Source organism: Apodemus sylvaticus, chromosome 1, assembly GCF_947179515.1.
Source record: "Apodemus sylvaticus chromosome 1, mApoSyl1.1, whole genome shotgun sequence".
Lineage (NCBI taxonomy): Eukaryota > Metazoa > Chordata > Mammalia > Rodentia > Muridae > Apodemus > Apodemus sylvaticus.
The window spans coordinates 171,325,168-171,397,256 of record NC_067472.1 but is presented as its reverse complement, the minus strand read 5'-3'; the positions used below and the strand labels follow the sequence as shown (position 1 = coordinate 171,397,256).

The 72,089-nt window shown below is 41.1% G+C and overlaps 2 protein-coding genes and 1 pseudogene across 2 annotated transcripts in view; 1 reads left to right on the top strand and 2 right to left on the bottom strand.

Annotated features, from left to right (window-relative positions):
* Positions 1-15,952, bottom strand: part of LOC127670451 (zinc finger protein 431-like) — a 39,309-nt pseudogene extending 23,357 nt beyond the window's left edge.
* LOC127670388 (zinc finger protein 431-like) overlaps positions 1-21,887 on the bottom strand; it is a 553,459-nt gene extending 531,572 nt beyond the window's left edge. The window contains exon 1 of the mRNA XM_052164763.1: positions 21,822-21,887. Coding sequence (XP_052020723.1) covers positions 21,822-21,824 — 3 coding nt within the window. The 5' untranslated portion in view covers positions 21,825-21,887. The remainder of the gene's footprint in view (positions 1-21,821) is intronic.
* A 17,836-nt stretch (positions 21,888-39,723) lies between these two features.
* On the top strand, positions 39,724-58,118 carry LOC127670465 (zinc finger protein 120-like). Its single transcript, XM_052164946.1, has 4 exons — positions 39,724-39,814; positions 53,922-54,048; positions 54,257-54,317; positions 55,504-58,118. Exons 1-4 carry the CDS (start codon positions 39,812-39,814, stop codon positions 56,474-56,476), a joined length of 1,164 nt encoding a protein of 387 aa, XP_052020906.1. The 5' UTR covers positions 39,724-39,811; the 3' UTR covers positions 56,477-58,118.
* Positions 58,119-72,089: the final 13,971 nt, after the last annotated feature.

The window sequence follows — 72,089 nt, the reverse complement described above, 5'->3', positions numbered from 1 at the left end:
GAATGCTCTTCCAAAGGTCCTGAGTTCAAATCCCAGCAACCACATGGTGACTCAAAACCATCCGTAACATGGTCTGACAAGTACCAATTTTAATATAAAAAAAATAGAATTCTTAAAAATTCAGGAGACAGCAGGTGTTGGAGAGGGTGTGGAGAAAGAGGAACACTCCTCCACTGCTGGTGGGGTTGCAAATTGGTACAACCACTCTGGAAAGCAGTCTGGCGGTTCCTCCGAAAACTGGGCACCTCACTTCCAGAAGATCCTGCTATACCACTCCTGGGCATATACCCAGAAGACTCCCCACCATGTAATAAGGATACATGCTCTACTATGTTCATAGCAGCCCTATTTATAATTGCCAGATGCTGGAAAGAACCCAGGTATCCCTCAACAGAAGAGTGGATGCAAAAAATGTGGTATATCTACACAATGGAGTACTATTCAGCCATTAGAAACAATGAATTCATGAAATTCTTAGGCAAATGGATGGAGCTAGAGAACATCATACTAAGTGAGGTAACCCAGACTCAAAAGGTGAATCATGATATGCACTCACTAATAAGTGGATATTAACCTAGAAAACTGGAATACCCAAAACATAATCCACACATCAAATGAGGTACAAGAAGAAAGGAGGAGTGGCCCCTGGTTCTGGAAAGACTCAGTGAAACAGTATTCGGCAAAACCAGAACGGGGAAGTGGGAAGGGGTGGGTGGGAGGACAGGGGAAGAGAAGGGGGCTTACGGGACTTTCGGGGAGGGGGGGGGGCTAGAAAAGGGGAAATCATTTGAAATGTAAATAAATTATATCGAATAAAAAAAATAGAATTCAAACCAAAATTAACCAAAACTACTCGACACTATACAGTAATAAAAAATTCACCAGAATAACATTTCAATTTAACTAAGCCCCCAAAATAAGAGTAGCTACCATTGTAAAAGAAACACCTTTGCAGCTTAAATCACACACTTACCCTCATGCATTTACAGTGAGAGACTTCAATATCTGACCCCCTCTTCTGGTGTGTCTGAAGACAACTCTAGTGTATTTAACATATAATAAATAAAAGTTAAAAAAAAAAAAAAAGAAAAAAGTAGAGAAGGAAAAATCCAAAACAAAGAGGCTAGCTACAAACATGAAAACACAGGAAATAAGTCATCTCACATTATCAGCAAACCAAAAGTATGTGCGCGCACGCACGCTCGCACAAGTGTGCTCCCACACGTGTGTGCACACATACACACACACACACACAAAACCAACAACAACAAAATAAAAGAATTAGTGATATTTCTCAATACTAATGGCCTCAATTCCCCCAACAAAAGACTCAGGCTATCAGTATGGATGGTAAAACACCATGCATCCTTCTACTCATAAAAGAAACCCAGTTCAATTATCAAGAAAAGACATTACCTCAAGGTAAAATGTTGGAAAGATACTCCAAGCAAAGAGAACCAAGGAACAAGCTGGTGTACCAATTTTAATATTAAAAAAAATATATAGAATTCAAACCAAAATTAACCAAAAGAGATAAAGGGCATTATCCAGTAATAAAAAATTCACCAAGATAACATTTCAATTTATAACAACTAAGCCCTCAAAATGAGAGTAGCTCATTTAAGTACCATTGTAAAGGGTGTTTACCTTTGCAGCTTAAATCATACACTGACCCTCATTCATTTATAGTGGGAGACTTCAATATCTCATTCTCACCAATGGACAGGTCCTGCAGACAAAAACTAAACAGAGAACAACTCGAGCTAGCTAACATTAAACAGCCAAATGGACCTAACTCATATTACAACACATTACACCCAAACACAAAAGAATATATACCTGCTTCTCAGCAACTCATGGAAATTTCTCCAAAATGAATGCCAAACTTGAATACAAGTCTCCACAGTGAAAGTCTCCACAGATACCAGAAAATTGAAGTACCCTGCTGCATCCTATCAGACCAGCATGGATTAAAGCTACAAATTATCAACAGAAATGACAGATCGCTAACAACCTCATAGAAACTGAAAAACTTTGTACTGAAGGGAAAATGTGTCAGACAGTGATGAAGAAATTAAGCACGGTTCTCTTATCCTGTCACTCACTTACTCTAGGCCTTCTTGTCCTCTTGAGCTCTTCCCTTCCCCTTTCCCTTCCCCCCCCCCGCCCCCCCCCCCCCCCGCTGTTCACGTGGTCATGGCCAGCGTCTACTTCTCTACTCCTTCTCTCTGCCTTTCTTTGCCTCTACTACCCCCCTTAACTCCCCTCCCCATGCCCTAAATAAACTTTATTCTATGCTAAAAAAAAGAAAGAAAGAAAGAAATTAAGCACTTCTAGAATCAAAGGAAAATGACTACATAACATATCCAAACTTATGGGACACAATGAAACTTAACTCCATACTCAACACACATTAAAAACTCAACAAAAAAGAATATTACAAACCAATTTCCCTCATGAACATAAATGCAAAGTACTCAATAAAATACTTACAAACTGAATCAGAAAATATGTCAAGATTACTAGCCATGATTGCGAAGACTTCACCCACGTGATAAAGAGATGAATCAACAAATAAAAAAAAAAAATCAAAAGATGTAATCCACTATATAAATAGAGAGAAAAAACTTATTAGACAATGAAATAGCCTTTAACAAAATCCAACAGTAATTGATGATAAAAGTTCTAGAAAGTTTGGGGATACAAGAGACATATCTAAATGTGGTAACGGAAATGTATAGCAAGCCTTTAGCTAACATGAAATGAAATGGAGAGAGACTCAAACGCATTTTACTATAATAAGGAACAAAACAAGGCTTCCAAATCCCTCAGTATCTATTCAATAGTATACTTGCTATTCTAACTGGAGCAAGAAGACAAATGAAAAATATCAACAGGATGTAATTTGGAAATGAAGAAGTCCAAGTTTCCTAATTGGTAGATGGTATGATAGCATACACAAGTGACCTCAAGTTTTCCATTATTACTACTGTTGGGGTTTTGTCTAAGCTCCACCCCACACCTACCTGGCAATAGCCAGGTATGCCCCGCCCCAAAGATCTGGCCCACTATAAGAGGGGCTACTTGCTCCTCCTCTCCCTCTGTGCTCTTTGCTCTTTCTCTCAGCTCTCCCATGCTCTCTCACCTCTCTGCCCCTTGGGCTCTTCCCTCTCCACGTGGTCATGGCCGGCCTCCACTCCACTCTCTTTATTCTCTCTCTACATTCTCTCTCTCTCTCTCTCCTCTCTCTCTCTCTCTCTCTCTCTTTCTCTCTCCCTCCCTCCCTCCCTCCCTCTCTCTCTCCCCCCTCTCTCTCTCCCTCCCTTCCTCCCTCCCTCTCTCTCTCTCTCTCTCTCTCTACCTCTCTCTACCACTAACTCCCACCCCCTACTCTGAATAAACTCTATTCTATATTATGCCTGTGTGTGTGTGGTCCCTCAGGGGCAGAGGTGCCCAGGCAAGGGCCCACCTGGACACCTTCCCCCACGCCGCCTAGCCACACTCACCTAACCCCCTATACTCTCCCCTTTTAAGCCCTGTCACCTACAGCTGATAAAACATCTTCAGGGAAATGGCTGGATAGATTAACTTAAAAAAAAACTATGTAAAAATGATGCATAAACTGCAAAAGAAATTGGGGAAATGCCCTTAAAAATACCTGGAAATAATATAGATTATGGTTGAGTAAGTATTTTTTAAAAAGCAAGAAAAACCTCAATCTCAAAAAACCTTAATGATGCAAACCTCAAATCTTTTAAGAAAGAAATTGAAGTTATGAAAATGAATAAAGATCTCTCTTGTTCATGGATCACTAGGATTATAATACAGAAAAAATGGTCATCCTAACAAAACCAATGCATACATTCAACACAATACTATTCCAAAGTCCAGTGAAATTGTTTACAAACCTGGAAAGCACAATTCTCAGCCACATGAAGAATATCAAAATATCCACAATAGCCAAACAATCCTGTACATTAAAAGAATTGCATAGGGCTGGTGAGATGGCTCAGCTATTAAGAACACTGAATGCTCTTCTAAAGGTCCTGAATTCAAATCCCAGCAACCACATGATGGCTCAAAACCATCCATAATGAGACCTGACACCCTCTACTGGTGTGTCTGTAGACAGCTACAGTGAACTCACATATAATAAATAAATAAATAAATAAATAAATAAATAAATAAATAAATCTTACAAAATAAAAAAAGAACTGCATAGTACTGACAAACAAGAGAGAGACACTTTGATCAAAAGTATCAAGTGGAACCCAAGACATAATTCCAACCACATATGTAAACCTGATTTTTAATAAGGAATCCAGAAATATACACAGGAAAGAAGACAGTACTTCTGAAAAATGGTGTTCCTTAAACTATATGTCTGCATGTCGAAAAGTAAAAATAAATCCATATTCATCACTCATGTCCAAGTGGATCAAAGACCTCAAAATAACAGCAGACACACTGAAACAGATAGATCTGAAGGAGCAAACAGCTCTGAATATGCTGCCATGGAAGACAACCTTCTGAATAGAACACCAACATTGCAGGTGCTAATACCAACAACTGATAATGGGACCTCATGAACCTAAAGAAACATGCATTTCTGTGTTTGCCATCTTGGCAAGAATGTTTGAACACACAAGCCCATGCTCCAAATCCTTGCAAAGATGCAGCCCCAAGTCAAAGTTATTCAGAGGTCACCTCCATGCTCAGGCTTCTGCTAAGACTACAAACAACCTCACAGGTGCTCAAGTTTAGCTGAGGTTCCCAACCAGCCGCAGGTTAAGCTCCCCACACTCACTCCAGATGTTCAATCGCCTGCCCCTTCCCATTGGAAGCAGCTGCCATATACTCACCATATCGCGGGTTCAAAGCTCATCTGAATGCCCCTCACAGCTCCTCACAGCAGCACACAGAGCAGGACACACCAAGCACTCAAGACTCCTCAGCTGCAGCACTGAAACTCCAACATGGTGCCAGGAAGCACCTGTCTCCACTTCAGACTGGAGGCCCTGATTGGCCAGCAAGACTTGAGTGACATAAGCACCTCCCTTAACTTAAATAGTGATCAAGGGACAAAGCACAATGATCCCTGGCCCAGGCTTCTGGTCCAGGGCCATCCCTTTTCCAGATAAGTAGGGTGAGAGTGCACTGAAGGGACAAGGCAAGGTGGTTCCTGTACCAGGCTTCTTTTCCAGAGCTAGACCTTTTCCAGCTCTGGAGAGATTTGCATTTCAGAAGCACTTGTGCCTGTCCACTGACACCATACCCTTCTCTCTTCCAGCACTCCCCCTTCTTGCTCCTGGAATCAAGGCTGATAGCTTACAGGGCCCATTATTCAACCTGCAGTGAAATAAACATTCCAGCCCATAGGGGAAGACTGCCCAGAATAGTAACCATTAAAGAGAGATTTTTAGGAAACACTAAGATTTTTGTTCTGTTGTTTCAGGTTAGGTCAGTTATATTGTGGTTGCTTTTCTCTGGTAATTATGAGACTTTACACAACCCTGTGAGAAAAGCAGGAAATTGACCAAGCCCACTCAGTCAGTCAACAGGTTTTCCAGTACAGGAGGGGGGATTAAAAAGAAAAAAGACAATGAGACAACATTGAAGCATGACCATAGTCCATTCTGAGACTGAAAGCGGGTTTAATAATTTCCAATCCACTTTTATGCCATTTTAATTAAATGCAGATGTTAAGAGCAATAGTAGTACAATGAGGAACAAACAAGACAGTAAACACACAATAGTCAAGGCACTAATCAAAGTCCCTTGACAGTAGTTTCCAAGGGCCGGTCAAAATGGCCAAAAAACCTGAGACTACTTCCTTGACCAAGCCCAAAATCTTACCTAAAGCCCGCTTCTTTCATTTCTCCCTATAAAATTCCTGCCTTAACCTACTTCCCTATTATAGCCTAAAATCAGATTCCTGCCTAAACTTCTCTTCCCTATCATCAGATTCCTGCTTGAGCTTACTTACCTGTCCTAGGCCAGGTGCCATGGCACCCCAATAAGGCTCTCTACAGGAAATAGATGACAAACCATGGTACAGTATTGTTAGCCAGCACATCTTACTCAGTGGGAAGGGGGGGGGGGGGGAAACAGCTTTATTAATAAAGGTATCTGAATGAACAGAACTGATAGGATAGATCTCTTTGTTTTTTAGGGGCTTGGGGTTTGTTTTGGGGGTTATTTTTTTGGGTTATTTTTGTTTTGTTTTTTTGTTTTTTGAGACAAGGTTTCTCTGTGTAGCCCTGGCTGTCCTGGAACTCACTCTGTAGACCAGGCTGGCCTTGAATTCAGAAATCTGCCTGCCTCTGCCTTCCATGTGATGGGTTTGATGGCATGCGCCACCTCTGCCTGGCCTATTTTTATATATTTTAATTAAATATGTTATATCACGGGCTGGAGAGATGGCTCAGCGGGTAAGAGCACCGACTGCTCTTCCAAAGGTCATGAGTTCAAATCCCAGCATCCACATGGTGGCTCACAACCATCCGTAAAGAGATCTGACACCCTATTCTGGTGTCTGAAGACAGCTACAGTGTACTTACATATAATAAATAAATAAATATTAAAAAAAAAAAATATGTTATATCACTTTCTGCTATCTTGTACACTCTCTCTAGCCCTTCCTAAATTCTACACAGCCAATTTGTTTCTTTCTTGTTATATATGTGTAAATAAGTCTGCTCAAATATGTTAATATAATTTTCTGTCTCCATTTCTGTTGGTTGCATTTATAGGAATTCACGGAACATGTTGTATTTTGGGATAACCATGTAGGGAACACATCTTTGGTTGAGACTACTTCTCCCACTTGCAAGAAAGCTCCACTCTTTAATGAAGAACAAGATGTTGTTGGGACACAAAGGTCCCTGTACTCACAGATCACCAGGGAAGACACAAATTCTAAATATACAGAGGCCTGCACTCAGTAAAGAAAGTAAATTCAATCCTGCATTCAATCTAAAAGGTTGGAAGTGGATTTTCTTAATGACCCAGTAACCTTTTTGATCTGTGCTGGTAAACTTCATATAACTTTTGCTATAGAGGCAGACCTTACCTAAATTCACCAAAATGACTGTCTTAAATTCTTTCCTTGTTTATTAGCTTTAGGAGTTCTTTGGTACAATTTTTGGGGTCACTATCATATCAGCTGCAAATAGTGATACTTTGAATTCTTCCTTTCCAATTTGTATCCCTTTGACCTCCTTTTGTTCTCTAATTGCTCTGGCTAGGACTTCCAGTACAATATTGAACAGGTAAGGAGAGAGTGGACAGTCTTGTCAACTCCCTGATTTCACTAGTATTGTTTCAAGTTTCTCTTCATTTAATTTGATGTTGGCTATTGGTTTGCTGTATATTGCTTATACTATGTTTAGGTATGGGCCTTGAATTCCTGATATTTCCAAGACTTTTATTACAAGACTTTTATTTTGAATGTGTGTTGGATTTTGTCAAGTGCTTTCTCAGCATCTAATGAAATGATCATGTATTTATTTTTTCTTTAAGTTTGTTTATGTAATGGGTTACATTAATGGATTTTTGTATATTGAACCATCCCTGCATCCTTGGAATGAAGCCGACTTGATCGTGGTGAATGATAGTTTTGATGTGTTCTTAGATTAGGTTGGAAAGAATTTTATTCAATATTTTTGCCTGGATATCCATAAGGAAATGGTTCTTCCTTCTTGGAAGAAGAAAGTATGTAACTTTGTTTTGATTTTTGAGGAGCCCATAGTTAAAGAATGGATATATTAAAGAAACACTAAATCTTTAAAGTGTTGAAATTTTTTAATAAATGAGGCCTTTAAAAGTTCAAATGTAGTCAGGCAGTGGTGGCGCACGCCTTTAATCCCAGCACTTAGGAGACAGAGGCAGGTGGATTTCTGAGTTCAAGGCCAGCCTGGTCTACAAAGTGAGTTCCAGGACAGCCAGGGCTACACAAAGAAACCCTGTCTTGGGAAGAAAAAAAAAAGTCTTAATGGTCTCAGTTCTCCAATAAAATGAAACATATCAAGTATTTGGATTAGGAATCAAAAATCATTCTTTCTAGGCTCTACAAGGAACTCAACTTTAAAGACAGTAAAGATAGATATCATCATAAATGATAGGATGATGTATGTACACCACTCAGTGCGACATGGAAACAGTGTTTTTGTTCTAATATCTAACAAAGTGGACTTTATCTAAACTTGATCAAAAGATAAAGAGGGAATTTTTATCCTAATCAATGTAATAATCAATCAAGTTGACATTACTATTGTAAATATAGATGCACCAAAATTTGATATAATTCATTTATAAAAAACGTTCAATAGCCTATATTTCTTCACTTCAAGCTATAGAATATGCTGTAAGGATACCAGCATAATTACTTAACACTGGCACAACGGCATGCAGAAACAGATGCATAGAGGAACACAAACTCAACCTTATATTGGTATTTGAGGTTTCAAATAACCATAATTCACATGAATTAATACAAAGTCCTCTCATATACATCTTAGAATACGAGTTGAAGACACTATTCTACATAAAATTCTCAGCAACTCTTTTAACTGGAGAGCTTACCTCACCCATTACAGGACTGAACTTGCCTAGTTTTCAGTAGTGTGCCTGTGCCTGTGCTTCATTCAGACTTCCCAGTTTCTATGCTTGGGGGTCCTCTAGGTCCACACTGCCACCGACCACCCAAGTCGGGTATAAGGGTCCCTGGGACAAGGGTTCTCAAAGGACTAAATGATGACTAACAGAAAACAAACACAGAGGCAGTTTGACTCTAAATATATTTTGCAGTTCTCAAGCAAGGGTTTTTATGCACAAATAAACAAGTATTACAACTCTGAGAAGATGTGTTCAGTGAAGCAGTCAAATAGAACAGATATCATCATAGGCATTTGGCACAATAAAATACAAAATTATACAAGTATTACAACTTCTGAAAAAGTGTGTTCAGTGATGCAATCATGGATACAACAGGTAACATAATTATTATTTGGCACAATAAAAATCATCCAAGGCTAGTGGCAAATGTCCAAGAACAAGTTAATAAATTTTTCTGGTCAGTTATTGTTTAACATCTAGTATCTGACTTCTTCTAAATCTCAAAGCGTCAATGTAAACTATTTTAATTCTTTTTATTTAAGGCTTTCTTTACCATATACCAAAGCCCACTTCCAATGACACAGTCCAGTCATATGAAATTTTATTGCTGGAAAAGTTTTTATCTAATATAATACTATTATGTAATTTTGTAAATGATTTATGAAGTAAAGCACTGGTTTTCCCAGAGATACGGTCCTGGCTAGTGACCTCATCTCAAGGGATTGTTTCTTACCAATTATTCTTCCTTAAGATCTTAGCATAGGCTATCAGAAATTTCTCATAAATAAGAAAAAAAGAATAAAAGAGGATAAAACAAATAAATTGCCATGGGAACTACAGCTTGATATTTTGTTCTAGGCAAGAGATTGAAAACAGGTTCCAAGAGGCCTCCTTTTGAAGTTTTCACCTTAGTCTGTGTAACTTGTCACACAGATTCTACTGGGGTTGGTGTGGCACCATACTCCAGGGATCTTTGCTTTGGTCAAGGTAAGTGAATACTTCTTGTGTTGACACAGAGCGTCCTGTGTATTACAAGAGATATACCATGCCATTTTTGTATGATTTTAGATGTTAATTGGATATATAACACAGGATTAAACTCAGTGGATAAAAGGACACAAAATGGAAGTGGAAGAAGGACTTCCTTATTGACATTGCCTTGTTAGGTATTTAGGGTCATAAGAAATGTTCCTGTTTTAATTTGTATGCATTTACTGCACTTTAAATTACTACAAAGCAAAAATACAAGCATGGAACTTCATGTTAAGATGGGGATCCAGATATTATGTTCTACATAGTGCGTGAAAAGCATCATACAGATTTAAGGAGGTGCTGGAGACAGCATACCTTGACAGGAACTGCCAGCAGCAGGCAGGCATGGAGACAACTCCGAAGCCCACAGCAGCTCCTTATAGAAAAGGATGGCACCTGGGACCCTGAGAAGCAGGAGACACATCTCTCCAGCGGACCAGCCATCTAAGGGACTGTGGTAGGCCAGGATGGAGACATCGCCTTAGCTCACAGCAGATCTTTGCAAAAACCGTTTTTTCCATTTCTGCTAACCTTAGCCCCAAAAAATGGCTGTATAGATTTCATTTGTGCATGACTTTTTAGTTGGCCTTTGTGTGCATAATTATTCTATTATATCTGACTTTCTTATTTCTTTCTCCTTCTGCTCTGGTGAATTCTGTTAAACTAATGTTCCTTGATGCAATGATTCTTAAACAATTAAGAATTGAGACATAGGAGCACAGTACAACACAGTCCTAATGGCCCAGGTGTATGCTGTATGCTCTCATCTTGGAAACAATGCAATAAGTGCATAATGGTAGTTCCTGATGAATGTTTGAAGAAATGATTAGAAAATGAATTAAAGTCCACATTGGCACCCGGAAAAAGGAAAAAACTATTGAAGTTATGAAGTAAGTTTTGCACAACATTTAAGAGTGGTTCCTAGATAAGCAAGTATAGAATGCATAAAGTAATATACTGGTAAAACTAAGTGGAAACATGGAGACTCTTAGGAGAGGCACTGTGTGTAATGTGCAGAAGCAGATAGCTAGTGGAAGAATCAAGGCTCAACTTGATTCTTTCTGGCCACTGCCTGGCATCTTTACCCATGTCACTTATCATTAGAGAGTCACAGGAAAATGCAGGTAGATGACCTAGGAATTCTCGGCTCTGAAGTATAATAAGTCAAAAGATAAACTTAAATAGTGATAAGTTTTCTATTATTATTATTATTTTATTATTATTATTATTATTGCCTGGAAATAGCTAGAAACTTTGGGAAACAATTATAATTCTTGATTCTTTGTGGGATATGGTTATTCTTTTGCATTTGATTTGTCAAAAATTATACAATGCATAATTTTTTCTACTTGCTTTTGAAGTATCAATAAAAGACTGGGGCAAGAAAAGAGTGAGACCAGTCAGAATGGCTAAGGTTAAAAACTCAGGAGACAGCAGGTGTTGGCAAGGATGTGGAGAAAGAGGAACACTCCTCCACTGATGGTGAGATTGCAAGATAGTACAACCACTTTGGAAATCAGTCTGGTGGTTCCTCAGAAATCTGGGCATGACACTCCCGGAGGACCCTGCCATACCACTCCTGGGCATATACCCAGAGGATTCCCCGGCATGCAATACGGACACCTGCTCCACTATCTTCATAGAGGCCTTATTTGTAATAGCCAGAAGCTGGAAAGAACCCAGGAGTCCCTCAATCGAGGAATGGATACAAAAAATGTGGTATATATACACAATGGAGTACTATTCAGCCATTAGAAACAACAAATTCATGAAATTCTTAGACAAATGGATGGAGCTGGAGAATATCATACTAAGTGAGGTAACCCAGTCTCAAAAGATCAGTCATGGTATGCACTCACTAATAGGTGGTTATTAGCCTAGAAACTTGGAATACCCAAGACATAATCCACATATTAAATGATGTCCAGAAGAACGGAGGAGTGGCCCCTGGTTCTGGAAAGACTCAGTGCAGCAGTATAGATTACCAGGACAGGGAAGTGGGAAGGGGTGGATGGGGGAATGAGGGAGGGAAAAGGGCTTATGGGACCTTCGGGGAGTGGGGAGCCAGAAAAGGGGAAATCATTTGAAATGTAAAAAAAAAAAATATATCGAATATAAAAAAAAAAAAGCTTGTATATACCAAAGTTACTGTGGACATAATAAATTAATGCTAAAATAAAAAGAAAAAGAAAGAAAGAAAAATTGAGAGAGCACGTGAGAAGGAGTGGAGAGCAAGTGTGTGTACGTGGTGAGTGGAGAGAATGTGAGAGAGAATGTGAAGTGTGTATGGAGAGTGTGTATGTGTGTGTGTGTGTGTGTGTGTATGTGAGTGAAGGGAGAGTGCATGTGGTATGTGTGAGCTGTGTGTGAAGAGTATAGGTAAGCGAAAGGGGAAAGCACAGACCTGCGCGTTATTTATAAAAGTCAGGAGCTGGAAAGAACCCAGATGTCCTTCAACAGAGGAAGGGATACAGGACATGTGGTACATTCACACAATGGAGTACTACTCAGCTATTAAAAACAATGAATTCATGAAATTCTTAGGCAAATGGATGGAGCTAGAAAATAGCATCCTGAGTGAGGTAACCCAATCACAAAAGAACACACGTGGTATGCACTCACTAAAAAGTGGATATTAGGCTAAGAGCTCAGAATAGACAAGATACAACTCACAGAACACATGAAGCTCAAGATGAAGGAAGACCAATGTGTGGATACTTTGATCATTATTGGAAGATGGATCAAAACAACCATGGCCAACCAATAGACTGAGCAGAGGGTCCGCAATGGAGCAGTTGGAGAGAGGACCTAAGGAGCTGAAGAGGTGTGCAGCCCTGCAGGAGGAACAATAATATGTACCAACTAGTACTACCAGAGCTCCCAGGGACTAAAACACCAACCAAAGCATATACATTGAGGGTCCCACGGCTCCAGCTACGTATGTAGCAGAAGATGGCCATTTCAGATATCAATGAGAGGAGAGGCCCTTGGTCCTGTGAAGGCTGGATTATCCAGAAAAAGGGAATGCAAATTAGGAAATCATGGGAAGAAGGGTGAGCAGAGGGAGGGGGGATAGGATAGGGGATTTTCAGGAGAAACAAGGACAGGGGATGCCATTTGAAATTTAAATGAAGCAAATATCTAATAAAAAATATCACAGAAAAAATCAAAATAACGTAAACCAAAAAAAAAAAATGTTTACCACAAAATATCTATGAACTTTTGGGTATTGTGAGAAGACAAATACTATGAATAGCAGGAATACATGAAGGATTCCAGCAGAAATGTATAGAAAGTATTTTTAACATAACCATAAAAATATTTTTGAACCTAAAGGAGATATCAAGAAGCATACAGAATACCAAATAGACTGAACCACAAAAGAAAGTCCCCTTGCTGTGTAATAATCAAACACTAACCATATATATCAGAGAATATTATATCTGTCTTCTAGAATTACACCTGTCTTCTCAAGAGAGACCATAAAGCCAGAAGGGCTTGGAAACGGATTCAATGAAACCATAGAAGCCAGCCCTGATTACTAAACCTAGAAAATTTCCATCACCATAAATGAAAAAAAAAATAACATGTTGAAATGATACACATCTAGGAATACAGCCCTAAATAAGGTGAGAGAAGGAAAAATCCAACACAAGGAGGTTACCTACACACAAGAAAACACAGGAAGTAAGTATCTCACATTATCAGCAAAACCAAAAGTACACACAAACACCACTGCCAACAAAAACAAAATACAAGAATTAGTAATCACGCCAGGCAGTGGTGATGCACACCTTTAATCACAGCACTTGAGAGGTACAGGCAGGAGGATTTCTGAGTTCAAGGTCAGCCTGGTTTACAGAGTGAGTTCCAAGACAGCCAGGGCTACACAGAGAAACCCTGTCTCAACACCCCCCAAAAGAAAAAAGAATTAGTAATCACTATTCATTGATATTTCTCACTAACAATGGCCTCAATTTCCCCAGTATAAAAGAGCCAGGCTAACAGAATGGATGGTAAAACAGCATGTATCCTTCTACTGCATACAAGAAACACGGTTCAACATTAAGAACAGACATTACCTTAAGATAAAATGTTGGAAAAAAAGATATTCCAGACAAAGAGACCTAAGATACAAGCTGGTATAGCCATTTTAATATCTTAAAAAAAAAAAAAATAGAATTCAAACCAAAATTAACTCAAAGAGGTAAAAAAAAAGCACAATAAACTAATAAAAAAAAATCCACCAAGACAACATTTCAATTCATAACATCTGAGCCCCCAAATTGAGAGTAGCTACCATTGTAAAAGAAACACCTTTGCAGCTTAAATTACACACTGACCCTCATGCATTTATAGTAGAAGACTTCAATCTCATTCTCACCAATGGACAGGTCCTGCAGACAAAAACTAAACAGGGAACAACTCGAGCTAACGGTCATTTAAAAGCCAAATGGACCTAACTGGTATTTACAGCACACCCAAACACAAAAAAATATATGCTCCTCCCAGCAATTTATGGAACTTTCTTTAAAATTAAGGACACATTCAAATACAGAGCAAGCCTCCAAAGACACCAGGAAATTGGAATACACAGTTTCATGCTATCAGACCACCATGGATTAAATCTTCACATCATCCACTACAGAAATGACAGATCTCTAACAACCTCATGGAAACTAAAGAACTTTGTATTGAATAGCAAGTGTTTCACACGGTGATAAAGGAGGAAATTAAGTACTTCTAGAATTCAATGAAAATGAATACAGGGCATATCCGAACTTACAGGACACAAAGAAAGTTGTGATAAGAGGACAGTTCATAGCACTAAATGCAAACATTACAAAGGAGGGGTGGAGTAGATAAGTTCACATTCTTTGAGAAAAATTAAAAAAAAAAATTGGCAACTCTAATCCAAACTAACTAAAATAGAATTTGCAGATTAAGAATATCAGAAACATCCCAGCACTTGGAAGGCAGAAGCAGGCAGATTTCTGAGTTCGAGGACAGCCTGGTCTACAGAGTGAGTTCCAGGACAGCCAGGACTAAACAAAGAAACCCTGTCTCAGAAAAAAAAGAAAAAAGAAAAATAAGAAAAACCCTAGGGCTGGATATTTTTTGCTGCAGTTTTCAATCAGACTTTCAAAGAAAAACACAGTCTCTCTTGAGAAGACAGGTATAATTCTAGAAGAATACTATGCCATTACTGCTCAAAGTAGTTTACAAAATAAAAACAGAAGCAACATTACCAAAAAGCCTAATACTCAATATACATAAAAACGCCACAAAAAACGCATATAACAAACCAATTTCCCTCATGAACATAAATGCAAACATACTCAATGAAATCCTTGCAAACTGAATCAAAAAACCCATCAAGAAAGAAAATTACTAACCATGATGTGAAGATGTCACCCGAGTGAGGAGGAAATGGATCAACATAAAAATAAAAATAAAAAAAATGAAATCAACTACATGAATAAAGTAACTGAAAAACTCATTAGACACAGAACTAGCCTTTAACAAAATCCAACAGTAACTGATGAGAAAAGTCCTGGTGAGAATAGGGATACAAGAGACATATCTAAATATAATGAAGGAAAATTATAGCAAGCCTTAAGCTAACATAAATGAAATTGAGAGAAGCTGGAAGAAATTTCACTATACTCAGGAACAAGACACCAGGGTGTCCAATCTCTCCATATCTATTCAATATAGTACCTGAGGTTCTAACTAGAGCAGGAAGATAGAGGAAAAAGATCAATAGGAAATAATTCGGAAAAGAAGAAATCAAAGTATCCTAACTGGTTGATGGTATGATAGTATATGTGTCTGGAAACAGCTACACTGCTCTCACATAAATAAAATAAATCTTTAAAAAAAAAGATCTCTCATGTTCATGGATCACAAGGATTATACCACACGCAAAAATGGTCATCCTAACAAAACCAATGCATACATTCAGCACAATCCCCATCCAAATTCCAATGAAATTCTTTACAAACCTGGAAAGAATGATTCTCAGTGACTTGTATAATATTAAAATATTCATGATAGCTAAAACAATACTGCACATTAAAAGAACGGCATGGTACTGACATAAAAAGAGACACTTAGATCAAACATATCGAATGCAAGACCCAGACACAATTCCAACCACAGCTGGAAACCTGATTTTTGATAAGGAATCTAGAAATGCATGAGGGAAAGAAGACAGTACCTTCAAACAATGGTGTTCCTTAAACAGTATGTCTGCATTGTAGAAAAATGGAAATATATCCATATTCATCACTCAAGTCCAAGTAGATCAAAGACCTCAAAATAAAAGCAGACACACTGAAATGATAGATCAAAATGTAGTGAACAGCTCTGTATTCACTGGCATGGGAGACAACCTTCTGAACATAACACAAATATTGCAGGTGCTAATATCAACAACTAATAAACAGGAATAAAGAGCCTCTTTAATGCAAAAAAATAAATAAATAAATAACACCGTCAACTGGACAAAGAGACAGGCTAAGGAAGGAGGAAAGATTTGTACCAACACCAGAACTAATAGAGGCCTTATATACAAAATATATAAAGACCTCAGGAAACTAGATGTTTAAATAAACAAACAAACAAAAACTTCAATTAAAAATGGGGTACAGAAGGCCGGGCGGTGGTGGCAGCACACGCCTGTAATCCCAGCACTCTAGGAGACAGAGGCAGGCGGATTTCTGAGTTTGAGGCCAGCCTAGTCTACTGAGTGAGTTCCAGGACAGCCAGGGCTACACAGAGAAACCCTGTCTCGAAAAAAAAAAAATGGGGTACAGAGCCAGGTGGTCGTGGTGCACACCTGTAATCCCAGCACTCTGGGAGGCAGAGGCAGGCAGATTTCTGCATTCGAGGCCAGCCTGGTCTACAGAGTGAGTTCCAGGACAGCCAGGGCTATACAGAGAAACCCTGTCTCAAAAAAACCAAATTGGGGGGGGGGAGATGGGGTGCAAATCTAAAAAGGGAATTCTCAACAGGGGAATCTCAAATGGGGGAGAAACACATACTAGTTCAACACCACATAACAAGCTGTTTGTATTGTAATGCTAAATACTGTCCCCTGAGGCCTGGTTGCCTCCAGAGAGGAGACAGAGTCCACAGCAAGTGGTGCTAAGTGACCTTGCCCACAAGTTACTCCTGGGTGACTCTGTGATCTTTGGAAATGAAAGTGATCAGAAAGGGAAGCTATGATTGCCTCTGCAGACCCTCAGGACTGCATTTGGATTCAGGAAGTCCCAGTCCCACTTGAGGCCCACACACAAAATAATGTTGTAGGGCAATTCAGTGTCTGCTTCCTGGCACATGGATGTGGAGTCTGACATGTCCACCTTCACAACACCAGGCACTCCTGAAAGAACTCTGTAAACCTAAACTCCTTTTGTATGCTGGAGTTGAATTTCCATGAATCACATCACTGTGGCTGGTGGTCATGAAAAGTTAAAAGGATTCTAATTAAATGTTGCTGAAGGAGGATCTCCATCTTCTTCTCTCTACCAGTTTCTTGACTATTTGGAAACTTTATCACACCAAACTGAATGTGGAAGGCAAAGTTCAGAACTTCTAGAACTAGACCTTCGAGTTTCCAGTCTGTCTTCCCACTGCATACCAAAACCAATGCCTCTGTGTGTACACTGGACAGTGATATTATAAGCACCACACCTTTCCAGTGTTAAAGTTCCTCCTCCCTAGAGAATCCACACTCAGTGAGGCTCAGGAGCCAGGAGCCTTTGCCAGGTTACCACCATGTACCAACAGAACCACAATCTGGCTCACAGCATACTCCACTCCTTAGCACATTGGACTAGGACAGGTCAGCAACCTGTTCTTCCTGGAGTGGGGACATGGTCAACACAACTGAACATGACATCACTTCTGGTCTCCATCATGGCTTCCTGCAGCTACTGCAGAGGGCTGGGAGAGAAGAGAAACCGACCAAAGGGAAAGGAGGGAAATGGTAGAGGAAATGGACCAGGTAACCAAAATGGCTCAATTTCATCAGGAAGAGCTGCACAGGGAAGGGCATCCCAATCACTCTGTTGGGGGTTGGGGAATGACAGGCATATCTTCTAACAGGAAGACACTGAGGGATGCTGGGAGAACCTGACAGCCAGGTCCACTTTGACTTGTTAAGTAGGTAATTAGTCCCAGGGTTTTGCTTAACAGTAAGGAGGAATGACAAAGTAGAAATGATTTAATTAAAATCTCAAACATCATTTTAAAGCTGAGACAGACCTTGTGGTTCAATATTCTCTAGGGACTAGACATAAATACCTAGAGTACACTAGGTAATCCTCACATGTATTCTCCCTGATTGCGCTTTTTCAGGCAGGAATAACAACATTCCTGTTGGGAAGAGCCACACCAGTCTGTTCTTATCTTCTGTATTAGTTAACGTAGGGCAACTACAGAATTTTGGTTTCTAGAAAAAAGTTCAGTTCCATATCCAGATTTTTGATTGTCCTGGTCTATGAAATGGAAAAAATTGCCACTTAGGCCTTTTACTGATCATCAAAATTTGATTACCTGATTACTCCTTGCTAATGACAACCAAATATTGTCAAACATGAAAGTTCTCCTCCTCTCTCCTCATTCCTTTCTGTGCAACAGAGTTGGTCAGTGAACTCAATTCTAACTCCAATCCCTTTTCATTTTAAGTATCCATTAAAAGCCACGGAAGTTAGGGGACACTCATGCACTGGTCTCTTTTCCACCAAACTGAGTGGTAAGGGCCAAGCCTGAAAGAGCTGCAGGGCAGTCTTCAAGTCCTTGGGCCACAGAGGTAGGTATGAGGTATACAAAATTCATAATTACAAGCATGAGGAAAGCCCAAGGTCCAGAAAGGGTTCTTCTAATGTGAATCTAATATTAAAGCACTTTAAAGAAGGGATGAAATTTCTTTTTTTTTTGATTTATTTTATTTATTTATTTATTTATTTATTTATTTATTTATTATATGTGAGTACACTGTAGCTGTCTACAGACACTCCAGAAGAGGGTGTCAGATCTCAGTACAGATGGTTGTGAGCCACCATGTGGTTGCTGGGATTTGAACTTAGGACATTCAGAGGAGCAGTCAGTAGTCTTAACCACAGAGTCATCTCTCCAGACCCCAGGAATGAAATTCTTAAAGACTGGGAAACATTCCAGAATAGATAAATACCATATTGGGGCAGTGACACATTAAAGAACATGAAATTTAAAAAGTATCATCAGCCAGGTGGTGATGACAGATGCTTTGAATCCCATTAGTTGGAAGGCAGAGACAGGCAGAACTCTCTGAGTTCAAGGCCATCCTGGTAGATGGAAAAAGTTCCAAGACCACCATATCCTCACAAAGAAAACCAGTTTTGAAAAATACACAACCAAAAAAAAAAAAAAAAAAGTACTTAATATGGCCAAGGAACCAAAACCAATCTACAAATTCAATGCAATTCTCCTCAAAAATTCCAACACAACTTTCTACAGACATTGAAAGTGCAATTCTCAACTTCATATGGAAGAAGAAAAACTCCCAGGAAAATCAAAACAATCCTGAAGAATTAAAAAACTTCTGGAAGAATCAGGATCCCTTACCTCAAGCTGTACTACATAGCAATAGTGATAAAACCCTAATGTTATTGGTACAGAGACAGACAGACAGATCAATTGAATACAATCAGAGATGCTAAAAGGAACCCACACATGTATGGGCACTTGATCTTAGACAAAGAAGCAAAAACCAGTGCTGGAGAGATGACACTGGTTAAAAGCTGACTGTTCTTCCAGAGGTCCTGAGTTAAAATCCCCACAACCACAAGGTGGCTCATAACCATCTGCAGTGGGATCTGATGTCCTCTTCTAGTGTTCCTGAAGAGTGACACTGTACTCATAAACATAAAATAAAGATAAAATCATTTTTTAAAAATGAAGCAAAAACCATACAGTACGAAAAAAAAAAGCATCTTCAACAAATGGTGCTGGTCTAACTGGCAGTGTACATATAGAAGAATCAAATTGATTGTAATTATCACCCTGCACAAGATGGATCCCGGACATCAACATAAAACCAGATATACTGAATCTAATAGAAGCAAAGTGGGTAAAGCCCTTGAACGAATTGGCACAGAACAGAATTTCTTGAATAGAACACCTGTGACTCAGGCTTTAAGATCAACAGTTGATAAAGGGGACCTCTTGAAAATGAAAAGCTTCAGTAAGGTAAAGGACACTGACACTAGGACAAAATAGCAGGCAACAAATTGAGAAAAGATCTTCACTAACTTTACAACCAATAAGGGGGTAATATCAAAACTTTATTAAGAACACAAGTTAGATGCCCCCTCCAAAAAAAAAAATTAAAAATGGGATATAGAGCTAAATAGAATTCTCAACACAGAAATCTCGAATGACAAGTAGCACTTAAAGAAACTTTCAACATCATTTGTTATCAGGTAAATGCAAACGACAATGACTCTGAGATTCCACATTGCATGAATCAGAATGACTATAATTGAAAACTCAAGGGACAGCACATGCTGCTAATGACACTGAGAAAGGTGAACACTCCTTCTTCGCTGGAAGGACTGCATACTTGTACAACCACTCTGGAATTCAATCTGGAGGTTCCTCAGATAACTAGGAGTAGTTCTATCTTAAGACCCGTTATATCATTCCAGGGCATGTACACAAAAGATGTTCCACCATATCACAAGGACACGTGCTCCACAGGGTTCAGAGCAGCCTTACTCATACTAGCAAGAACTGGAAGCAAATAGGTTCATTTTAACACTCTATTGTGGTTCCTTTAATGTAGTAATTTAGAAAGTTTAATGAAGAGGAAAGCAAGACCATTGCCCTGGGGAGCAAGACTGGAATCAAGGCCACCTGAGACAACACAGCAAGCCTCAGAAACCTTTTCTTAAAAGGCTGAGGATGCAGCTGTTCTAGAATTCACAGGCCTTCCCAGGGAGAGCCCTCTACACACAAGGAAAACATTAATTAAGAAATATCTCATTAAGAACACATGGACGGGTCTGGAACTCTGGCGCATGAGTAGGAGTGGACTACCTTGTCTATCCTCACTGGGAGAGGATGAGCCTAATCCTGGAGAGGCTTGGTGCCCCAGGGAAGAGGGATAGGATTAGGGGAGTCTAGGCAGGAGTGGGGGTGGGTAAGGGAGGGGGAGCACCATCTCAGAGGCAAAGGAGAGGGATGCAGTGAAGAAGTTTAGAAAGGAGACTGAGAATGGAGACATTTGGAATGTAAGTAAACAAAACAATTTAAAAATGAAGAGAAATATCTCTAGTAAAAGCATGCATCCAGCACTGGGTAATGCTCAAAGAGGAGCCAGCCTAGAACACACCTTGCAGTCCACAGCTGCCATCATCCTTAAGTCTCTCTTATGTTCAGCCTCCAGGTTACACTTTGAACCATTTAAATGGGGACAGAAGACTGCAAGTGTAGCCACTTAGACAGAGGGGAGATTTACACAGCAAGGACATCCACAGAAGTGTTTCTTAAGTACACCAGAGACCTGAAACAGTGACATAGTCCTAAGGGATCATCCCAAAGGATGAAAAGGACCAGAAAAGTAGAAAGGACAAAAGTTGGGGTGGGGAGTTGCAGCACCAGCTATATCTCATGCCAAGTAAGCTTCTTAAGAGTATCATCTTTTATACTGCTTCCTGGAGGAGAAGAGTACGACTTGTATAAAGTCAACAGAAGGTTTACACAATGGGATAAACACAGTGCTGTATTAGACTTAATATTAGCTTAATATTGGACTGCTACCCACGGCAAGAGGTAACGTTTACAACTTTCTCACATTAGCTCCAAATATGTCTTACATCAAAATGTTAAAACAAAGTGCAAAAATTGTAGAAGATAACGTAGAAACAGGTATTTCTGTTTGCCATCTTGCCAAGAATGTTTCAACACGCAAGCCCAAGTTACAAATCCTTGAGCAGATGCAGCCCCAGAGCAAAGTTATTCGGAGGCCACTTCCAGGCTCAGGGAGCCGCTAAGACCACGACCAACCTCACAGGTGCTCATGTTTAGCTGCAGTTCCCACCCAGCTGCAGGGAGGACTCGCCACACTCGCTCCTGCGGTTCAATCGCCCGCCCCTTCCCATTGGAAGCAGCTGCCATACACTCACCATTTCGCGGGTCCAGAGCGCGCCTGAACTCCCCTCCCAGCTACAACAATGAACCGGGAACTTGGTGCCCGGAAGTACCCGCCTCCACTTCTGATTGGCAGGTCAGACTAGCTCTTCTGGCCCCGCCCCCACCATCCCATGCAAGCAGCCTAAGAGAAGCTCAAACTTCTCAGGCAGGCCTACTGGGCATGCCTATGACTTAGAAAGATAACCACTGGTTATCAGCTGGGATCTACTAGACAACACCAAAATGAGATCTGAAAACTGCTTGAGTGCAGTTGTGCTAGTGGATTACCAGTGCGTGGGTCACTAGTGTCCTGGGGTGTGTGAGACATTCCTGGTGGTTGCAGAGGCCACAGTCAGAGAGTTACCCACCTTCCCTTTCCCAGGATCTAATAAACTAGCAGGACTTCAACTTGCCCTCACCTCCTTAGAGTTCAGGGAAGAGAGTCACCACCTTTGGCCTGGGCTTCACACACAAGTTAGAGATAAGAGAACCAGGTCTGACCCCAAGGTGGTGGCAAGTACGTCATATCCTTGCAATCAGGAAGACAAGACAGCAGGATGGGGACAGTTAGAGACCACTGGGGTCCAAGTCAGGATGTGAGTGTGTGTGTGTGTGTGTGTGTGTATCTGTGTGTGTGTGTGTGTGTGTCCATGCCCACTCAAGTACTGAAGGGTTCAGCCTTCTCTCTCTGCCCAACCCTCCTTCTCCCTCTCTCCCTCTCTCCCTCTCCTCTCCTCTCCTCTCCTCTGCGTCCTCTCCTCTCTCAACCCCTCTGTCTTCTTTTTCTGGGCTGTCTCTCCATCTCTCCCTCTCATGCATTCCTTTTTCTCCTCCCTTTTTCCTTTCCATTCCATGTCCTCCCCTACAACATTCTTGACTCCCCTTCCCCTCCTCCTATACCCCTCCCCCTCCCATCCTCCCCAGTCCCTGATAAGGTGGGTCAGTTTTGGACTAAGTGGGCCTCAAATTTGCTATGGAGTGCAGGGTGACTTTGAACTCCTGCCTCCTGTGTCTGTCTATCTCCCACAGACTAGCATTGCTACTGAGTGTCACCTGACCATTTTTTCTGTACAGAGCCATATTAGGGTGTCATGTCACATAGCAGGAACTTGACTTTGGCAAAGGACAAGGGCTTAAGGCAGGAATCTGACCTTAGGGCATAATACGGAAGTAGGTTACAGCAGGAATTTTTATCCTAGGGTGGAGTGCTCTAAGTGAACCTGACATTGCTCAAGGTGAACTTCTCCTAGCCTTTGTTGAGCAGGGAATCCAGTGCAGGTTAGGATGCTGCTCCACCTAGGGTGGAGTGCTCAGAGTGAAGGTGAAGTTCATTGTTCCTCCAGGTCTACAAATTTCTGAATTAAGCAGGTGACCCACCCAGCTGCCTGAGCAAGGACTTTCCCCCCCTACCCCAACTCAGCCTGGAGTCTGGGGGAAGGGGCTTGGCCTGCCTTTTTATCTTGGGAGAGATGCATTAAAAGTTGAGATTTGAACCAGAAGCCATGTCTGTTTTCTCTTGCCTCCCAGTTTCTATTCCCATCTCTCTTCCACAGAACCCACCGTTAGAATGGAGCTACAGACCCTATATTTTTCATCTCTCTTTCCTTAGCCACTGGAGAGATGGAGCCCAGCACCTCAACCAGTGAGTGCTATGACAAAGTTTCTAGAGGAAAGGAAATGGGACTCAGGTGAAGAGCAAGCTGGTCAGGAGGAGCATTGGCTAATGCACCCAAAATGCTGTTTTCTGTATGGAATACCACTGCTTAGTAAATGAGGAAGGGGAGCGGTTGTGAACCCCTAACTCTTTATAGTCTCTGAGATGAGGCCATCTCTTCCATCTGTTTAGGAAGCATTTCACCAGCAATGACTTTGAAATCAGATGTCCCCCGGGAAGGGAGAAATTTGGCCATGTGTACCTGGCTTGGCTCAAGGAAAATCATTTCATTGTGGCCCTGAAGGTCCTCTTCAAGTCTGAGATAGAGAAGGAGGGATTGGAGTAGCAACTTTGCAGGGAAGTAGAGATCCAGGCACACCCACAGTAAGTGTGGTTTATGTGGAACTCAGAGCTGCCCTTTTCCAGCCCTTGCTTCCCTCTTGCTGCCCTGACCTCTCTCCTGGGGGTTTTTGGAGGAGTAATGCGGAAAGGGGATACCATTTGAAACGTAAATAAAGCAAATATCTAAAAAAAAGAATCTATTTTCAATTTAAAAACATCATTTCGTTTTTTCATAAATGAAAACACAAATGGAAGCAATAAGGGACAGAGAAGTGAGATAGTGAAGCCAGGGAGAGCATGATTTTGACAGATACAGTTCTCATTCTATCTGCATTGCGGGTGAGCATCACAAAGGAGTTCATGAGAATCTCATCTTTGACCCTTTCTAGATCAGTACAAGCAGAGGGTTTTCCCTCCACAATGTGAAATATGTATCATGCAGGAAGCAAACTCAGATCATTTTCCTGTGTTACCTTGTGCTAGTTTGGATTATGGAAATATAGAGGTTCCTGCTCATTTTATCCCAGAAGAATATCCTTGCCTTTATTTAAGAAAAATCTCATGTTTCAATTAACTACTCAAATAATTGAATAATATATGTACTGTGATACTACAATGCTACATTAGTTATTTGATACATTAAACACATGCAAACTAATACATAAAAATGCTAAGTGTTTAAAAAAAAACCTGGCCAAGGGAAAAATAAGAAGTATTACCATGTAAGATAAGTAATTCCACACAAGACAAAAAATACAAAACAGGAAACAGAAAATAACCACAGGCAAATGTATCACTTTACTAAGACTATTACATTTTTGTTAAACTATTATTTATTGTCATTATTTAATTCAAACAAAACAAGGCAGCATGTGTCTTTATTAAACTAATTACATTATTTAAAATATAAAACTCAGTATTAACATTTTTTAAGTCATCAAAATTATTTATAATAGTTAAATGACTCTTAAATATACATGATATCTTCTGCAGCTAAAAGTAATATCCACTCAATCAGTTTTGAAAATCTATTTGGAACATTAAACATGATAGAAGTAGAAAAAACTCTTATAAAGTCCTTTATGAAAGGAAATTGTGACATGTTCATGATTAGACAGAAACCATTCCATCTTCAAGGGAGAATACTCAGTGTTAACTGAGGCTTCATAGAATGAATTGGGTAACGTTCCTTATGTTTCTATTTTGTGGAATAGTTTGAAGAGTATTATTATTAGGTCTTCTGTGAAGGTCTGATAGAACTCTGCATTGAACACATCTGGTCCTGTGCTATTTTTGGTTGGGAGATTTTTAATGACTTCTTCAATCTCATTAGGGGTTATGACATTGTTTATATCATTTATCTGATCCTGTTTTAACTTTGGTTTTTTTGTATCTGTCTAGAAATTTGTGCATTTTGTCCAGATTTTCCACTTATGTTAAAAATAGGCTTTTTAAGTAGGATCTGATGGGTTTTTTTTTGTTTTTTCTCCCGATTGTTTGTTTATTTGTTTGTTTTTTTTTAGACAGGGTTTCTCTGTATAGTCCTGGCTGTCCTGGAACTCACTCTGTAGACCAGGCTGGCCTCAAACTCAGAAATCCGCCTGCCTCTGCCCCTCAATTGCTGGGATTAAAGGCGTGAGCCACCACGGTCTGGCTTGATAATTTTTTTAATTTCCTCACTTTCTGTTGTTATATCTTCCTTTTCATTCCTGATTTTGTTAATTTGGATACTGTCTCTAAGTTCTCTGATTATTCTGGATAAGGGTTTATCTATCTTGTTGATTTTCTCAAAGAAAGAGTTCCTGGTTTTGTTGATTCTTTGTATCAAGCCAGGTGGTGGTGGTGGTGCACACCTTTAATTCCAGTGCTCTGGGAGGCAGAGGCAGGTGGATTTCTGAGTTTGAGGCCAGCCTGGTCTACAGAGTGAGTTCCAGGACAACCAGGGCTATACAGAGAAACCCTGTCTCAAAAATACCAAATCCCCCCCCCCAAAATGAATGCTGTTCAGTTTCCATATGTATGTGTATGTGGAATTTCTGTTGTTTTTGTTGCTATTGAAGACCAGCCTTAGTCCATGGTGATCTGATAGGATGCATGGGATATTTTAGTCTTCTACTATCTGTTGAGACCCGTTTTGTGAGTGATTATATGGTCAATTTTGGAGAAGGTACCATGAGGTGCTGCATAGAAAGAATTTTTTTTTAAGATTTATTTATTTATTTATTATATGTGAGTACACTGTAGCTGTCTTCAGACACTCCAGAAGAGGGCATTAGATCTCATTACAGATGGTTGTGAGTCGCCATATAGATGGTGGGAATTGAACTCATGACCTTCAGAAGAGCAGTCAGTGCTCTTAACCATTGAGTCAACTATCCATCCCAAGGTATATTCTTTTGATTTAGAAAGAAATGTTCTATAGATATCTGTTAAATTCATTTGGTCCATAATTTCTGTTAGTTTCATTGTGTTTCTCGTTAGTTTGTGTTTCAATGATCTGTCCATTAATGAAAGCGGGATGTTGAAGTCTCCCACTATTATTATGTGATGTGCAATGTGTGCTTTGAGGTTTTGTAGAGTTTCTTTTATGAATGTGGCTTCCCTTGCATCTGGAGCATAGATGTTTAGAATTGAGAGTTCTTCTTGGTGGATTTTTCCTTTGATGACTGACCCGTCCAGCAGGTCCAGTTATTCCAGGGTCCCGAAGAGGCACTACCTGAGGGTCAAAAATGGGGGGAAGAGAGAAAGGAAGCCAAGCACGCTAACAAAGTCAGAGTCAATCTGGGTTATGTGAAGGCTTCGTTTAATGTCAGGGAGGTAAGTGGGTTTTAAGGTTTACAGAGAAGGAAATAACTTTCACACCAGCCAAAGGAGGGAAGGGCAGAGACACCCCTAGGGGTTGAAGCAGGAAGCAAGCGAGGAGGTCATCTGGTCATCTGGAGAGGACACCCGGAGTTAATGCCGGCAGGTACATTCCATGGTTAGGGCAGGGACATCTTGTGGTATTCTCGGAATCTCCTCACACCGATAGCTCAAGGAGAGGCTCTAGTTAATTGCTCTTCCTCACCGGCAGCCATCACTTTAGGGCTGGGAGTAAGCATAAGCCCGAATAACTCGGGACGGTTTCCCACAGATGACTATGAAGTGTCCTTCCTTATCCTTTTTGATAACTTTTGGTTGAAAGTCAATTTTATGCAATACTAGAATGGCTACTCCAGCTTGTTTTTTGGGACCATTTGCTTGGAAAATTGTTTTCTAGCCCTTTACTCTGAGGTAGTGTTTTTCTTTGAAACTGGGGTGTGATTCCTGCATTCAGCAAAATGCTGGGTCCTATTTATGTATCCAGTCTGTTAGTTTATGTCTTTTTATTGGGGAATTGATTCCTTTGATGTTAAGAGATACTAAGGAATAGTGATTGTTGCTTAACTGCCTAAAAGAAGATTCAAGACTGTCTTTCTTGCTAGCACTTGACAGCAGAGGCAGGATTGGGTGCTCAAAGCAATTCTTAAGTATATAGCAAAACTAAGCCTGAGATACCGGAGACATTGCTCTAAAAGAAATAATACTGTCATGAAAGAAGGGAAAAAGTTTGGTTTTTTTTTTCTTGCCTTCACAATAATGGACTGAACAAGAAATTCGTACTGACCAGAAGACATTGGAGAATGTCAAATTAATTATGAGATAAGAGTAGTGATTTCCTGGCAGAGGGAATGGCATTAAAAGATATGTTTGAGAAACCAAATACACAGCTACAGCCAATGGCCATTTTCTTTCTATTCTCTGAGTTGACTTAACTCTTAAAATGCATTGGACACATCTACAAAGGTACACCCCAGCTGGAATTTCAGTATTCATTGGCTAAAGCTAACCTCCCCAAATAATACTCCCACCAATCTGATCACCCTCCATTCACATAACATGGAATTAATACATGCTGGGAAATTAAAATACCCTGGCTCTTTCAGGTCCTTGCTAAAAATGGTGACTCGAGGAACTGTGTGTCTACTCTGATTACTCCAAGGACTAGACACAAAAAACTCTTCCTTGTATTCTGGCTTGAAGGCAAAAACCCATGCTACTCATGGAAATATTGTGTATGTGTGTGTATATGTGGTGTATGTGTGTGTGTGTGTGTGTGTGTGTGTGTGTGTGTGTGTGTGATAGTAATGGACAGTTGACTACATGACTCAGGGCTAGGATATCATTGTAGATAATTCTATGCATTAAACTTTTTTGTTTTTTTGGTTTTTTTTTTTTTTTTTTTTCAAGACAGGGTTTCTCTGTGTAGCCCTGGCTGTCCTGGAACTCACTCTGTAGACCAGGCCTCAAACTCAGAAATCTGCCTGCCTCTGCCTCCCAGAGTCTGGGATTAGAGGCGTGCACCACCACCACCCAGCTAGATGTAAAGTTTTTAAAAAGGTTTTGTTTGGCTTTGGTGTCTACATCTGTCTGAGTCAGGTGGGTGGAACCTCTCCTAGATTCCTGCCTGCAATCATAACAGACATTAACAGTGCCAGGAATCTGTGCTTACCCATGGCATGGCTCTCAAGTTGGGCCCTTATTGGTTGTCCATTCCCTCAGTCCCTGCTCAATCCCTGAATTTCTTGTAGACAGAATAAGTTTTGGGTTGAAAGATTTATGGATGGGTTGGTGTCCCTATTGCTTCACCAGGGTTCCTACCTGGCCACAGGAGGCAGGCTCCCCAGGATCCATATCCCCAATGCTGTGAGTCTCATCTAAGGACACTCCCATTAATTCTTGTCTGCCTCCCAGAGTGCTGGGATTACAGGCGTGTGCCACCACCTCCCAGCTGAGATATGTTTTTATATGGCTTAACTTTGACTAAGAGAACGAAAGTATAAAATATTGTTTAAAAAGAAAATAAAAGATTAAAAAAGTATAAAAAAGTACCATCAATGTTTTGATGAATAGTAATATTTCCTGATATTCAATAATAACTTTTAATTATCAAATCACTTCATATATTCTCTATAATTGAGTTATTTTCTTTCCTTTGTTAATTTAACTATTTAAAATGTTGGAGCTGTGTTTATTCACTCCTGTTCCATGGTGTGTATAGATATATATATATAGAGAGAGAGAAAGAGATAGATAGATAGATAGATAGATATGTGTGTGTGTATGTTGTGTATACACACACACACACACACACACACATATATATATATATATATATATATATATATATATATATATATATATATATATATGTATGTATATATATTAGTAAGAGGACAACTTACACCTGTCACTTATCTATTTCCATTATTGAATTCTAGCTATGAAACAAATGGAATTGTTTAGCTGCAAGTGAACTCATTGGCGCTTATTTAGTTTTAAATTTATTTATGTATTTATTTCTTTAGGAGGTTGTTTTTTTTGTTGTTGTTGTTTTTTTGTTTTTTTGTTTTTGTTTTTTTTTGTTTTTTTTTTTTGGGTTTTTGGGTTTTTGGGTTTTTTTGTTGTTGTTGTTTTGTTTTTTGGTTTTTTCAAGACAGGGTTTCTCTGTGTAGCCCTGGCTGTCCTAGAACTCACTCTGTAGACCAGGCTGGCCTCAAACTCAGAAATCTACCTGCCTCTGCCTCTCAAGTGCTGGGATTAAAGGTGTGTGCCACCACTGCCCTGCTAGTTTTAAATTTATTTATGCATGTGTCAGAGTGTGAGTATGCATATTTCACAGCCCAAATTTAGAAATGAGAGAAAACTGTGTAGGATTACTATGGGTCTCTCGGGATTAAACTGAGGTCCTCAGGCTTAGCAGCAACCAACTTTACCCACTGAGACAATTCCCTGGCATTCAGGTCATTCATATTTCATTCAGAGAAAGTGTTATGAACAAGTGTTTACTTCTCAGAATAACCTAACACAATCTAAAACAAAGCATTACAGGATTTTCATGTGCAAATACAATTTATAATTTAACTTGTCCTGTTTCCCTCCATCCTTAGATGGAAGCATATTTATAATCTGAAGACCATAATTTGCTGATGTAATATTACAACTAATCTTCTTTGAGCATCAGTGAGATGGCTCAGTAGGAAACAGCCATGAAGTGCAAAACTGGCAACCATCGCGATGATCATAGAAAGATGGGCAAAAGTAGACCTCCCAATGTTGTCTTCCACTCTCCACATAACTGCCATGGCCTAAAAGCCTATAATCACATTAAACACACACACACACACACACACACCCCAGATTAACTAATGGGGCGATGGAGAATCATGGAAGGAGCAATAAGACATGCATATACAGATTACTACTCATTGCAGATTATTCTACGTTATTACATCAGATAGGTGAAAATGTTACTTTGCATACACACATTATATATTTAATTTTTCTTTTTTTTTTCTGGTTTTATTTTTATGCTGAGAATGTTGAGTTTATTAGAAAACAGACAATATCACAATCCAAGAGTTAGATCACAATCCAATCACGAAAGGGGCCCGAAAAGAAGGTCTCTTCTGTGTATAGGTTGAAACAGTTTGAAGCCTAGACCTCTCAAGAAAAAGAAATGTATATTCATGTCCTGGGTGGCAGGGCCATCAGCCAGAGATCCTTAGTGGTAAGGTTGGTTGACTCAGCAGCAGGTGTTGCAGGGGGAGGTCCTGCAGGCGCTGCGACAGAAAGCAGACTGGCAGCAGGGGGGCCTGCAGCAAGGAGCCTGCACTGAGATGGGCTGGCAGCAGGTGGAGGGCCAGCAGCAGGGCCTGCTGACCATAGCTGTGTAAGAGGTGGGACAGCAGGTGCTGAGGCGACAGCAGCCCTGCTGCAGGGGTCACAGCAGATGGGGTGGGAGTAGCACCTCGTGGGGGAGTGGGGAGGAGGAAGCGGAGAAGAGTGGGAGCCTGCGGCCAAGGGAGGAAGGAAGGGGCGCCGAGAGCAAATGCGCAGGAACTCGGCCAGGGTGTGTCCCGAGCAGCAACAACTTCTGGAGTCCCAGATCGCCCAGCGGGGAGAATGGTGGCAGTGAGGCGCGGGCCAGCCCGGCCGCTGGCGCCGTGAGCCGGAGAGCAACGCCAGGCAGGCAGCTGCAAACCCCGGGTCCTTTCTAGGCCGAGCAGCTCGCACCCTGCCTCGGGTGCCCGCGACCCTCTTCCTGTCTGCTCGGTCTCTGTGAGTTCGTGCTGCGCCGCCGCTTCGCGCTAGGCAACTTTTGCCCCTGGTCGTTCCCGGGAGAGGAGGATGCAGTGCACCCCGGGGCTCTCCCTGATGCCTCGGCAGGGCGCGGGCTTGGGATCTTCATGAGCTGGCTGGTTCTCTCCAGGGCTGAGGAGGAGCCTTCCCTTCCTGTGTAAACAGCAGGCATCTGATGGCCAAGCCCTAGGGCGCTGGGGACTTGGGAGGGAAAGCCTCCCCACCTGAAGCTGGGGCCTAGCTCTGTGCTCACGTGCACAAAGAGGCCCTTGTGGTCCGCAGGGAGTGATGTGGAGGCCAAAGTGTGGAGGCTAGGTCATCCTGGAGGTCTGTGGATAATGCGACTTTCTAAGTTTGTTCTAAATTTAAAGTTGTCACTATTCTCTGTAAATCCCTCAGGCTCTCACCCTGGACAAAGGGCCATCTGATCCTCCTCTGTAGCATGATTCACAAGCAAGGTATCATCCAGACTGTGAAGGAGCTGCTGGTACTGCCTCAGCCCGATGCACCCAGGCCGATATTATTATTATTATTATGTCCTGACCTGTATGTTATATCTGGAATAGGCTTTATGTCTATAAAGTTGTTATATTTTAATAGACAGAAATGTCTGAACATCATCAGATTTACTCAGTAATTCACCAAACAGCCATCCTCTCTAATAAATGTGCAATCCTAGAATCATCACTCTGAGAACTCAAGGCAGAAGTACACTGGAACTCCAAACATGTCTCATTTGTATGAATTATGTATGCCGCATATATATTTTTATTTTTTAAACTCTGTAAAATGAAACACACAATCCATTGTATTGCATTGCTTTAAATTAGAATCAATAAATTGAATCTTGATTTTTAATATAATATATTATATCTCTATGGATTGCCTTTTTTGTTTGTTTGTTTTTGTGTTGTTTTGTTTTGTTTCTTTGAGACAGGGTTTCTCTGTGTACCCTGGCTTTCTTAGAACTCACTCTGTAGACCAGGCTGGCCTCAAACTCAGAAATCTGCCTGCCTCTGCCTCCCAAATGCTGGGATTAAAGGCATGTGCCACCACCGCCCGACACCATTTTAATTTTTTAAACTCCTGTGGAACCTTTTTGATTGGAACTAAATTTTTGATGTTATTATATGCTCCAGATTGGATTCATTGAAGGTTTTCTGTTTTGGTTTAAAGTTTTTTTTTTTTTTTTTAACCTCTATTTTATAGTCTCTAATCTAGTATCTAGTTTTTACTCTCTTTGTTGTAACTCAACAGACCCCTCAGGGTCTGAGCTCTGGCACGCAACTCCTCAGGACACAGCTTGATGATAGATTGATGCAAGAGCAAGAGGTTTATTGTTCCACATGCTGGGGTTACTCAGCCATGCCACCCAGGCAGAGTGAACCCCAACAAAGAAAGCATACGTCGTGTATACCCTATTTGCAAGGGGGATGGATTACTATGAGTAATATATTTTAAATGTACAGGTCAAGAGGGAACCATGGTAGTAAGATTGTTGACAGTTTGTGGTTTTCCCCAGGACTCAGTAGCAGGAGGGGCAGGAGAGTGATTCAAGGAACTGTTACTTTTATTTTGTCTTGTCTTGGTCAGAATGATCTGAACAGCTTGGTCACTTTGTTCTTTAAAAACTTTGTTTCTACATTCTTAGAGCCTTGTTGATAGGTTCTCAGAAATCTCTGTTCTCTAGGGGCCACCAGCAAGGGTCAGAGCAGCAGCTGCCACTGCCAGCTCCCCAGCTGGGCAGGCAGATCCAGGCATTCCTTAAAGGGGAAGCTACAGATCAAAGCTTTCTCCAGCTCACCAAGGAGAGGTGCTGCTACTGGGGAAGGAACCCTGCTTGCCATATCTTCTCTTTTCAAGTCTGTCTTAATCTGATCTCCTCCAAAGAGGATAAACGAAACTGTAACCATTGAAATAATAGCCATCTCTATGCTAAGAATCAGGGACATGTGGAATCCAGAGACTGTGTGCATTCATTGGCATTCCTTCATCCCAAATACAGGAAACATTTTCCTTTTCAATTTTAAAACTTTTCCCTAAGAACTTTATTTTTTTATATTAAATTAAATATTTTTTATGAATTCTGTGTTCAGCATTGTACCCATTTTAAATTGGATTATTTGGCTTGTTGGTGTCCAACTTCTTGAATTTTTGGCACATTTTGGATATTAGCCCTCTATCAGATGTAGTAAAGATCCGTTCTCAATCTGTAGGGTACCATTCTGTCCTATGGACAGTGTACTTTGACTTCCAGAATCTTTGCAGTTTCATGAGGTCTTCTCAGTTGTTGATCTTAGAGCCTGAACCATTGGTGCTCTGTTCAGGAAACTCTTCTGTACCAGTGTGTTCAAGGGTATTTCCCACTTTACAGTCTATGAGATTTAATGTATCCATTTTTATCTTCTGGTCCTTGATCCATTAGGACTTGAGCTCTGTGCAGGGTGAGGAACAGGGATCTATTTTCATTCCTCTATGTGTAGACATCCAGTAAAGACATTCTGTGAAGATGCTTTATCCCTCCCTCCCCACTCTATAGTTTTGGATTCTTTCTCAAAAAATCAAGTGTCCATAGGTGTATGAGTTTATTCATGGGATTTTTATTTGATTCCCTTGATCAAAGTGTGTGCTTCTATACAAATACAATGCAGTTTTATAAAATCACTATTGCTATGTAGTGCAGCTTGAGGTCAGGGATGGTGTGTGTGGGTTCTGAGGCCTCCTATGCCCCACCTGGCTGCAGAAGACAGTCTTCTTCTCACTTCCTGTGAATTAAGATGTAGAACTCTTGGCTCCTCCACCACCATGTCTGCCTGGACACTACCTTGCTTCCCCCATAGTGATAATCGACTGAAGTTCTGAAAGTGTAAGGCAGCTCCTATTAAATCTTGTTCTTTTAAAAAGATTGCATTCACCATTGTGTCTCTTCACAGCAATGGAAACCCTAACTAAGACAACTTCTACCCAGATCAACATCAATTTACTTCTAGGCTCTCTGTCCTGTAGAAGACTGTCACAGTGTGAATGATGCTCCAAAGGCACAGGATTAAATATACAGTGCTATCTGTTACAGATTCAATATGTGTTATACATTTTAGTGTACTTAATAGATCAAGGAAATCTGGAGCTCTCAAGGAGACCCAATAAAGGGAATTATAGATGTTAAGGGCTAGGTGACACTTTTTATGTCTTTTTCTGTTAAAACTATTAAACTTCTGTCTATCCATAGATAGTTCCCTATGGCGTTTTTCATTTCTTGTGTTCCAAGTTAAAAGTCAACCATAATAGACTTGTTCATTCTCAGTAATCTTGTGATTTACACATCATACTTTCTCGCCACTGTTTCATGGTATGTTCTGTAAACTGGTTGATAGTTAACTCAACTATTAAATGCAAAAAATGTCTGTTTTTGTAATCATTTGCTCCATACTTCAGTCTTGAGTTAGAGTATAAACAGGCTCCCCTGCATTTAAGCAGGAATATTTCTTCATTCTAATTCAGAAGAGACTGCAAGTTTGGCCTGGTTGTAAAATAAAATTTGATAATATACTTCAATGGTTGCTCCTGGTTTTAGATACTGGAACAATATTTACTTAAATAACTTAATTCCATTTGAGATGGGTTTTGTACTATGGAAGGGACTATGTAGGCCAGCATGGCCTCAAATTCAAGGATATGAATTTGCTTCCAAAGTCCTGGAATTAATAGCATGTGCTACCATCCTTAGCAATATTCAGTTTTGAAATTGATTTCATGGGCATGGATGGCAAACACATGAAATGACCTTTAGATGGAACGTGTAGTTGCAATTCTTCAATGCTCCTTTTTTTTCTATGTGGTTTACATTTGTTCTTCTTTTCCATAGGTGTGTGTGTGTGTGTGTGTGTGTGTGTACTATGGAACACCTTTCTCAAACTCACAGTGATCTTTCTGCCTCTTGGCCCTCAGTGCTGGGACTAAAGAAATACTCTACCATACCCAGCTTGAGAAATAAGTTTTATGGTGTAAGTTGTCTATATTTTTTTTTTACAAAAATAAATTTACTCATTATATTTTGTGTATGAGTGTTTGCCTACATCGGTGTCTTTGTACTCCACTCATGCCTGTTGGCCAGGAAGACCAGGCGATGTTGTGAGAATTCCTGAAGCTGGAGTTACACATAGTAATATGTGGCCTTATATATTGGGAATGAAGAAAATCTGGGTGCTCTAAAAGAAACTTCAATTCTCTAAATCTTTGAGGTATTTTCCACCCCAAGTTTTCTATTCTTGATAATGTTTCTCATCCAAGGTGCTCTAGGTCGCAGGGGCCAGAGTTGTGTTGAGTAGGCCCTGCAGGTATGATACAGGAACGTGAACCACACTAAGACATGAGAATAAAATGTAGGTGCAGACTGACTTTGTCAACCTGGATCAGAATTCAAGGAGTGAAATATCACGTGGTTCATTGTCAGCATATTTAGAACATAGTACAATTTGGAAAAAAGTACTATGGCAAAACTCAGTTCAATCAGTTCAATTCCAAAACCACAACAATGCTTAATATGTGGCTACATAGAAGCCCTTTTACAAGGTACATGAATACATGTGACTATAACGGTAGGTTCTGTAGATAAAATGCCTGGAATCTAATGTGGTTTCTGACTAATACCAGAGATGTCAGTAGGCCATAAAGGACATGTGACATCTCCCCTAATGATTGGTAACAATTTAGGAAGGAAAGAGTTTAAGACAGTCATTTTGGAGAATTTGGGTTAGGTATGCCTCTGTAGCAAAAGTTATGTGAGGTCTGACTACACAGAGAGCAAAAAGGTCACTGGGTCATTAAGAAAATCCTCTTCCAGCCTTTTAGGTTGAATGCAGGTATTTTACTTTCTTCATTGAGTGCAGGCCTCTGTACATACAAGCGTCCTAGTTTCCCAGGTGATCTGAGGGTACAAGGACCTTTGTGCCCCAACATCCTTTTCCTCATTAATGAGTGAAGCTCTCTTGCAAGTGGGAGAAGTAGCTGAAGGGCCCAAGTGAGGATGCCTCAATCCCACTAGGGAGGGAAAAGAAAGCAATCATGGTGGGGGAGGGGTCAGAGGGAAGGAGTGGCCTGGGTGGGAGGGGGGACAAGGAGGGGAAGTAGAGCACATGATCAGGTATGGGGGGAGGGGAAACAGGACTGAAGTACTGAGGACCACTAGATGGTGCTGGCCTAAGTGGCAGTCTGTATGTAGAAAAATGAAAATAGATCCGTATTTATTTCTTACATTGCACAAAGCTCAAGTCCAAGTGGATCAATGACCTCTATATAAAACCAGATACACTGAATCGAATAGAAGAGAAAGTGAGAAAGAGCCTCAAATTTGTTGGCACAGAGGGGAATTTCCTAAACAGAAGTCCAATGGCTCATGCTCTAAGATCAAGAATTGATAAATGAAACCTGACGAAACTGGAAAGCTTCTGTAAGGGAAAGGACATAGTTAGTAGGACAAACCAGCAATCTACAGATTGGGAGAAAATCTTCACTACCCCCACATCTGGTAGAAGGCTACTATCCAAAATATGTAAATAACTCAAGGAGCTAACCACCAAAAAATCAAACATGCCAATCAAAAAATTGGACTATAGAAAATTTACAACAGAGGAATCTCAAATGGCCAAGAAGCACTTAAAGAAATATTCATAGTCCTTAGTGATCAGGAAAATGCAGACTAAAAAGACCCTGAGATTCGACCTTTCACCAATCAGAATGACTAAGATCAAAACCTCAGGTGACAGCACATGCTGGCAAGGATGTAGAGAAAGAGGAACACTACTCTATTGCTGGTGGGATTGCAAACTGGTACAACCACCCTGGAAATCAATCTGGAGTTTCCACAGAAAATTGGAAAATATATATGAAGACCCATCTATACCACCCTTGGGCTTATACCCAAAAGATGCCCCACCATACAACAGGGAGGGACTCATGTTCCACTATATTCATGGTGGTCTTATTTCTGATAGCCAGAAACTGGAATCAACCCAAATGACCCACAAGGGAAGAATGGATACAGAAAATGTGGTTCATTTATATAATGAAATACTACTCAGTTGTCAACAATGAAGAGGACATCATGGGTTTTGCAGGCAAATGGATGGAACTAGAAAATATCATCCAGATGAGGTAACTCATATCCAAAAGGACATGCACGGTATGCTCTCACTAATAAGTGGCTATTAGCCAAACATGCAGAGTTCCCAGAATACAACCCACAGGACTCGGGAAGATTAACAAGCTTAAGGACTCAAGTGTGGATGCCTCAAACCCACATGGGAGGGAAAAGAAAACAATCATGGGGGTCAGAGGGAGGGAGGGAACTAGTTGGGAGAGGGCACAGTAAGGGCAAGTGGGGCATGGGATTAGATATTTGGGGGAGGGGAAACAGGATTGAAGCCCTGAGGGCCCACAGAAAGAAGGGAAAAAAGCAACCCCAGGAGTTAGGGGGACCCTCTAGGATGTACTGGAGATGTGGGAGTTGAAAGACTCTCCAGATTCAAATGGAGGGACCTTGAATAAAGTACTCTGCAGTGGGGAGGGGGAACTTGTAGAGTCCATCTTCAGTGGAGGGGCAGGACATCAGGTGGAGGGATGGGATTGCCATCTCACAGCCAAAATCTCTGACCTAGAATTGTTCTTGCATGAAGGAACTGCAGGGACAAAAATGGAGAAGAGCATGAAAGAAAGGAGGTCCAGTAGCTGAGCTAAACTAGGATCCAGCTCAAGGGGAACCCTGGGGTCCTGACACTGTTACTAATGTTGTAGTGGGCTTGCAGACAGGAGCCTAGCATGGCTTCCCACTGAGAGGCCCAACAAGCAGCCGAAACAATCAGATACAGATACTAGCACCCAGCAAATAGACATAAGCCTGGGAAATCTGTGACTGAATTTGGGAAAAGCTTGAAGAACTTGAGGAGGAGGGTGGCAGTCAGAGGAAGACCAGCAGTCTCAACTAACCTGGGCCCTGAGATCTCTCAGACACTGAGCCGCCAACCAGGCAGCATACACCAGCTGCTGTGAAGCCCCTGACACATATACAGCAGAGGACTGTCTCGTCTGGCCTCACTGAGAGAAGACACACCTAACCCTGAGGAGACATGAGAGACCCCAGTGAGTGGGAAGGTCTGGAAGGGAAGGGGTGGTGGGATGGGGACATCCTCTTGGAGACAGGGGTGGAGGTAGGAGGTATAGCATGGGAATGGTCATGGGGCAGGTGGGAAGTGGGATGAAGTCTGGACTGTGAAAAATGACTAATGAAAAAAATAAATTTTTTTTTAAATTTTTTTTTTTTGTTTTTTTTTGTGATAGGGTTTCTCTGTGTAGCCCTGGCTGTCCTGGAACTTACTCTGTAGACCAGGCTGGCCTCGAACTCAGAAATCCGCCTGCCTCTGCCTCCCAAGTGCTGGGATTAAAGGCGTGCGCCACCACTGCCTGGCGAAAAAAATAAAATTTTACAATGAAATAAAAAAGCATTGCTTTGGAAATGACTCTCCTGTTCTCCTTTCCTACAACTGGATATAAATCTGTCTCAGCTCTTCTGTCTTGGCTTTCCTGGTGGTAATTCTTGACAGTCAAATTGGCTATACATGGAATTAGCTAAAACTGCAGTAGGTCGGTAATATAAAGAATGTTTCTTAACTATATCTTTTTAAATCATAAACCCTCTTTTAAATCTGTATCTTTGGAAGTAATGAGAAATAACTTTAATCTAGGCCACAGCTTGTGGTGGCAACCTACATTTATGAAGGTCATTGAAGATGGTAGATCTTTCTTCTTGTCTTTATGTCTTACCTCTGCATAGCAGGCTCGTTTTGGGGTTTTTGTTTGTTTGTTTGTTGTTTGTTTGTTGTTGTTATTGTTTTTAAACTGCCTTACTTCTTCCTAATTCTGGTATAGACTGAAGACCAGCAGAGACATCCAGTCACATGGACTGAACCACTACTGTATTCTTCATCTGTCCATTTGCAGACAGCCATTGTGGACTAGTTGAACCACAGCTTGCAAACCATTCCAATAAATCCACTTTTACATACACAGAGATTCATTCTATCAGTTCTGTTCATCTTCATCCAGATACCTTTATGAATACAGCTGTGCTTTCTCCCTTCCCACTGAGGAAGATGGACTGAATAACAATAGTGTTGGATAGAGTTTGTTATCTATTTCCTGCTTTTTTCCCAGGGATGTGTAAAGTCTCATACCTACCAGTGAAATCTAGCAGCACTTTATCTGACCCAACCTTGAAACCACAGAACAAAAATATTAGTGTTTCCTAAAAATCTCTCTTTATTTCTGGATACCTTTCCTCTGTAGGCCAGATAGTTTATTTCACTGCAATTTAATAACAGTTCCTGCAAGCTATCAGTCTTCATTCCAGGAGTTAAAAGTTTTGGAAGAGAGACCACTAGGGTGTCAGTGGACAGGCACAAGTGCTTCTGAAATGCAAATCTCTCCAGATCTGAAAAGGGTCTAGCTCTGGAAAGGAAGCCTGGTACAGGAACCGCCTTGCCTTGTCCCTTCAGTGCACTCTCACTCTACTTATCTGGAAAAGGGATGGCCCTGGACCAGAAGCCTGGGCCAGGAATCTCTGTGCTGTGTCCCTTGACCACTCTCTAACCTTAAGGGATGTGCTCATGTCACTCAAGTTGTGCTGGCCAATCAGAGCCTCCAGTCTGAAGTGGAGGCGGGTGCTTCCGGGCACCCAGTCGCAGGTTCAACGCTGTAGCTGAGAAGGCTTGAGTGTTTGTTGCTACTGCTGTGTGCTGTGAAGGGAGTTCAGGCGAGCTCTGAACCCGCGATATGGTGAGTATATGGCAGCTGCTTCCAATGGGAAGGAGCAGGCGATTGAACCGCAGGAGCGAGTGTGGTGAGCCCTCCCTGGGGCTGGGTGGGAACCGCAGCTAAACATGAGCACCTGTGAGGTTGTTCGTGGTCTTAGCCGCTCCTTGAGCCTGGAAGTGGCCTCTGAATAACTTTGCTCTGGGGCTGCATCTGCTCAAGGATTTGTAACATGGGCTTGAGTGTTGAAACATTCTTGGCAAGATGGCAAACACAGAAATACCTGTTTCTACAGTATCTAATACAGTTTTTGCACCTTGTTTTAACATTTTGATGTAAGACACATTTGGAGTTAATATGAGAAAGATGTAATCGTCACCTCTGGTCGTGAGTAGCAGTCCCATATTAAGCTGTGCAGCACTGTTTTAGACTCCTCCGAGTTTATCCCATTGTGTAAAACTTTCTGCTGACTTCATACACGTCGTATTTTTCCCCTCCAGGAAGTAGTATAAAAGATTTTGGTTTTTCAAGACAGGGTTTCTCTGTGTAGCCCTGACTGACCTGGAACTCACTCTGGAGACCAGGCTGGGCTCGAACTCAGAAATCTGCCTGCCTCTGCCTCTCAAGTGCTGGGATTACTGGCGTGCGCCACCACTGCCCGGCTATGATATTCTTAAGAAGCTTACTTGGCATGAGATATAGCTGGTGCTGCAACTCCCCACCCCAACTTTTGTCCTTTCTACTTTTCTGGTCCTTTTCATCCTTTGGGATCTTCCCTTAGGACTGTGTCACTGTTTCAGGTCTCTGGTGTACTTGAGAAACACTTCTGTGGATGTCCTTGCAGTGTAAATCTCCCCTCTGTCTAAGTGGCTACACTTGCAATCTTCTGCCTCTATTTAAATGGTTCAAAGTGTAACCTGGAGGCTGAACATAAGAGAGACTTAAGGATGATGGCAGCTGTGGACTGCAAGGTGTGTTCTAGGCTGGCTCCTCTTTGAGCATTACCCAGTGCTGGATGCATGTTTTTGCTAAAGAGATACTTCTTTTCTCTTTAATTGTTTTATTTATTTACATTCCAAATGTTGCCACCCTTCCCGGTCCCCCTTCTAAAAGTTCTTCCCTCCATTCCCCTCTCCATTGACTCTGAGATGGTGCTCTCCTCCACCCCACCCCACCCCCACCCCTCTTCCACCCCACGCCTCCCCCACCCCCACCTCAACTGGCCTCCCTTCATCCTCTTCCCTGGGGCATCAAGTCTCTCCAGGATTCAGCTGAACCCCTCCTGGTGAGGATAGACAAGGTCTTCCTCTCCTGCATAGATAGGTGCCTGGGAACAGTCCACATGTGCTTAAAGAGATAGTTCTTTCTTTTACTTTTGGTTTTTCCATACAGGGTTTCTCTGTGTAGCCCCAGCTGTCCTAGAAAGCACTCTGTAGACCAGGCTGACCTTGAACTCTGAAATCTGCCTGCTTCTGCCTCCCAAGTGCTGGGATTAAAAGCATGCGCCACCACCTCCCCGCTCTTTCTTTTTTTTTCTTTCTTTTTTTTTTTTTTTTAGTTTTTTTCATTGTGTGTGTAGTGATTTCTCCCTGGGAAGGCATATGCATTCGAGAACAGCTGCATCCTCAGCCTTTTAAGAAAAGGTTTCTGAGACATGCAATGTTGACACAGGTGACCTTGATCCCAGTCTTGCTCCCCAGGGCAATGGCCTTGCTTTCCTCTACATTGAACTTTCTAAATTCCTACATTAAAGGGCCAAACCACCATAGAGTGTTAAAATGAACCGATTTGCTTCCAGTTCTTGGCTATTATGAGTAAGGCTGCTCTGAACACTATGGGGCATGTGTCTTTGTGATATGGTGGGACATCTTTTGGGTACATGTTGGGGGGGGGGGTTGTGTGTGTGTGTGTGTACTTTTGGTTTTGCTGATAATGTGAGATTACTTATTTCCTGGGTTTTCATGTGTGTAGTTAACCTCCTTGTATTGGATATATTTTTTCTTCTCTCACCTTCTATAGGGTTTAGTAATCAGGGCTGGCTTCTATGGTTTCTGTACCCTTCAGGCTTTACAGTTCCTCTTGAGAAGACAGGTGTAACTCTACAAGACAGAGATATAATAAGTTACTTGGTTTTTCCTCCCATTTCAGTTTTTATATTCTCTGTTATATATGGTTAGTGTTTGATTATTACACGGCAAGGGGACTTTCTTTTATGGTCCAGTCTATTTGGTATTCTCTATGCTTCTTGACATCTCCTTTAGGTTCAAAAATATTTTTTACCCTTTTGTTGAAAATATTTTCTAGACATTTGAACTGGTATCCTTCTCTATTGCTGTTATTCATAGTTTTTGTCTTCTCATAATACCCACAAGCTCCTGGATATTTTGTGCTAGAACGTTTTTGTACATACTGTTTTCTTTGACCAATGTATCCATTTCTTCCATTATATCTCAAATATCTGATACTCTCTTCCATCTCCACGCTGTGGGTAAACCTTGTCTTTGTAGTTCTTCTTTACAGTCCTAAAATGTTCACTTCCAGTATTTCCTTAGTCTGTGCTTTCTTTATTGTTTGTATTTCCAGTTTAAGGTCTTGAACTGTTTTACTTCCGATTGCTTTTTCTTGTCCTTATTTAAGGGATCTATTGGTTTCCTCTAATTATTTGTTTCTCTTTTCCTGGCTGTCTTTAATGCATTTGTTTATTTTTTCCAATTGTTTGTTTGTGTTTTCCTGGATTTCTTCTTGTTTATTGGATATATTCCTTATTTACATTTCGAGTATTATCCCCTTTCCCAGTTTCCCCCCTCCTGTGTAGCCCCTATCCCATCCTCCCTCCCCCTACTTCTATGAGGGTTTTCCTCTACCCACCCCACTCCCACCTCCCTGGCCTCAATGCCCCTACATTGGGGCATCTATGGAGGCTTCATAGGCTCAAGGACCTTTCCTCCCATTGATACCTGACAAAGCAATTCTCCACTACATATGCAGCTAGAGTCATGTATACCTTTTGTTTGATGTCTTAGTTCCTGGGAGCTCTAGTGGGGTCTGGTTGTTATTGTTGTCTTCCTATGAGGTTGCAAACCCCTTCAGCTCCTATAGTCCTTTCTGTAATTCCTCCATTGGGGACCCCGCGCTCAGTCCAATGTTGGGCTGTGAGCATCTGCCTTTGTATTTGCAAGGCTCTGACCGAGCCTCTCAGGAGACAGCCATATCAGGTTCCTTTCAGCAAGCATTTCTTGGCATCTACTATACTGTCAGGGTTTGGTGACTGTATATGGGGTGAATTGCCAGGTGGGGCCTGGATGGCCTTTCCTTAAGGCTCTGCTCTACACTTGCTCCTGTGAGTATTCTGTTCATCTTCTCAGATGAACCGAATCACATTCCTTCTTCTTGAGCTTCATATGCCCTTTGAATTGTATCTTAGGTATTCCGAGCTTTTGGCTAATATCTACTTATCAGTGAGTGCATGCCATGTGTGTTCTTTTGTGACTGGGTTACCTCACTCAGGATGATATTTTCTAGTTCCATTCATTTGCTGAAGAATTTCATGAATTTATTGTTTTTAATAGCTGAGTAGTATTCCATTGTATAAATGTTCCATATTTTCTGTATCCATTCTTCTGCTGAAGGACATCTGGGTTCTGGCTATTATAAATAAGGCTGCTATGAACATAGTAGAGCATGTGTCCTTATTACATGTTAGAGCATCTTCTGGATATATACCCAAGAGTGGTATAGCTGGGTCCAATTTTCTGAGGAGCCACCAAACTGATTTCCAGAGTCATTGTACCAGCTTACAATCCCACCAGCCATGGAGGAAAGTTCCTCTTTCTCCACATCCACACCAGCATCTGCTGTCACCTGAGTTTTTTAGACATTCGGAATGAGGTGGAATCCCAGGGTTGTTTTGATTTCCATTTCCCTAATAACTAAGGATGTTGAACATTTCTTTTGGTGCTTCTCAGTCATTTGATATTCCTTAGTTGAATAGTCTTTGTTTAGCTCTGTACCCCCCCCCCCCGCCCCTTTTTTTTTTTTTTTGGTTTTTGGTTTGGTTTGGTTTGATTTTGTTGTTGGGTTTTTTTTTCTAATTTTTTTTTGTTTGTTTTTTGGATTTGGTTTTTTTGAGACAGGTTTTTTCTGTATAGACCTGGCTGTCCTGGAACTCACTCTGTAGACCAGGCTGGCCTCAAACTCAGAAATCCGCCTGCCTCTGCCTCCCAAGTGCTGGGATTAAAGGCGGGCGCCACCACCGCCCGCCTAGACTTGTTTCCAAAAGAACAGAACAAGTTCTTTAGCTCGATAATCTGTTATCTTTCATTTAGTTTTAAAAGTGTGCATCTCCTCACTCTGGTGCAGACCAATCATAGAAAACAAAGTGGTTTCTGAGTGATCCTAATAGACAGCCTTTTATTTATCATCAGAGAAGAAGATACTTTTAGTAGTCAAAGCTATTTTGTCCAGTTTTGAAACATTAGAATGCTTTAAAGAAATCTCTCCAATCAGAATAACCTTCTACCCACAATACTTTACCTAGTATGGGCACAGGTTTTTTTATTTTGATTTTGACTATAATCCTGTGGGGGTTTGTAAAGAGGACTGGTGTATGTATAGACCTAACTTTGTGTCTCCTTTTATCAGTGATGCCATCTATATTATGTCATTTTACTAACTATAATTTTATTATATTGTTGTTCCTCTGAAAAATGATAGACCTTTACCTATTTTGGTACTTTGAAATTTTGCTCTGTTATTATTCCTTGAGTTTTTGTTGGTTTGGGGACTTTCCGTAGAGACAGTTTTATTTTACTCTTCCTGATTTTAAAGGTTTGCCTTTCCTCATTTCTTGGCACGTCTGTGTTTTCTAGTTATTGCAGTTTTCAGTATTTCAGTTTTTGCTATTTAAGTTATTGATGTGCTCAACACATTGTTTTGGTTTGGGGGGGGTGCTTTTTTTTCAAGACAGGATTTCTCTGTGTAGCCCTGGCTGTCCTGGAACTCACTCTGTAGACCAGGCTGGCCTCAAACTCAGAAATCTGCATGCCTCTGCCTCCCAAGGACTGGGATTAAAGGTGTGTGCCACCATAGTCCAGCTTGATCAGTCACCTTCTTTCTCATGCTGTCATGCTGTCACCATTATAGACTTCAAATGCCATAGTGAAGAAGCCGTATTCAGTACTTCACTATTTTGCTAGCCTGGTGTTTCTTTTCTTTTCCTTTCTTTTCTTTTCTTTTCTTTTCTTTTCTTTTCTTTTCCTTTCCTTTCTTTTCTTTCCTTTTCTTTTTTCTCTCTCCCCCCCCCCACTCCCCTCACCCCCCCCACCCCCCGAAACAGGGTTTCTCTGTTGTAGTCCTGGCTGTCCTGGAACTCACTCTGTAGACCAGACTGGTAACCTGGTGTTTTTATAGTTTTAATTGCATTGTTTTGTTTTTGAAAACAAGGTTTCTCTGTGTAGACCTGGATGTCCTAAAAGAGGTGTGTAGAGTAGCAAGACCTTGAATTTAGAGATCCACCTGTCTGGCTCCCTTGGGCTGTTATTATATATGGGTCAAAAATAATATATTGGTCATATATTATATAATATTATATAAATGCCTTTCTGTTTTTATATTATTGTTTTTTGATTTGGTTTTTGGTTTTTTTTTTGTTTGTTTGTTTCTTTTGTTTTTGTTTTTGTTTTGTTTTTTCGAGACAGGGTTTCTCTGTATAGCCCTGGCTGTCCTGGAACTCACTCTGTAGACCAGGCTGGCCACGAACTCAGAAATCCGCCTGCCTCTGCCTCCCGAGTGCTGGGATTAAAGGCTTGTGCCAACCACCGCTGGGCTGATTTGGTTTTTCGAGACAGGGTTTCTCTGTATAACCCTGGCTGTCCTGGAACTCACTCTAGACCGGGCAGGCCTCTGCCTCCCAGAGTGCTGGGATCACAGGCGTGTGCCACCACCGCCTGGCAAGTAGTGTTTGCTATGCTGGGTTTTTTATTATTCCAAATGAATTTGCAAATTGCTCTTTCTAACTACATGAAGAATTGAGTTGGAATTTTGATGGGGATTGCTTTAGGCAAGAGAGCCGTTTTTTACTATATTAACTCTGCCAATCCATAAGCATGGGAGATCTTTCCATTTTCTAAGATCTTCAATTTCTTTCTTCAGAGGCTTGAAGTTCTTGTCATACAGATCATTCACTTGCTTGGTTAGAGTCACACCAAGGTATTTTATATTATTTGTGATTATTGTGAAGGGTGTTGTTTCCCTAATTTCTTTCTCAGCTTGTTTATCCTTTGAGTATAGGAAGGCTACTGATTTGTTTAATTTTATATCCAGCTACTTTGCTGAAGTTGTTTATCAGGTTTAGGAGTTCTCTGGAATTTTTGGGGTCACTTAAGTATACTATCATATTATCTGCAAATAGTAATACTTTGACTTCTTCCTTTCCAATTTGTATCCCTTTGACCTCCTTTTATTGTCTAGTTGCTCTGGCTAGGACTTCAAGTACTATATTGAACAGGTAGGGAGAGAGTGGACAGCCTTGTCTAGTCCCTGATTTTAGTGGGGTTGCTTCAAGTTTCTCTCCATTTAGTTTGATGTTGGCTACTGCTTTGCTGTATATTGCTTTTACTATGTTTAGGTATGGGCCTTGAATTCCTGGTCTTTCCAAAACTTTTATCATGAAGGGGTGTTGGATTTTGCCAAATGCTTTCTCAGCATCTGATAAAATTATCATGTGTTATTTTTTTTTGAGTTTGTTTATGTAGTGGATTACATTGATGGATTTCCATATATTGAACCATCTGTGCATCTCTGGGATGAAGCCTACTTGATGATGGTGAATGATTGTTTTGTTTTGTTTTGTTTTTTGGATTTGGTTTTTTGTCGAGAAAGGGTTTCTCTGTATAGCCCTGGCTGTCCTAGAACTCACTCTGTATACCAGGCTGGCCTCGAACTCAGAAATCCACCTGCCTCTGCCTCCCAGAGTGCTGGGATTACAGGCGTGCGCCACCACTGCCTGGCTTGTGAATGATCATTTTAATGTGTTCTTGGATTCAGTTGGCAAGAATTATTGAGTATTTTTGCATCAATGTTCATAAGGGAAATTGGTCTGAAGTTCTCTTTCTTTTTCTGGTCTTTGTTAGGTTTTAGAATAAGTGTAATTGTGGCTTCATAGAACAAATGTGTTCCTTCTGTTTCTATGTTGTGAAATAGTTTGAAGAGAATCGGTATTACATCTGGTCCTGAGCTTTTTGTTGTTGTTGTTGTTGTTGTTGTTGGAAGACTATTAATGACTGCTTCTATTTCTTCAGGGGTCATGAGACTGTTTAGATGATTTATCTGATCTTGATTTAACTTTGGTATTTGGTATCTGTTAAGAAAAAGGTATATTCTTTTGCTTTAGAATGTTCTATAAATATGTCTTAGATTCATTTGGTTTATAACTTCTGTTAGTTTCACTGTGTCTTTGTTTAGTTTCTGTTTCCATGATCTGTCCGTTGCTGAGAGTGGGATGTTGAAGTCTCCCACTACTATCATGTGGGGTGTAATGTGTGCTTTGGCAAAATTTCTTTTATGAATGCAGGTGCCCTTGCATTTGGAGCATAAATGTTCAGAATTGAGAGGTCATCTTGGTAGATTTTTTTTCTTTTACCAGTATGAAGTGTTCTTTCCTGCTTTTTTTGACAACTTTTGGTTGAAAGTCAATTTTATCCGATATTAGATATTAGATTAGTTGGCTACTCCAACTTGTTTCTTGGGACCATTTGCTTGGAAAATTGTTTTCCAACCTTTTACTCTCAGGTAGTGTCTGTCTTTGTCACTGAGGTAGGTGCATTTTCTGTATGCAGCAAAATGTTGGATCCTTTTTATGGATCCAGTGTATTAGTCTATGGCTTTTTATTGGGGAATTGAGTCCATTGATGCTAAGAGATATTAAAGAAAAGTTATTGTTACTTCCTGTTATTTTTGTTGCTAGAGGTGGAATTATGTCTGTATGACTGTCTTCTTTTGGGTTTTTTCTTTTTCTTTCTTTCTTTCTTTCTTTCTTTCTTTCTTTCTTTCTTTCTTTCTTTCTTTCTTTCTTTCTTTTTTTATTTTTTATTTTCGAGACAGGGTTTCTCTGTATAGCCCTGGCTGTCCTGGAACTCACTCTGTAGACCTTGAACTCAGAAATCCACCTGCCTCTGCCTCCCAAGTGCTGGGATTAAAGGCTGGCACCACCACCTCCAGGCTTGGGTTTGTTGAAAGATTACCTTCTTCCTTTCTCTAGGGTGTAGTTTCCCTCCTTGTATTGGTATTTTCCATCTATTATCCTTTGTAAAGATGGGTTTGTAGGAAGATATTGTGTAAATTTGGTTTTGTCATAGAATATCTTGTTTTCTCTCTATCTATGGTAACTTACAGTTTTGCTGGGTATAGTAGCCTGGGTGGCATTTGTGATCTCTTAGGCTCAGTATGACATCTTCTAGCTTTCATAGCTTCTGGTGAGAAGTCTGGTGTAATTCTGATAGGTCTGCCTTTATATGGTACTCAACCTTTTTCCCTTACTGCTTTTAATATTCTTTCTTTGTTTAGTACATTTAGTGATTTGACTATTATGTGATGGGATGAATTTCTGTTCTGGTCCAGTCTATTTGTAGTTCTGTAGGCTTCTTGTATGTTCATGGGCATCTCTTTCTTTAGGTTAGGGAAGTTTTCTTCTATTATTTTGTTGAGGATATTTACTGGCCCTTTAAGCTGGCAATCTTTGCTCTTGTCTATACCTATTATCCTTAGGTTTGGTCTTCTCTTTGTGTCCTGGATTTCCTGGACGTTTTGGGTTAGGAGATTTTTGCACTTTGCATTTTCTTTGATTGTTGTGTCAATGTTTTCTACGGTATCTTCTGCACCTGAGATTCTCTATTCTATCTCTTGTATTCTGTTGGTGATGCTTGCATCTGTAGTTCCTGATCCTTTTCCCGGGTTTTCTAACTCCAGGGTTGTCTCCCTTTGTGATTTCTTTATTGTTTCTATTTCCATTTTTTGATCCTGGATGGTTTTGTTCATTTCCTTCACCTATTTGGTTGTGTTTTCCTATAATTCTTTAAGGGACTTTTGTGATTCCTCTTTAAGGGCTTCTACCTGTTTACCTGTGTTTTCCTGTATTTCTTTAAGGGTCCTTTATAAAGTCTTCTATCATCATCATGAGAAGTGATTTTATATGTGAATCTTGCTTTTCTGGTGTGATGGTGTATCCAGGACTTGCTATGGTGGGAGAATTGGGTTCTGATGATGCCTTGTTACCTTGATTTCTGTTGCTTCTGTTCTTTTGTTTGTTTTTTCTTCTTCTTGTTGTTGTTGTTTGTTTGTTTGTTTGTTTTGAGACAGGGTTTCTCTGGAACTTACTCTGTAGACCAGGCTGGCCTCGAACTCAGAAATCTTCCTGCCTCTGCCTCCCAAGTGCTGGGATTAAAGGTGTGTGCCACCACTGCCTGACTGTTGCTTATGTTCTTATGCTTGATTCCAGCCATCTGATTATCTCTGATGCTAATTCCCTCACTATCTATGGCTATAGCCTATCTTCCCTGTGATCCTGGTTGTATCAGAACTCCTCAGAGTCCACCAGAGCTGTCTCTGAGGATTCTGGGATCTTGTGATCCTGAGATCCTGGGCATGTTAGAGTGCCTGGGAGTGGAGGTTCTTCTGGGTGTTGCGGGGCTGGCTGGGGAGTTTGCACCCAAGGTAAACCAGTGCAGACCTGAAGGAACCCGTGCCACTGGTCAGGTGGGGTTCCTGTGTCCCCAGGTCCTGCTAGTTCCAGTTCACTCCCTATAGTGATGGGACAGATGTTAAGTCCTCCTCACCTCTGCTCCTATGATCCTGGATGTGTTAGAGCACCTGGGAGTAGAGGTTCCTCTGGGTGTTGCAGGGCTAGCTGGGTAAGTTCGCTCCCATGGTAAACCAGCCTAGACTCTTTAAGTGATTTATTCACGGCCTCTTTAAGGACCTGTATCATCTTCATATAGTTGGTATTTGGGTCTTTTTCTTGTGCTTTCAGCTATGTTGGAATATTCAGGACCTGTTGTGATAGGATAGCTTGGCTGTGTTGTTGACCTGTTCCCTGGCTGTTACTGATTATATGCCTATGCTGGTGTCTAGACATCTGGGTTTGGGGGGATTATAAATCTAGGTCCTGATTTCTGGCTTCATCTTGATTGAATGGGAGTTTTGTTCCTGGGTTTCTTTTGCCCTCTCTATTTTCACAGTGTGTTGGCTGAATGCTGCCTGTTTTACTGGCTGGCTTGGCTGGTGTGTTCAAGTGGGAATGCAGGCTGGTGATGGAGGCTTGATGAAGACGCGGCCAGGGAGATATGATCTTAGCTATCCATAGGAGGCACAGATGAAGGGAGTGGTGAAGTTGCCTGAGTTGATCTAGTCCAGTGCTAAGGACAACTGTGAAGATTGGGTCTGGGATAACTGATAGCATTGGTAGATATGTGGGCAGCCTACCTGGTCTTCTGGCAAGCATGGCATGTGGTTGAACAGAAATGAGGTAGGACAGGAAGGGCAAGTAGGGATGCTATGTATTATCTACAGAAGGCATAAGCAGCGGAAGAGGACGCTACCCTGGTATTCTGCTCTAGTGCTCTAGTGCTAAGGTTGACTGTAAGAATATAGTCACTGGTAAATAATAGTGTGGTAAGCCTTTGTACAGGCTGACTAGTCTTCTGGGAGGCTATGGTTAAGCAGGGAGTGTCTGACCAAAGTTTGTAGCTAGGATACAGAGATCAGCAGGAAGGGATGTGTATTAGTCAGGGTTCTCTAGAGTCACAGAACAGATGGAATGTTTCTCTATATTGAAGACACGTATTGTGATGACTTAGAGTATATAGTCCAACTACCCCAACAATGGTCAGCTATGACTGGGAAGCCCAAGGATCTAGTCTGTGCTCAGTACCTCACAGGCTACTTGTTTCAGATGGTTTTCTGTAGAAGTAGATTCCAACAGATGTGCTGGCAAGTAAATGCCAGCAGGTAAGGAAGAGTGAATCTTCCTTCTCCCAATGTCCTCTTATTGGTCTCTAGCAGAAGGTGTGGCCCAGATTAAAGGTGTGTACCACCACACCTGGATCTGGGACTTGTTTTGCCCCAGGCTGACCTTCAACTCTGAGATCTCCTTGCCTTTGTGTCCTTGGATTAAAGGCATGTACTACCTTGCCCGCACCTGAGCTTTTCCTGGCCTCTGTGACTTAAGATCTCCATGCCAAGATCTAGGTCAGAAAGTTGTGTCTTCCAGCCTCAAGGTCTGGACCACAGGTGAGCCCTCCTATTCTGGACTGTAGCTCATTCCATATATAGTCAAGTTGGCAAGTAGGATGGGAAGGTGGGATTGTCGGTGGTGTCTACCTGAGGGGTGGACAGACAGTAGGAGAGGGAGTTGCAGCACTAGGGCCAATCATGATTATTGGGTCCCAGGTAACAGAGTGGGGAAGGTCTGGAGGTCTCCTAACTTGTTCAATACCCAACATCTTAATACTGAGACATCAGGTTTCCAGGAATCATTCATTTACTTCTTTATTCATTTAGGTTCTTATTATTGATCTGTGATAGATTGTTGTTTGTTTGTTTGTTTGTTTATGAGAGATAAAAGGTACTATGTGGGCTGGGCAGGTCAGTGAGTAAATTTTCTTCTTGGAGTTGATCTGAATTCAGATACCAACACTAAGTGAGGAGGCTCATAAACACCTGCTATGACAGATCCAGAGAATCTGACAACTTCTGTGGTGTATCACCTGTATACACATGGAAAGCATTCTCTCTCATACACACAAATACATACATAAAATTGAGTATAGACTTGTTTTCTTTTTTTCTTTTCTTTTTTTTTTTTTTTTCTGAGACAGAGTTCTGTGTAGTCCTGGCTGTCCTGGAACTCACTCTGTAGACCAGGCTGGCCTCGAACTCAGAAATCTGCCTTCTTCTGCCTCCCAAGGGCTGGGATTAAAAGTGTGTGCCACCACTGCCTGGCTTAATCAGTCACCTTTCTCATGCTGCCATGCTGTCACCATTATAGACTCTGTCCCTAAGTCAAATGCCATAGTGAAGAAGTCGCATTCAGTACTTCACTATTTTGCTAGCCTGGTGTTTCTTTTCTTTTCTTTTCTTTTCTTTTCTTTTCTTTTCTTTTCTTTTCTTTCTTTCCTTTCCTTTCCTTTCCTTTCCTTTTTCCTTTCCTTTTTCCTTTCCTTTTTCCTTTCCTTTTTCCTTTCCTTTTTCCTTTCCCTTTTCCCTTCCTTTTTCCTTTCTCTTTTCCTTTCCCTTTTCCCTTCCTTTTTCCTTTCCCTTTTCCCTTCCCTTCCTTTTCCTTTCCCTTTTCCCTCCCCTCCCCTCCCCTCCCCTCCCCTCCCCTCCCCTTCCCTTCGACAGGGTTACTCTGTGTAGTCCTGGCTGTCCTGGAACTCACTCTGTAGACCAGACTGGTAACCTGGTGTTTTTATAGTTTTAATTGTGTTGGTTTTGTTTTTGAAAACAAGGTTTCTCTGTGTAGACCTGGATGTCCTAAAAGAGGTGTGTAGACTAGCAAGACCTTGAATTTAGAGATCCACCTGTCTGGCTCCCTTGGGCTGTTATTATATATGGGGCAAAAATAATATATCAGTCATATATTATATAAATGCCTTTCTGTTTTTATATTATTGGCTTATGGGCCTGGAATGTATATATTTTTTAAAGATTTATTTTTGTTTGTTTGTTTTTGATTTGGTTTTTTTTCGAGACAGGGTTTCTCTGTATAGCCCTGGCTGTCCTGGAACTCACTCTGTAGACCAGGCTGGCCTCAAACTCAGAAATCCACCTGCCACTGCGCCACCACTGCCCTGCAATAAAGATTTATTTATTATATGTAAGTACACTGTAGCTGTCTTCAGACACACCAGAAGAGGGCATCCGATCTCATTACAGATGGTTCTGAGCCACCATTTGGTTGCTGGGATTTGAACTCAGGACCTCTGGAAGAGCAGTCAGTACTCTTAGCTGCTGAGCCATCTCTCCAACCTTGGAATGTATATTTTTTCACATGCCAAGCATATGCTGTTATTCTGCGCTTCACCCATACCTTGAATTCTGAAATTTAGCAAACAGTATTATTCTATTTCCCAGGATAGCATGTATTCATGACATTAATATTGCCTGATCCTTTTGATTCATTTGATTGTAAGAGTGTGACATTCTTCCTCCATGGTGTGTTTGTTTTGAAATATTAGAGTGACCATGACTATTTTGCATGTATGCATGCAATATGCACCTGTGTGCCTGTTCCTCACTATAGTCAAAAGATGGCTTTAGACCTCCTCAACTGTGAGTAATGAATAGTTCTGAGCTTCCATGGTAAGTACTGGTAATTGAGTCCTATATCTAAGACCAGCAAGAGCTATTAATCACTGATCCATCTTTCCTGCCCTATGGTGTTTATTTATGATCAACGTTTACATTGATAATATTTTCATTTGTTCATTATAACTTTAAATATCTATTGTGTTTGAGAAAGATCTTATTAATGTTGCAGTTTAAACTGGGGAACTTCAGGTTCCTAGAATATGAATAGAGAAGTAGTATAAATGTTTAATTCTTTGTAGGAAGTTCTGAAAAAAAAACTCTGAGTTTTTCTGTCGGTCTTGTTTGTTTGTTTGTTTGATTGTTTTTTGCAAAAGAGACAGGGTCTTAATAGGTACCTCTGGCTGTCCCGGAACTTGTTTAATAGACGAGGCTGGTATTCAAGTCAGTGAGATACCCCTGCCGCTGCCTGGCAAGTGCTTAGATACCCAGTGTGTTCAGTGTTTTTTCTGGTTAGTAATTGTTCAAAGAATTCCTCTGATGTATATGCAATACTGTTCCTATGTTTGCTTCTCCCTCTCTTTCTCCACCCCCCTTCTCAATTGGCATTTCTTTTGCTAGGCTATATGCTGTCCAAAGGGCACAGCAATGGCAGGTGAACCTCATAATTTGGTTTTCTTCTAAAATGATTTCATGATTTTAGCAGGATGTCTCTGTCATGAGTTAGGTATGGGAATCAACCAGAATTATATGAATATATTGTCAATGAAGTATTCATTACAGTGTTATCACTATCATGCTTTCTCTTATACACATGTATGGGATATTTTAGGATGCATTGACCTATGATGATGTGCATATATACTTCACTCGGGAGGAGTGGTCCTTGCTGAATCCATCTCAGAGGAATCTTTACAAAGATGTGATGCTGGACACATACAGGAACCTCATGGTTATAGGTAAATCTGAATTTTCCTTTGAGTTTTAAAATAAAGTGGGGGAACAACTGTTTTCTTGGTTATTGATGCTCTTCTGTAATCTTGAATGAGAATGAGGAAGAATGAGGTAAATAAAGCAGGCATGGTTCTAGGGTTTACTGAAGGAAATAGGTTAAATTTTGCCTCATTTCCAATAATATGTTATTCATTTTCTGGTACTACATTTTAGGATACAATTGGGAAGACCTTAAGATTGAAGGACATTTTCGAAGTGATAAAAGATATGAAAGGTAATTTTTCTTTGAAATCTGATTCACATATACTTCTGAAGAAAATTTAATGAGTTCTGGAAATTTTAAAGACCAGCAACAGTGTAAATAAGCATAACTTTAAGTGTATCAGTGATAATTAAATTCCCCTAAAGCCGTGCACCTCTATGTCAGGTAGCTGGTTTGTGTTTCCAAGGCATTCCGCTATGAGAGTATTTCTTAACAGATGTAACTCTTTGGATCATATCAGCATTAGAGCTACACCGCAGAACTGCTATTCCATACACTGTCATACCACTTAGATGTTGTGTATACACATTGATAGGTGATCATGTAAATGTTCAAAATCTTCTGTTAAGCACACAGTCCATAGTAAAGCTGCTGTTACTCATATACTTGTCTTACATTCGCTAAGTTTAGTGAGAGGGAACGTTTAGGAGAGTTAAGAAAGGATTGTGGAGAAACCTTTATCCCTACACTTCATGTCTATGGTTCCTCTGTCATGGGTTAGGTGTGGGAATCACCACAATTATATGAATGTATTGTCCATATAATAGAGGAACAAAACATCAAACTGTGAATGCAATGTGGAAACCTCTTATTTGTTATTTTTAATGGGTATATCATATTTCATACTGGATACAGGCGATATGAGCATAGGGATATTGAATGAAGCCCAGTATCTCTCTTTCCTAGAACTACTAAAAGATATGTCTCCACTTTGAGAGGACTTTCTGGATGTGATACAAGTTTGTAATCACTTAGTTTTTCAACATCATTGGCAATAAAACCACAAAGTCATACTGCAGAAAATGCCTATGAGTATTAGGAATGTGGAAATTTTGTGTGTCCTTGACATTTCAAATATAGTATGACTCACTGTAAGAAAATTTATGAATGCAATTACAGTGGTAAAGCTCTGAATTCTTGCAGTTCTCTTCAAATAATGTGAAAAACTTCGTGTAGAAAAGGTCTGGTATAAATGCGAGACATGTAATAAATGCCCGAACCATCACAGGAATCACTAATGATGCAAAACAACCCACAGTGAAAGGGAACACCAAAGCTTTTAACAGTGTGATAAAACCTTATGATCTTATTCTACTTGATAATTAAACCGAATTATAAAATTAATTCATACATATAAAATGATTCATTAGTGTAATGAATGTGATAAAATTTCTACATGTCCCAATTATCATTGCAGGCATGAAGGAAGCCCTGCTGGAAAGAAACTCTATGAATATGCACAATGTGATAAAGCCTTCACATATCACAGTCATCTTCAAAACCATGAAAGAATTCAAACTCAAGAGAAACCCTCTGAAAGCTTTCAACATAATGAAGCCCTCGCATGTCATAGTAGTCTCCAAATACATAAAAGACCAGATACTGGAGAGAAACCCTACAAATGTAATCAATGTGATAAAGCCTTTTCACAACACTGTCATCTTCGAATACATGAGAGAACACATACTGGAGAGAAACCCTATGAATGTAATCAGTGTGGTAAAGCCTTTGCATATCAGTGTACTTTGCGCTTGCATAAAAGAACACATACTAGAGAAAAACCTTATGAATGTAATCAGTGTGGTAAAGTCTTTGCACAAAGCAGTTATCTTCAAATACATAAAGTAATCCATACTGGAGAGAAACCCTACAAATGTAATCAATGTGATAAAGCCTATTCACAACAGAGTCATCTCCAAATACATAAAAGAACACATACCGGAGAGAAACCTTACAAATGTAGTCAGTGTAGTAAATCATTTGTATCTCAAAGTCATCTTCAAACTCATAAAAGAATTCATACTGGAGAGAAACCTTACAAGTGTAATCAGTGTGATAAAGCCTTTTCACAACACCCTAGTCTCCAAGTGCATAAAAGAACACACACTGGAGAGAAACCTTACAAATGCAATAATTGCGATAAAGCCTTTTCACAAAACAGTAGCCTCCAAATGCATAAAAGAACACATACTGGAGAGAAACCTTATGAATGTGGTCAGTGTGGTAAAGCTTTTGCACATCACAGTACTCTCCAAACCCATAAAAGGCATCATACTGGAGAGAAGCCCTACGAATGTAATCACTGTGGTGAAGTCTTTGCATATCACAGTAGTCTCTGGAGGCATAAAAGGAATCATCTGGGAGAGGAACCCTATGAATGTAAGCAGTGATGTAAAGCCTTTGCACATTACAGTACTCTCCAGTACCATAACAACAATCATACCAAAGAAACTCTATGAATGTAATCATTGTGGTGAAGCCTTTGAAAATCACAATAGTCCCTGGAAACAAAAGGAATCATCTGGGAGAGGAACCCTATGAAGGTCTTTAACATGCAAGGTCTTTGCAAATTTCTGTGGTCTTCATCATCATGAAAGTATTCATACTGCAGAGGAAACCATACCAATGGAAGAAATGTGGTAAGGCTTTTACACATCATAGTTATCTCTTAATGTAGAAAAGAACAGATATTAGAAATTATTATTAGGGGGGCTAGAGAGATGGCTCAGCAGGTAAGAGCAATGACTGCTCTTGCGAAGGTCCTGAGTTCAGATCCCAGCAACCACATGGTGGCTCACAACCATCTGTAATGAGATCTTCTGGAGTGTCTGAAGACAGCTACAGTATACTACTAATAATAAATAACTCTTTAGCCTAGAGGGAGCTGGGACGACTGGAGTGAGCAGAAGTCCTGTTTCAAAATCCCAGCTACCACAGGATGGCTCACAACCATCAGTACAGCTACAGTGTACTCACATATAAAACAAATAAATAAATACATCTTTTAAATATGGAATATGACAGACCTCTGCATGCAGGTTCTCTGCAGAATAAGTGCTCTTTGCTGTTGTGTGTGACTTGAGTCTGGGGTACCACATTCTTCATGAGTCATGGACACTTACAGTGATAAAGCCTTTAAACAATACAGTTATATCTGGATGCATAAAATAGACATACAGGAGAGAAGCCCCGTGAATGTAATCAGTGGGGTAAAGCCTTTATATAACATCATCATTTTTGAAGACATTAAGAGAAACCCAATTACTATAATGAAATTCTATGAATTAAATGAAATTCATGAAGGAAATTCTATGTAATAAATGTGGTAAAGTTTTTGCATATCACAGTCATCTTCAAAGCCATGAAAGAATTCATACTGGAGAGAAACACTATGAAGGATTCAATATGGTGAAACCTTTGCACATCCCAGTTATGACTGAATACAGAAAAGAACAGATACTGGACAGTAAAGTTTTTTGTGTGGTAAAGCCTTTGAAGATCACAGTCATTTTCGAATATATAAGAGAACATATAGTGGAGAGAAAGCCTACAAATGTAATCAGTGTGGTAAAGCCTTTAAACATCACAGTCATCTTCAAAGGCATGAAAAAAAAATCACGCTGGAGAGAAACTCTATGCATGTCTCTAATATGTTGAAGCCTTTGCACATTTCTGTAATCATCAGCATGATGGTATTCATAGTGGAGAGAAACCCTGTGAATGCAAGCAATGTGGCAAGCCCTTTGCACATGATAGCTATCACTGAATGCAAAACACAGACTGTAGAGAAACCTTACTAAAGGACCAACTGACTGTGATAAAGGCCTGGCACATCGCAGTAGTCTCGAAAAACCAAAAAACCAAAACCAGTAGTCATCAAAACCTTGCACATCGCAGTAGTCTCATTCTGGAGAGAAACCCTATGAATGGAATCAGTGTGATAAAGCCTTTGCACACAGCAGCAGTTTTTCATGAGAGAAAAATCATTGCAGAGAAGCCCTATAAATGTGCTTAAGTGTGTTTTACATTTCATTGGAGTCTTTTTTTATTAAACTAATAAAGTTTATTTTAAAATATACAATTCAGTATTGACCTTTTTTTAAGTCATCAAAATAATTTATAATAGTAAAATGCCTCTTAAATATACATGATATCTTCTGAAACTAAAAGTGATAACCACTGAACCAGTTTTGGAAATCTATTTGGAACATTAAACATGATAGAAGTAGAAAAAAAATCTCTTATGAAGTTCTCTATGGAAGGAAATTGTGACAAGTTCCTGATTAGATAGAAACCATTCCATCTCCAAGGGAGAATACATAGAGTAATTGTGGCTTCATAGAATGAATTAGGTAGTGTTCCTTCTGTTTCTATTTCATGGAATAGTTTTGGTTTTGGTTTTTTGGTTTTTTGAGACAGGGTTTCTCTGTGTAGCCCTGGCTGTCCTGGAACTCACTCTGTAGACCAGGCTGGCCTCAAACTCAGAAATCCACCTGTCCCTGCCTCCCAGAGTGCTGGGATTACAGGCGTGCACCCCCACTGCCTGGCTTCATGGAATAGTTTGGAGAGTATTGATATTAGGTCTTCTTTGAAGGTCTGATAAAATTCTGCAGTAAACCCATCTGATCCTGGGCTTTTTTGGTTGGGAGACTTTTAATGACTGCTTTTATTTCTTTAGGGGTTATAGGACTGTTTAGATGGTTTATCTGATCCTGATTTAACTTTGGTATTTGACATCTGTCTAGAAAATTGCCCATTTCATCCAGATTTTCCAGTTGTGTTCAATATAGGTTTATAGTAGGACCTGCTGATTTTTTTTAATTTCCTCAGTTTCTGTTGTTATGTCTCCCTTTTCTTTTTGGTTTTTTGGATTTCTTTTTTTCTTTCTTTTTTTTTTTTTTTTTTTTTTTTGGATTTTGGTTTTTTCAAGACAGGGTTTTTCTGTATAGTCCTGACTGTCCTGTAACTCACTCTGTAGACCAGGCTGGCCTCGAACTCAGAAATCTGCCTGCCTCTGCCTCCCAGAGTGCTGGGATTACAGGCGTGCGCCACCACCGCCCGGCTGGATTTGGTTTTTTCAAAGACAGGGTTTTTCTGTATAGTCCTGACTGTCCTGGAACTCACTCTGTAGACCAGGCTGGCCTCAAATTCAGAAATCTGCCTGCCTTTGCCTCTGCTTCCCAGAGTGCTGGGATTACAGGCGTGCACCATCACCTCCTGGCTTATGTCTCCCTTTTCATTTCTGATTTTATTAATTTGGATACTGTCTTTGTGCCTCTGGTTAGTCTGGCTAAGGGTTTATCTATCTTGTTGATTTTCTCAAAGAACCAGCTCCAGGTTTGTTTGTTTGATTCTTTGTATAGTTCTTTTTGTTTCTACTCCTCTTGGGTGTATTAGCTTTTTGTTCTAGAGCTTTCAGTTCTTAATCTTATGCTATTAAGATGCTAGTGTATGCTCTCCAGTTTCTTTTTGGAGGCACTCAGAACTGAGTTTTCCTCTTAGTACTGCTTTCATTGTGTTCCATAAGTTTGGGTATGTTGTGGCTTCGTTTTCATTAAATTCAAAAAAATATTTAATTTCTTTATTTCTTCCTTGACCAAGTTAACATTGAGTAGGGTGTTCAGCTTCCATGTGTATGTGGGCTTTCTGTTGTTTTTGTTGCTATTGAAAACCAGCCTTAGTCCATGGCAATCTGATAGGGGGAATGGGATTATTTCAGTCTTCTTGTATGTGTTGAGGCCTGTTTTGTGGCCAATTATATGGTCGGTTTTGGAGAAGGCACCATGAGGTGCTGAGAAGAAGGTACATTCTTCTGTTTTAGGATGAATCAGAGGAGTCTTCATACAAGAGTAAAACCTTTAGTGTGTAATCAGTCTGTTAAAGCCTTTACATTTCACAGTAATGCTTGAGGACCTGAAAGAATAATGAAGGGGATTTGGTAAAATCATTGGCCCACACATAGTCCATTGCCTAAGATTATTTATCCTGGAGAAAAAAAAATCTGACAAGTGTCAACAATCTATTCAAGCACCTGCAGACTCATCTGAACAAAATCTAACCCTTTTAGATTTCAGACACACACACACACAAACCTCATCCAGGTGTAAAACTTTATGGGTGTGTATTAGTGCCTTTTCTGTTGCTGTGAGAAAACAGAATGTCTGAGGCAACTTCTAAAGCAGTTAATTTGGCTTACGGTTCACACCATCAAGGTATCATTACAAGTTTCAGACATTGCAGTTAAAGGGGGAAGCTCAGAGCTCACATCTTCAGCATGTAGCAAGAAGTGGCAACTAGAAATAGCATGTAGTTATAAACTGTCAAGCCCATTCCCAGTGACATATTTCCTCCACCAGGGCATGCTGGGGACAGCAAACAATGACAGGGACTCCCTGCAGCAGACAGGGATGGAAACATCTCAGAAGCCCGCAGCAGCTCCTTATAGAAAAGGATGGTGTTTGGGACCCTGAGAGGCAGGACACACACCCCTCCAGGGGACCTGCCATCTGAAATAAGGGACTGCAGTAGGCCTGCATGGAGACATCTTCAGTGGCCCGCGGCAGCTGTTTGTAACAACAGTTGTTCCCATTTCTCCTAACCTTTTAGCCCTCAACAACGGCTGTATAGATTTCATTTGTGTGTGACTGTTTTTTAGTTAGCCTTGGTGTGCATAATTATTCTATTATATCTGACTTTTTTACTTCTTTCTCCTGCTCTGGTGAGTTCTGTGAAACTAGATGTTCCCTGATGTAATGATTCTTGAACAATTAAGAGTTGAGGCAGTCAGGCAATGGTGGCGCACACCTTTAGTCCCAGCACTTGGGAGGCAGAGGCAGGTGGATTTGTGAGTTCGAGGCCAGCCTGGTCTACAGAGGGAGTTCCAGGATAGCCAGGGCTACACAGAGAAACCCTGTCTCGAAAGAAAAAAAAAGAAAAAAAAAGAAATTGAGGCATGGGGCACAGCACAGCACAGTCCTAATGGCCCAGGTGCATGCTGTGTGTTCTCATCTTAGAAATAATGCAATAACCGCACAATGGTAGTTCCAGATTAATGCTTGACTTGCAAAGAAAGTCTGATGAGATTATTAGAAAATGAATTAGAGCCAACATTGGGACCCCAAAGAAAGAAAAAACTATTAAAGTTATGAAATAAGTTCTGCACAGCATTTGAGAGTGGTTCCTGGATAAGCAAGTATAGAATATGTTATATCTTAGATTAGTAAAACTAAGTCAAAACACTGGGACTCTTAGGAGAGTCATTGTGTGCAATGTGAAGAAGCGGAAAGCTAAGGGAGTTAAGGGTTAACTTGATTCTTTCTGGCCACTGCCTGGCAGCTTTGCCCGTGTCATTTATTATTAGAGCTTTACAAGGAAATGCAGGTATCTGGCCTCTGAGCTCTGAAGTATAATAGTTAAAGTTTAAATAACGATAAGTTTGCAATTATTATTATTTTGGCTATAGGACTGGGAACAGGGAAGCCTGAAACTTTGGGGAACAATTGTAACTCTTGATTTTTTTGTGGGACTTGGTTATTTTAAATTTGATTTGGCAACAATTATACAATGTCTTTTTTATCTGCTTTTGGAGTATCAATAAAAGACTGGGGTGGAAAAAAAAGGCGAGAGAGCATGAGAAGAGCTTGTGAAGAGTGAGTGAAGAGAGAATGTGAGATGTGTGTGAAGAGTGTGTGTGTGAGTGAAAGGAGAGTGCATGTGTGTGTGTGTGTGAGGTGTGTGAAGAGTGGGTGTGTGAGTGAGTGAAAGGAGAGTGCATGTGGTGTGTGTGTGAAGTGTGTGTGTGTGTGAGTGAAAGGAGAGTGCATGTGTGTGTGTGAGGTGTGTGAAGAGTGTGTGTGTGTGAGTGAAAGGAGAGTGCATGTGGTGTGTGTGTGAGGTGTGTGTGAAGAGTGTGTGTGTGTGTGAGTGAAAGGAGAGTGCATGTGTGTGTGTGTGTGAAGAGTGGGTGAGTGTATGTAAGTGAAAGGAGAGTGCATGTGGTGTATGTGAGGTGTGTGACGAATATGTGTGTGAGTAAAAGGAAAACACACAGAGGTGTATATGAGCGAGAGAGTGCAAGGAAAGAAAAGCACACAGGAAAAAAGCAGAGTGCCCAGGAGGATGCAGAGTGTGTGCAGCCTCAAGAGAGAGAGAGAGAGCAGAGAATGAGAGAGAAGAGAAACTTTAATCCTTGAAAAATTGTCTGTCAGCTTGTACCCAAAAAGTAGTCTCTGTATATTTATTATGCGCCTTCCAGATGTCCCTGCTTCAGGTTGAGAACTCCGATCCTGTGTCAAGGCTGGACCCCGGTAAGGGCAGCCTTTCCTAAATCTTCCCAAATGATATGATCACCTTAGAAGAACTGATTTCTCTGACTGCAAAACATACATTCTTGTTTTCACTTACATGACTCAAATCATGATAAGGAAAAAATGCAGGTCAAAAAAAGCCTTTAGACACCTCAATACCTTTACTGCAGGAATGAATGCTTCCACAACCAAGTCATGCATGAGTGAAAATGTATTTGTAAAGATTTGTTGTTTTTGTTTTGTTTTGTTTTGTTTTTTCTTCTCACTCTAGCCCTGCTTGATCCAGCCCTGCTTCTTCCCAGAGCAGAAGGCTTAAGATTTATTTATTTTATGTATGTGAGTACAATGTCACTCTCTTCAGACACATCAGAAGAGGGCATCAGATCCCATTCTAGATTGTTGTGAGTCACAATGTGGTTGCTGGGATTTGAACTCAGGACCCTTGGAAGAGCAGTCAGTACTCTCTTAACTGCTGAGCCTTCTCTCCAGTCCATGATTTGTTTTAATTATGTGATGTCAGTGTATCTTTATTTGGCTTTGTGCTTTTACGTGCTGGTTCCAAAGGATGTTAGTCCTTGGATCCTGAAGCTGGAATTGGACTTGATCAAAAACATGACCCTTGGTCCAGGAAATGAACTTGTCTTAAATGTTTGGCCATGGCTCTAGCCCTGTAAATGTTTTAAAGGCTTTATCATTTGACATTGGGTAATAAATAAACTCATACAAGAGAAAAATCCTATTCATGTAAACAATTTGATAAAGACTTAGACATCATATTCAATCATGAGAAAAACTCTTGCTACACCTCTTTTTCATAATACTCATGAAGCAAGTAAATAATTCACCATGTTCTCACAAGTCTGATGGTTCATATCTCCGCATGTGGTTTATATGTTGACAGTTTTTAAGTTGGTGTTGAAGTGTACTGTATATATGACAAATCCCTTTACTAAAGTTCACTTTGTAGCTCTTATATTCCTTCTGTGGCTACTGTTGTCTTTGATTGTGCTTTTATTTGGTGGCAGATGTCCTTTGGCGTCAATGTATAATGTAGTGTGTATCAACTAAGTGGTTCTCTGTGTATTTAAATACTGTGCAGCATGTGATCATACTTTTCAAGTAAGGATGTCTGTGAATGGGGGGAGGGTCTTGTTCCTGGTTTTGTTTGTCATATTCATACATTCCCTTGAGGTGTTGTTTACTATCCAGCCAGGGTTGGATGTCAGTAATTAGTTAGGGCTACATAGAACTCTTAATTATCATGTGTCAACCCCCTGAGTCCAAGCCCAAAAATAGAAGATTTACCCTCAATGTATCCGGTTTCATCAACACAGTTTCACAACATTAATGTTGAAACAAGTCCAATCACAACCACAGTGAGGTGGCCACTTGCTCTGAATGAAGCATCTTTTCTAAGACACAAAGTAACAAAAAACTGAGAGGTGTTATAAAATGATGGTAATAGTACAAACTAGCATAGCTAATATGAATTACAATAAGATGTATCCTCAAGAAATTAAACACTGAACTACTGTATGATGCTACTATTTATTACACTGTTGGTTTAGTAGCCAAGGAAAGTGAGTACTATGCAGAGACATCTGCAGTTCTCTGTGTATTACATTGTTGATGAAAGCTACCATATGTAATCAGGGTACATGTCCATCTACAGAGAACAGTGAAGAACTGTGGGAAATAGACTAACTGAATGACAACTCATGGACACATTTGGAGGAGGGCATTATGTGGAGGTATAGCGTTGGCTAGTTCCTGTGGCCCTTTGCTCTTTATCTGATGCATATCTGTAGACTTGATTGGTGAACTAAGAGAGTGGTGAAGGAGCATATCCTGCTGGGTTTCAGATGCTACAAGAAATCATCTCAGGCTTGCTCCGCTCCTCACGTTGTGGGCGGTGGGCTTGTAGGTAAAGGTATAGGCTTGCATCTGTTTTACTGTTTTGTTTTTGAAGATCGGGTGTTAGATTAATATAAAATGCCCTTTATTATTCTGTTATAGCTGTGTGTTCATATGACTGTTTATTGTTCAGTATTTGGATAGAGGGGGTTAAACTGGTACATTTCCCAATAGTAAATGTTGCATGCCTTTGATGAGTCAGCATGAGGTCATAGTTTGTAACTATTTTATATGCTTGCTTGTTTTCTTTCTTTCTTTCTTTCTCTCTCTCTCTCTCTCTCTCTCTCTCTCTCTCTCTCTTTCTCTTTCTCTTTCTTTCTTCCTTCCTTCCTCCATCCCTCCCTCCCTCCCCCTTCTTTCTTCTCTTTCTTTCTTTCTTTCTCTCTTTTTCTCTCTCTCTCCCTTCCTTCCTTCCTTTCTCTCTCTCTCTCTCTCTCTCTCTCTTCTTTCTTTCTTTCTTTCTTTCTTTCTTTCTTTCTTTCTTTCTTTCTTTCTTTCTTTCTTTCTTTCTATCTTTCTTTCTTTCTTTCATGTTTTACACCCACCTCATGGGGGTTACGTTGTGAGAGTTTTTCTGGGAGGACAGGACACACATGAGGACATAAACCCATGACAGAACACAATAACAACTACACTAGAACCCAGCTTGGTGAACCAGTACATTTCTTAGGGTTATTTACAGGAATATGGATAAGGGGTTAATTACAAAACCAAGGACAGCTCAAAAGGAGCTGCATCACTGAAAACTCTGCTCTGATGAGATCACAACCTTGGAGTGCTCTACTCAACTTGAAGGAAGCTCAAGTCTGAGATTACCTCAGAAGCTCATCTGGCCAGAGCTTCCTCCCACAGAAGGTGCCTGGTCTTTCTGCAAAGCTGAAAGGGTCTTTAAGAATTTTTCAAGTTTTAGTTGTATCAAACATATGACATGGGCCACTGAGTTTCATGAGCCTCCTCCTCCTTCCTGAGGAAAGGTGTTTCTATTGCTTTTCAACACTCTACCCATTCCTGTGGTTCTTACATTTCCCCTGTTCTTACATGAAGTCCCCTACACCTTGGTAGAGGTGTTATGACCATCTATCTAGAGCTAAGCACTGAGCTTCTATGTCACTTGATTTCAGAAACATCATAGTAGTTATGTGTCTCTGTGATACACCATTACAAAAGAGAGCTTTGTTCCCTGCTAGATTGTGGCCCGCCAGGAGCCAAACTGACCTTACTTTATGTTTAGATTCTATTTTAAAGATAGGCTTTGGTTTTGACTTTGAAGAAATCCTCAGCAACAGACCTTGGAGAAATCACGTGGTTGACGGTCACTGCACCCTGCCAGAAGAAGAAAACATCTTACAGCTGCCAGAGATTCACCTTAGCAGAATACCTGGGCTTTGTGGAAAATCCCACTTGCCTTGCTTCTTCCCCTGCTTGTATAAATTCCCTGAGAAAATGCAGTTTTGGGGCCTTGAACAAAGCTGGTCTTGGCCTCATTCTTCGTATCTGCTGTCCTTTCCATTCTCCCCTAGTGTCCCCCCCCCCTCCCCGCATCCCTCCTCCCCTTGTTGAGAACCCCACAGGCCGGGACAGCAACCACCAGCAACATCAATAATCGTGAAATAGGTACAAATGTTTTAAGGGCCGTTTGATAAGCACGCTGCTGCTTCTGTTTAGCAGTAACAGTTGCTTGGCCCATGGGACCTTTTGCCTCGCCAGCCAGGTTTTTCTCCTGCCTGTTGGTGGTGCCCACAGTCATGCTCAGCAGGCACGTTCTGACTGTCACAGGGTTGACAGCTGTGGAGTACAGTTGACAGTTTTACTTCCTGAAGCCCCCAAAGCCCTCCCGTCTCTATGAGGACTATCTGTTAAGGAATGAGCTTGAAGCAGTCAGTGTATCTCTCCAACCAAAAGTTTGTGCTGTCTCGTGCTGAAATACAACCAGTACCAGTGATAGTAGCCTTTATGTTTTGCGGAGCCTGTGTGGTGTCCCTGACAATTGGTAAGGAAGTACCCCACTATTGACACTGGGATTCTTACTTAATAACTTTATGGCCTCCGGTGTCCCCTTGCCTAGCCTGTACTGAACTTCTGTGCCTCCTGTATTGAACTTCTTTTTTTTTTTTTTAGAGATTTATTTATTTATTTTATTTATATAAGGTGCACTGTAGCTGTATAGAAGGTTGTGAGCCATCATGTGGTTGCTGGGAATTGAATTCAGGACTTCTGCTCTCTCTCTGGCCCAAAGATTTGATTTATTGTTATATGTAAGTACACTGTAGCTGCCTTCAGACACACCAGAAGGGGGCATCAGATCTCTTTACAATGGTTGTGAGCCTCCATGTGGTTGCTGGGATTTGAACTCAGGACCTTTGGAAGAGCAGTCAGTGCTCTTAACCGCTGAGCCCTCTCTCCAGCCCTGCACTGGACTTTTTGGTTTTTTTGGGGGATGGGGGTGGGGGTTGAGACAGGGTTTCTCTGTATAGTCCTGGCTGTCCTGGAACTCACTCTGTAGACCAGGCTGGCCTCGAACTCAGAAATCTGCCTGCCTCTGCCTCCCAGAGTGCTGGGATTAAAGGCGTGCGCGGCCACCACTGCCCAGCGTGGACTTCTTTACCTGCTGGTTTAATAATCATTCTCTTTTTCAGTTACCCGAGTCCCAATAGTGTATGTGGTAGGTGGAAGTAATTATTGTACCCGTTGTCTTCAGCTGAGTCCTACAAGTCAGTATTTGCAAGCTAAAGAGCACGAGCTCTATCAGTCCCTGGCTATGCCCATAGGAAAGGCTGGGGTGGGTGACAACCTTTATAGTGGTTTTACCTAGTGTTTGCTTTTATAAAAATGTTTACGAGAGGACTGTTACACAAGTGAGGGTATGTTTGCATCTCTTGATGACAGGCAAAAGCACTACATAGTTGTGGTTTTTAATATGCTTGGGGCCTGGGGAAAGGCACAATTATGAGCTGTGGTCTTGTTAGAATAGATGTGGCCGTGTTGGAGAGAATGTGTCACTGTTGGGGGGCGTCTTTGAGACCCTCTTTTAGCTGCCTGAGGATGCTGAGTCTTCTGACTGCCTTCCAATCAAAATGTAGAACTCTCGGGTTCTACTCCAGCACCACGCTGCCTGGACGCTGCCCTGCTTTAATGATCATGGGCTGAGCCTCTAGAGCTGTAAGCCAGCCCCAGTTAAATGTCGTCCTTCATAAGAGCTGCCTTGGTCATGGTGTCTGTTCACAGCAATGGAAACCCTAAGACAATAGTCTACCTGCTAATCCTTTTTGGAACAAGTTCACCTGAATTTAAATTAAATTTAAAGTCCATTTATTTTCAAACATTTTGAAAGATGTAACTTGCTTTTAATTACTTGTATGTGTGTGTATAGGTTCCCAGGGAGGCCAGATATGTTGGATCTCTCTTTAGCTCAAGTTACAAGTTGTGAGGCACCAGACATGGATACTAGTGAATAAACTTGAATCTTCTACATACACAGTATGCGCTATTAATTTCTGAGACATCTTTCCAACCTATTATTTATTTTTCTTTTTGAGACAGGGTTTCTCTGTGTAGCCCTGGCTGTCCTGGAACTCACTCTGTAGAGCAGGCTGGCCTCGAACTCAGAAATCCGCCTACCTCTGCCTCCCAAGTGCTGGGATTAAAGGTGTGTGCCACCACTGCCTGGCTAGCCATTAATTATTTTTGATGATTTGTATTTGTGTGTGCATTTGAGTACAGGGTGCCTGAGGAGGCCACGGGTTGGTCAGATCCCTGCAACTGGAACTACAGGTGATGAGGAGCTACTGGACATGAGTTTTAGGAACTTAAGTTGATTCCTTGCTTGTAACTGCTGGACCCTATCCCCTTTTCCCTGAGCAAGTTAGGTTAAAGTGCTTGTCTTTTCTACATCTGTTGTCTCCTTTGTAGCTTACCCTACAAGGACCTTAGCTTTCTTAAAATTCTCCTGAACCTTTCAGTCCCAATTTCACCAATGCCCCTCCCCCACTACCAACTTTGTTAACAGAGTATGAACAATTTTTTTTTTTTTGATTTGGTTTTTTCGAGACAGGGTTTCTCTGTGTAGCCCTGGCTGTCCTGGAGCTCACTCTGTAGACCAGGCTGGCCTCGAACTCAAAAATCCGCCTGCCTCTGCCTCCCAGAGTGCTGGGATTACAGGCGTGCGCCACCACTGCCCGGCTGAGTATGAACAATTTAAGAGTATGAAAATCAGGCAATGTCCCAAGACCGTCTGTAGCTCTTTTATATTTACAAGCACAGGATGTTGTAGGATTTCCTCAATAAGTATTTCAGCTATCAGATAGAATGCATAGGAAGCATAATACACCCAAACCTTACCCTGATCCTTACACCCTATGTAGACTGATGTCTGATGCTCCTTCCTCTACCTTCACATGCATGTCTTTTAGATGCTTTTCGTTGCCTTTATTACATCCATGCAACAACGCCAACTTGGAGATGGCTAGGAACATAAGAGGGCCATCATCCCATGACAAATAGTAGAATTATGATGATAACCTTGGGGACTACTACTGTGAAGGTCTGCTCCCCACCATTTCAAGTGAATTCAAATTGGTTTTGACTTCCAACAGCTGAAGGGAATCTTTGAAATGCACTGCAAGATGGCTCCTTGGGTGAAGTGCTTGCTGCTGAGCCTGAAGAACCTCAGAACCTGTGTGATGAAAGGGGAGAACAGACTCCCCTACCTGCCTGCTCCATCCTTGGTAGGGTAGGCACCTGGTTCACTCCCCATTCTCCCACGCATCATAAGGAAGTGGTTTTTTAAAAATGTATTAGCAAGGATTAATATAGTAGGATGAGTCCATTGCCGGTATCTGTCATTGGACTTCATCCTCCTGGAGCACCGCCCTGGGGCTTGTGTTTATTTCCCTACCTCAAGCTGCCTCAAGCTGTGTGGCTTAGCATAGGTCCAGGGAGATGAAAAGCCATTTTTTTCAGGCTGCACTCCATTCGGATCCCGCTGTTGGCATTAATGGCAGCTACAGCTGTAGCCACCCTTCTTGCTTCTTTGGAAGTCCCAGGCTAGGCAGTTCCCACTTCCATCTTACTGTTTTACAAAAGAAATGTATCGTGTGCTCTTGAGGGACTATTGCCCACCCACAGAGCAAGCTTGGCCCTTTTTATTTGTACTCTTTTATCTCCATATCCATCAACGACTGGCCTTTGCTCTGGTGCATTTGGGGGTTCCAATGAATGACAGTACATTTGGCCTTAGTATCGACCAAAGCCTGGGTGTTTTGCACATTAAAAAGGAATCATTTAGTCCAGAATTTGACGGTGGCTTCAAGGTGCCATATATGGACACCATTCCCAGACAATTTTGGTTACTCTGTCAGAGGAGAGATAGAAGCAGCTGGCTCCACAGCAGGGGGTTCGTTGAGAACTCTCTGCCCCTCCCTGTCTTCCATTCCCTCTGCTGAGGAGCTGGTCAGGCTTAAAAGTCCTCCAAAAACTCAAAAGCCCAGCATTTGACTATCAATTATCTTCCTCCTACAAACTCTATCTGGACCCAAATCTTGCCACATTTGGTTTTAGTGACTTGAACAGAAGTAGGCAGGGACCATTGTCGATTTCCCTCTCTCCTCATTTCTTCCCTGACTCTTCAGCTCCTTTTGAACTGACTCATATCCCAGATCTTTCAAGTTTGCTAAAGCAATTCCTATCTCCCTAAGATCACAGCTTTCCAACCTATGGGACTCACCAAGTCCACTGGAGTTGGACCACACCAGTTCTGTAGTCCTTGATGAATTAACGTCTTTGAACTTGTCATCTTTACCTCATTCCCCCCCCCCCCATTTGCTACCCAACTCTTCCCATTGTGTAATTTTCTACTGTGAGGTTGTGAGAACCCTGTCAGAAACAGCAGGCCAGCTCCCCAAGACCCAGCATGGGGGCTCAAAGCTGGACTAACTTTGTATTCTGCCTAGGGGAGGATAGATAAGGAATTGGTCTAAACAGAACCACCCTGCCTAGGATGAGGCCAGAGAGGGAAGTGACTCCACAATAAAAGGACAATGCCAGGAAATACCACAAATACCTCAAGGTGGGCAGGACAGGGCCAAAGCAGAGACAACCCCCATTCGAATTGACCAATAATTTTAAATGTTGCTCAGGGTAACCAATCACAGTTGTCCAACCCAGGTGACCTGAACTCCTGCCAAAATGTTCATAAAAAGTGTGTGCTTTGTGAGCTCAGGGTCTCCTCTTGCCTGCATGCTGAGGGACCCCAGTGTACATTGGAACAATAAACCTCTTGCAGATTGCAGCGATTCCGGTCTCTGTGGCCTTATTGAGTGGGAGTCTTCTGACGGATTCTTACAAGGTCAAACCCCTTCCTTAGATATGCATTTTGGTGTTCTGGGACACTCATCAGTCAAATGTTTCCCCACTTAATTACTGTGTGTATATAGTAAAAGGTCCATTCTTTCTTAATCTGCCTGGTTTCTTTTAAAATAGTTTCTTTTTTTAAAGATGTATTCATTATATGTAAGAACACTGTAGCTCTCTTCAGACACACCAGAAGAGGGCATCAGATCTCATTACAGATGTTTGTGAACCACCATGTGGTTGCTGGGATTTAAACTCAGGACCTTCGGAAGAGCATTCAGTGATCTTAACCACTGAGCCATCCTCTCCAGCCCATAAAATAAAGTTTCTGTACTAAGATTTTTTTTTCTTCAACCCATATGTTGAACTGTAAGTCAAAAATAACTAGTCAGGCAGTGGTGGGGCATGCCTTTAGTCTCAGTACTTGGAAGGCAGAGGCAGGTGGATCTCTGACTTGAGGCCAGCCTGAACTGTAGAGTGAATTCCAGGACAGCAAGGACTTCACAGAGAAACCCTGTCTCAAAAACAAAAACAGAATTGTTATCTGAAGCCTTCTGGGATAAAAAATATTCAGCTAGTTATGACCATTCTCTCTTGCTCAGTTCATTCTAAATATATATTTCCAATTTTTTCTTATTCATTTTTCTTAAATTTAATTTTTCATACAAATATTTGTTTTCCGGTGATAGGGTTTCTCTGTGTAGCCCGGGCTGTCCTGGAACTCATTCTGTAGACCAGGCTGGCCTCAAACTCAGAGATCCACCTGCCTCTGCCTCCCAAGTGCTGGGATTAAAGGCGTGAGCCACCACCACTGCCACTGCCACTACCTGGCTTCATACAAATATTTTATTATTTCATATGAATGGGTGTTTTGCCTTTATGCATGTATGTATATCATATGCATGTAGTACCTGAGGAGGCCATAAGAAGACATTGTTAGTATTCTGTCTAAGCTCCACCCAACACTTACCTGGCAAAGCCAGGTATGCCCCGCCCCATAGACCTGGCCCACTATAAAAGGGGCTACTTGCCCCTCCTCTCTCTCTCATTGCTCTTGCCTCTTGGCTCTCTCACCTCTCTGCCCCTCTTGGGATCTCCTCCCCTCCCCCCTCACTCCATGTGGTCATGTCCTGCCTCCACTCCTCCACTTCTCTCTCTCTCTCTCTCTCTCTCTCTCTCTGCCCCTCTCCACTTCCCATTAACTCCCATCCTCTTCCCTGCATAAACTCTATTCTATACCATGTCTGTGTTCGTGTGGTCCCTCAGGGATGTCTACACTGTGGAGAGAGGAAGGTTGCTCAGTGGGATGGTCATCCCAGGCACTATTAGAAGGTGTGGCCTTGTTGGAGGAAATGTGTCACTATGGGGATGGACTTGGAGATCTTCCTCCTAGCTGCTTGAGGATGCCCAGCCTGTTCCTGGCTTCCTTTGGATA

Coding starts and splice junctions, on each gene's coding strand:
- LOC127670465 (XM_052164946.1), top strand. Junction 54,049..54,256: donor CAGGAACCTCATGGTTATAG/GTAAATCTGAAT, acceptor ACTACATTTTAG/GATACAATTGGGAAGACCTT. Junction 54,318..55,503: donor AGTGATAAAAGATATGAAAG/GTAATTTTTCTT, acceptor TTATCATTGCAG/GCATGAAGGAAGCCCTGCTG.